The 72,089-nt window shown below is 42.4% G+C and overlaps 2 protein-coding genes and 3 non-coding genes across 8 annotated transcripts in view; 4 read left to right on the top strand and 1 right to left on the bottom strand.

Annotated features, from left to right (window-relative positions):
* The window catches only part of LOC135106245 (uncharacterized), a 43,907-nt gene extending 27,192 nt beyond the window's left edge, over positions 1 to 16,715 (bottom strand). The window contains exons 1-2 of one of the 2 annotated variants that reach the window (XR_010271186.1): positions 14,599 to 16,715; positions 10,895 to 10,953 (exon numbers count right to left, since the gene is read on the bottom strand). Coding sequence is in view for 1 of the 2 variants with exons in the window: in XM_064015046.1 (XP_063871116.1) it covers positions 10,895 to 10,953; positions 11,247 to 11,288 (101 nt within the window). In the remaining variant the exon portion in view is untranslated. Of the gene's footprint in view, positions 1 to 10,894; positions 10,954 to 11,246; positions 12,264 to 14,598 lie in introns of those variants that run through there. The other variant, XM_064015046.1, reaches the window with a different exon arrangement.
* Positions 16,716 to 24,739: 8,024 nt separating this feature from the next.
* Positions 24,740 to 24,812, top strand: Trnat-agu (transfer RNA threonine (anticodon AGU)). Its single transcript has one exon. It is a non-coding gene; the product is annotated as a tRNA-Thr (tRNA).
* A 214-nt stretch (positions 24,813 to 25,026) lies between these two features.
* Positions 25,027 to 25,099, top strand: Trnat-agu (transfer RNA threonine (anticodon AGU)). Its single transcript has one exon. It is a non-coding gene; the product is annotated as a tRNA-Thr (tRNA).
* A 13,019-nt stretch (positions 25,100 to 38,118) lies between these two features.
* On the top strand, positions 38,119 to 69,665 carry LOC135106243 (carbohydrate sulfotransferase 11-like). 3 transcript variants are annotated; one of them, XM_064015041.1, is made up of 10 exons: positions 38,771 to 38,843; positions 53,529 to 53,635; positions 54,170 to 54,339; positions 54,762 to 54,838; positions 56,025 to 56,222; positions 65,312 to 65,418; positions 65,765 to 65,934; positions 67,372 to 67,445; positions 68,469 to 68,666; positions 68,971 to 69,665. In XM_064015041.1, exons 2-10 carry the CDS (start codon positions 53,530 to 53,532, stop codon positions 69,338 to 69,340), a joined length of 1,470 nt encoding a protein of 489 aa, XP_063871111.1. In that variant the 5' UTR covers positions 38,771 to 38,843; position 53,529; the 3' UTR covers positions 69,341 to 69,665. The 3 variants fall into 3 exon arrangements, with proteins under 3 accessions (XP_063871112.1, XP_063871111.1, XP_063871110.1); XM_064015040.1 differs by lacking the exon at positions 38,771 to 38,843 and adding an exon at positions 52,147 to 52,302; XM_064015042.1 differs by lacking the exons at positions 53,529 to 53,635; positions 54,170 to 54,339; positions 54,762 to 54,838; ... (4 more) ...; positions 68,469 to 68,666; positions 68,971 to 69,665 and adding exons at positions 38,119 to 38,429; positions 40,301 to 42,801 and having other exon boundaries at positions 38,756 to 38,843.
* Trnaw-cca (transfer RNA tryptophan (anticodon CCA)) lies at positions 61,063 to 61,134 on the top strand. The gene has a single exon. It is a non-coding gene; the product is annotated as a tRNA-Trp (tRNA).
* Positions 69,666 to 72,089: the final 2,424 nt, after the last annotated feature.

Below are 72,089 nucleotides of genomic sequence, written 5' to 3'. Positions count from 1 at the left end.
ATTGTATCTGGTCTGTCACAGATTGCGCCTGCCAGTGTTCACACGTGCGCATGCACACGCACACACGCACATGCACACGCGCGCACACAGAGACACACACACACACACACACACACACACACACACACACACACACACACACACACACACACACAAAATCTACTTCTAATGGAGTCGGATATGAAAAGTATAATTGAACGGATAGAAACGTCATGTATTGGAAATGGGTGAGGGTAAGAAACGTCTCACATGGAATTACAAAGTACTCGTAATACTTGAAACACTACGAAACTGGTGAAGAAAGAGATTTTAAACTGGTAATGCCGAATACAGTCAGATGAGAGATAGAAGCATACGACTATCAAATGATGACTTTTTTTAATTTACGATAAAAGCATGAAGAGGTAAATAATATCAACAATAATGTGACCTAAGCTGAAGGAACAACTGTGTAGGCAACTCACGAAACAAATAAAACAGAAGATTAGAGAAAATAACAAGGTGTCGTTATGTTTCGAGGGCGGGATGCAGTGGCTCTGCTTGGCAAGGCTCTGTGTGAAACAGCGCCGATGTCAGACGGTTAGCAAGTTGTCACCGCTACAAGAATGTTGGCGATATCATGAGAAAAAAAAAGCTCATCGACAACTCAGATTAACGTCACCGTCATTGACCCATCCACCACCGCTACCCAGGCGAGTATTGAGGAGATACTGAGTGAACCACTCACATAAACACTGACCTGAGTTGTCAGTCAGATTATCTCGCATCGAAATGGGGAGGCGATTTAACCTGATAGCAATTCCATCTCTCATGTGGAGTGTAAGCCGCGGTGCCATCCAGCAGCGAGGCAAGCAGATGCTAGCTAGGCACGCTAGATAGAATGGGTTTCATCTTCCAATGTGTGCGTGTGTACTGATGACTGCATGGCCGTGACCTTGGCACCGCGACAACCAGCGACAGGACGATGCTGAGTGGCTGCCTGCCGAGCGAGGGATTCCTTTGACGGTGGGGAGAGAGAGAGAGCTATTCTCATAAGGAAATGCTGCTAATCTGAATGTAAACGTAACAATTTAATGAAAGTATTTTTGAGTGTCACGAAGTTCAAATGAATAAATTTTTGGATGACAGGCACGAGTAATCAGCACCAGACATCAAGCCTAGCCTGCTTAATTAAAGCTGATGATGTACCCACCTACTATTTCCGGAATGTTACATAATAGTATCTACATGAAAAGCAGACTTAATTTCCACGTTATGTATTGAGAAAAGAGTAGACAGTAACTATTTTTCTTCGATAAACCATAAAGGTAAGCTTGCAAAACTGGAGCCTAGACTAGCAATTCATCAGCGATGATGTGATCTATTAATACTATAGCAACTGTTGGAACACAAATGCAAACTTCGTATTCCCACAACACCAATTTACATACGAGTGAATGTGAAACACGCTGATGTGTAGCACTCGCGTGCCCTGCAAGACGAACACACCACAGCAACATTTCACTCCCGGGGAGGCTCAGAGACCTGTGGGGGTGTCCAAGCCGAAACAATGACGGGAACACAATGGCACATCTCGAGGTGCGTGTGTGAGCAACATTTACTGGTAATTACTGTGTTCCCTAGAATCCTGGTAGGGCGTGGCTCCGGACAGATGCACCGGTGAGCGGCGTGCGTGCGTGCTGGTGCAGGTGTGGCGGTGCTCGCAGGCACAAGATTGGTATGCGGCTGTGTTCTCGTGTTCTCAGCGCCCTAGTGTGGCGGCCGTGTTCCTGTATTCTCAGCGCCTTAGTACGGTGGCCGGGTTCCTGTGTTGCCGTGTTCTCAAGCAACATTCTGGTAAATGTTTTGGGCGAGCTGGTCACGCATTATGGTGATATCAATGTCTAGGAAGGAAAGGTTGTCAGTTGTAAATAAAACCTTCTTTATCCAAAGTCCTCTTCATTTAATTTTTGTTACATTAAAGTACTTTGGCCCTTGCTCTCTTTCCTCTTCCTTGTCCTTTAAAACAGGTAATCCTGTCTTACGAATTTCAAAACACAGGAAGTTTTCTTCAGCGCAAGATCAGTACCCATATGTCACGATATGTAGCCAAGTAGCAAAGAACAGCCAGCTTGTATGCAGTGTGTTGGTCAGCCTCGCTTGCCTCACCAGAGCAGGACAAGTCTGCCTCCTGCATTACACACACGCCAGGACACACCGCAACACTGAAGCTGCCGCCACAAATATAACAAGTTCGACCCCAAAGAGCGCAGGCCCCGGGTACGCAGAGCCAGGAAAGGTAAGGCTTGGCGGGGTGGGGCAGGGCAGGGCAGGGTGGGGCGGGGCGGAGCGGAGCCAGACTGGACAAGACAAAGCAGGATGGGGCAGGGCGCGGCGAGAGTGAATGGGCGCCACCAGTCTCCTCCGCTGTCAGAATATTGCTGGGGAATTCTATTTTCAAAAATAACCCACCTCCCCTTGTGTGCGTGTGGGAGCGTGGGAGCAGTTTAGAAAATGGTGCACCAAGACTGTGTGTGTGTGTGTGTGTGTGTGTGTGTGTGTGCCGTTAAGGTGGCCAGAATTTCGGAGTTTGGATGAAAATTTTAGTTTTAGCAGGAATGTAGATATTTATTTTGTTTTGTAATGTTATATTCCAAACAACAAAACAAAAATTACCATAAAATATGAAAAACGTAAATTTACAGAGTGCTATCTTTACCAGGGTACCGTATTGTATACTAAAATATTATGCAACTGTGTAGTTTGTATGTGTACAGTAGATATACGGTAGCTGTCAAGAATGGCGGCATCCACTTCCTGTCAATCCTTGGTTTCTCCGTTTCACATCACACTATTGATGTATTGCACCACCAGGAGGAACTGAACAAGAGAAGCATCGCTGCAAAGAAACTCACCTCAAGAAAGAAGAGGAAAGTGGAGGGAATTGATAGTGATGATAGTTACAGTGCAGGAGGCCATTCATAACCGGAACAGCGACAAATATAAACCGGGTCAGCGACAGAGATAAATACCCAGATCTGTCCCCCCTTCCGTGCCACACGCAATTCTTCGAAGACCCCAACTCACTACAATGGGCGCTCTACACAATGCCCAGTCCCACGAAGTCAATGAGGAGCTTTACAAGAGTAGACAAATCCATGGATGAGGATGACAGGTGGAGACAGGCAGGCACGTATTATACAGGGACTGCCACGTGTAAACCAGATCGCTTCCTGCAGCTTCCATGTTGTGTAGTAAGCAATTACTTTGATGTAAGGCAAAGGAACCACATCAAAACGCCAGCTGGGAGCGTGACGCGAGGGGAAACATTCTCCACACTAATGGGTCTCGTGTACTAATTACCAAAAAGGTGTTAATGACCTCTCTTCTTAGAAAGCCTCCCCCTCGGGCACCACGGCAACCACCACACAGGCGGACTGTAAGTAGCGCCTCCCGCAGCGACAGTTACGAGGCAGCCACTCCGTTATGCGTGTTTAACTTACGTGTCTTTCTTAACTTTCCTCTTTAAACCTTTTACTGCTATTCGCCACATCTTTCCTTAATCACAAGCCATTATGAGACATTTCGTTTTGTTTCTCAGTCACCTCCCTTTAAGCATTTTAATGGCTAAACTCTGAAACTCCATCTTCTTTATTTATTTTCTTTCTTGTAGGTTGTTAAGATTTAATAGTATTGTTAGTAGTAAGTAACGTTGTTCAGGATATTGGTGTGAAAGGATTAATATTTGCCTGGGAACTTTTTTTTTTTTTTTCATTCAGTGTTCACGCCAATCAACGTTTTCTCTCGTCACTCACAGCGTCAGCAAAAGAGAAAGGAGATATCAGCTTTAATTCTTAGGGTTAGTTGAGTCAACAGGAAGCTTTAAGAGAAGATTGGACAAATGTATGGACACGGATGATAGATGGACACGTGCATACTGGTTTCCTAAAGCTTCCCATGTGTTCTTAAATTGTTTTATATTGCAATAGATATTATTCTCCCACTTCCACTTTTTTTTTTGTCGAATTTAACCATTAGTAAAAATTTTACTGGCTTTGCACTGGTGAACACAGTAGCATCTCTCCCCCAAGGCTCACCTCACGCCGCGCCGCGTCACGCCGCCACACCAAACATTCCCACATGTGCTCAAAGAAACCCTCCTTCTGGGCCTGATTTTCAACATTTCTTTTTCACTGTAAATCATTTTGTAATATCTGCGTGCGCGTACGCGTGTAGCCAAACACCCGCTTGTTTTGAACTCCGGTCCCTTATTGTGGTTGCTATCAAACTTCGTTGTAGATTTGCATCTGGCTGCAGGCGTGTCCCCGCTTCTTTTGAGTTCTCCATTCTGCGTACTTGGATAAACTGTTTCCAGTCTTTGTAAGAAATCAATGAACGTTCACTCGCGTGCTGATTCTAAATGTAAATATCCACGACGACGATGATGATGATGATGAACATCGTAATAATAATAAAATGTTTTCACAACCAGCAGCCTCCTTCTCCAGGCATACCACTGCCAAGCTCTGGGTCCACGTTACTGCCCATGCACTGGGGTTGCCACGCACGTGAGTTACACCAAGCACTGCCTCAGGAACCAATTACAACTCTAAGTAGAAGTCAAATACAAAAGACTTAACTCGTTTCAAGAGCCGCAAGGTTTCATAACTTTCATAAGGACCCAAACAAATGTGGAATTATATCGGGAACTTGATGAAGAAAAGCTAACAAACGGTGCCGCGGCCTCCAGGCACTCACAGCTGAAAATCCAGGAGACTAAGAAGAGTGGTGCGGCGAAACTCAGATAACTGTTTCTTTTACAATAATTTTGGACGCATCACTGTCTTAGTCTTTCGAACAAGGAAAATGACTGGAAGGTCCTCCCAGCTCCAACCGGCCATGGAATGTACTTATCCTTAATTTTCCAAGACTCAAACACAGGGTGGCACAGATAACCAAATATATTAAAGAAAACCAACAAACAACATCTATTTGTTCTAACGAGGTTATTTTTGAGGAGTTACACTATCAATACTAAAACATGAAGAAAGTAAACAAGGAAGTAAACAAAACAAAAAGAAAAGGAGATAAAACAACCTCAAGGTAATTAGTTAGATTCAAGTCAAAGGAAGCTAAACACTTTTTCAATCGAATCGTTAGCGTTTGGAACTCCTGATCTTTTAAATTAGTGTCGTCAACAGTACAAAATTTACATTTCTTAAAAGCAAATTAGTCTATTTATTAAACATTAAAAACAATCACGTGAAGGTCTAGGTAACTCTTGCACACCGCTGGCACAATTCCTTCCTTTCTTTCTTCCTTCCTGAGTCTGAACACTCTCAAGCCCCACACTTTTTGCTCCCTAATTGCACCGTTTCCTTTCTTCATTTTCCGAATAAGAAAGAAATGTTTCTCTCTCTTTTAAAGTTTCCAGTCGTTGGAGTCATTACCAATCATTTTACTTTACGAGTGTAGGAAATATGAACTAAACAAAGACTCAGATTTATTCCTGAACAAACACAGACAGCGTGGCCGCCTTGTGCAGGTCAACTGGTTTATATTTTCCAATGTTCTTATGAATGGAGAATACGATGGAATGTAAAAGTTATTAGAAGGAGTAATACTTCTCTCAACACACATGCACCAGTGCACCCAACGATGGATGGTATTCCAAGCATTAACCTTAAGGATAATTACAACAGACTATGGGATGGAACAACAAACAAAAGAAGCAATAAATGACACACAAACACCAGCATGATCACCAACACATCCGCCTCAACTCTTCTCACACAAACACAAAAAGTACAAGACGGCAACACCAAGGAATAAATAAAACCAGACACGCCCCGGCCAGCAGGACGTGACAGCTCTCCTTGGGGACAAAAGCGGCCACGCCTCGTCCTCTCGCAGACACAACGACTAAGACAACTTGTGTGAGAGACATTTGAGCCATTTGTCCCCCAGTGAGGAAAACCAGGACGTCGTTTCTTTCCCACACTGTTTACGACGAAACTTATTGGAAAAAATACAGTTAAAAGAGAGAGAGAGAGAGAGAGAGAGAGAGAGAGAGAGAGAGAGAGAGAGAAATTTGTTAATGGTTAGACAGCTGGACGGGCAGAGCGTGAAATATTGAAATGACGAAGAAGGAAAGAGAGGGAAAAATATAATGGAGGTCTGAGAAGAAGTAAAAGGAAGAGAAAAGGAATAGGAGAGAAAAAAATGAAGGAGGAGGAGGATGATTAAGAGGAAGGAAAGGAGGGGAAAGATAAGGGGGACAAGGATGAGGTAAAATTAACGAGGTGGAACGGTTAAGAGGAGAATAAGTATGAAGTGATGAAAAGGAGGAGAGAGAGGGAGGGGGAAGGGCGAGGGGCAGGTTGGGGGAGACTGAGCTAGTTTTGGGATGAAAGGTCGATGGCAGCCCTCACTGGCTCCTGCTACTGGGAACGCCTCTGATGACACACACGGAAACTGCAGACACACACACACACACATACACTTTATGGGTCTAATGAACTAATCAAGACTGAAGCAGATTTGATGGCGCGAGACCAAGATGAAAGTCGCGGGAGTAAGAGCAGCAGTGGGAGTCGCGATTAGAGATCCACGTTGGGATTGAAAAGGTTCCACTCCGCGTGCCCTTCCTGACGCAGCCCTGCCACTCAACTGGCTTGGCACCCACGCTGAGCTGTACTGACTCTTCTTAAATTTGATCTCGCACGATGGCTGGCTAGGCTATGTAGAGTCCTCTGGAGATGATCTGTTTGCACTGACTCCTGCCCCCACTGGCTGGAGAATTGGAAGGAGGCAGGCACACGTGAAAAATCTAAACTGTGAGCCCGGTGAGTAGTCAGATGCGCTGCTGCCTGAGCCAACGCAAATTTGCCATAAATAAATACATTTTACGTTTTTTTATGGTGGGGATAGAGGAGGAGGAGGAGGAGAACGACACAACACTCTCTCCTAACTGGCTCTTGTCCTTCGTCCTGTATTCATGATATTTGAATCAGCAAGTCAAATGAACTCATTCAATTCCAATTCCGTTTTGAGAGAGAGAGAGAGAGAGAGAGAGAGAGAGAGAGAACAAAAACATCATAACAGCAGAATCAACAAACCAGAAGAGCCAAGTATCTACGTAATAAACATAATTCTACCAAACATAACAACTTTCGTAGGAAAACAATCGCAATCCTTCACTGGTACTTGTGTTTACACGAGAAAGGCGGCAGGAAAACCCAGACTGAGTCATGAGTGTTGTGTATTCCCTGGCGTTTCCACAATAGGTCTTCCTCAGAATGTAATGGAAACAAAGTAGGATATATACAATGCTACTTCAGCCAGTCTCCTTGCTACCTTCCCTATACATTTTTTTTTTCTATCTTTCCATTATTGTGATGTTGTGATGCTGTTGTAGTAGTGATGGTGGTTCATTTATAAGTAGTTACAACTTAGCACCGCAACAACAGGGTCATGTGTCGCTGTGGTGTGATGGTGGTGGTAATGGTGGTGGTAGTGGTGGTGGTGGGAGGTGACAAAGACGTGCTTGTGACCTCTTTGAGATCACATGAGGACACGAGTTGGATTTTCATGATGCTTCAACAATTTTGTTGCAGAAATCTTGTTAAACTATGAAACATCCTTGAAACCCGCATTAACCTCCAAGAGAGTCTATCAAAAGTAATCTAGATGGAGCACTAATTTTTTTAATAACGCGGCTCAATGCGGAGGACGAATAGTGGTACAGTGGATGAACGTGGTGCAGAGAACGAGTTTGTGTGGACCTTGGAGACTAGGATGCATGGCAGTGACGGGTGGTGCGGGGGACTGACAGGTGGGCGGCAGGAGATCTATGGCGCAGAGTGAGGGCGACTGGACGGATATGTGGCAGGAAGAGGGAACAGTTGCGGGAGGAACGAGAGCTGGAAAGTGAGTTGTGGGGCTGGAAGAAAGGGAGATAGTGGAGAGAGACTTTTTTTTTTTACTTTCCTTCTCTCCAGAAAGCCTGTCTCGTCCTTCTCCATTTCCGTATCCCATTCTCCCCTTCGTCCCTTCCTTCTTTCCACTCATTTCCTTCTCTTCCTTTTCCTCTTTTCATAATCGCAATTCATTTTCTTCCTTCTTTACTCCCATAATGCATTGCCTTTACCTCCGAACGTTCACAAGATTTTTTTAACTATTGCACATTTATTCTTGTGACTCTCTCTCTCTCTCTCTCTCTCTCTCTCTCTCTCTCTCTCTCTCTCTCTCTCTCTCTCTCTCTCTCTCTCTCTCTCTCTCTCTCTTGTACACCTGCAATCTTCACTTATGCCTCCCTCCTCCCTTACTTACTTATTTCCTTCCTTTCATCTCTTTTTTCCATCCTTTCTTATTCGCCTTTTTCAGCTTTACTCCTGTTCTTTAGCCTCCATACTCGCCTCTGATCCTACGCAATTTCTTCTTTCGTTTTTCTTCACTCCCTCCTCTTTCTCTCCTCACTGATCTTGCCTTACTTTTCTCATCTCATTCCATGCAATTCTTTTATTTCCATTCCACCATCTCCTTCCCAAATTTTTTTCTTTAGTCCATGGATTCTCAGTCTCTTCCTCCTTCATTTTTTTTTTCCCCTATCTTCTCTCACTTCTATTTTGCTCTTTCGTGGTTATTAGCTCTCTCTCTCTCTCTCTCTCTCTCTCTCTCTCTCTCTCTCTCTCTCTCTCTCTCTCTCTCTCTCTCTCTCTCTCTCACACAAACTTATTCTTTATAACTTTTTCCTCCCTCTCTCTCCCTCACTCTTGTCTTCCCTTATGTTTCTACTCTGACGACCAAGTCTCTCCATCCTGTATCCCTTCCATTATTGTTCCCATTCCCCTCCTCTCTCCCTTAGAAGCGAAAAGGGAGCGTCAAATATAAGTCATATAAGGAGTCCCGCAGCAGTCACCCTCGCCTGAAGCAGTCCACTGGACCAAGTCTTCGAGTCGCTGGATTATAGGGCGGCGCCACCAGCCCCGATTACAAAAATCGGGCGCGAAGATGAACCCAAGCCTTTCAGCCGCTGGGAGCTGCATCAGACTCCTGCTCCCAGCAACTCTTTCCATGACACGGAACTAATGCCCATGGCAATATCTGTCAGGTGGCGGCGCCTCAACACAACCTTTCCATGACAGAACTGAGGCTCGTGGCAGTATCTAACAGGCGGCGGCGCCCTCAACACATCCTTGCATGGAAGGAAGATGAAAACATGAAATGCTTGTCACGTCGCCGCCAGATGCCAGTGTTTCCATTACACCGCGTGGTATTCGTTGTGGTTTGTTTTATAAAACAAGCAATGATGCTACAGCGCTGCCATCGGAAGGTGCGAGTGTGAAGACTGAGCCTCGGGGTTGGTGGAGTCATCTGCCCAAACATAATCATTGGAAAAGAGTAAAACGAAATTACTCCATGAGTGATTGATCGGGATTACTATTTTCTATCGTTATTTCTTGGTTACTGCTTTTCTGAACTTGCCACCTGCATGGCCATGCCTCTCCCGCTGGTTCGATGCACAAGGCTTACTCTCACCCCCTTTCTGTTCACTTTACTAATGTAATAATTAACCAGTACCTCCACTCTTTCATCCTTTTTATTAGTAAAGTCTGGATTTCTCTTCTTGTTTCTATATTTCCCCTTGCGTACGAATTGAACTGTTTCATGAGAAGAGTATCATGACATCTCACTTGTTTTCTCTACTTAGGATTCTTTCTGGGAAAAGAGTGTTAAGCATGCATTTTATATATATATATATATATATATATATATATATATATATATATATATATATATATATATATATATATATATATATATATATATATATATCTTTCCTTGGCCGGTCTCACTGACACATTACAATAGGAAAAGAAATCATATATTACGAAGTGATAATCCATACACTCTTATACAGAACACGCCAACGTGCAGTGTGAATATGCACTCAATGTAATTACTAGTTATTGGCAATAAACTTTACCTTAATTTACTGCATACACACACACACACACACACACACACACACACACAATATTACCTTCATAACACTGCAACTACCACAATTTTTCATTGCCAACAAGAATTATCTTCCGATAGTAGAATATAATGAAATAAAAAGGAATGGTGCTTCTGCTGGAGAGAAGGTAAAAAGAAAACAATAAAAAGTAAATCACCCGGAGCCGTGAGGAGGAAAAATACAAGCAAAACAACGAAGTATTTCCCGAGGGTGTCTGAAGATTGCTCTCTCTCTCTCTCTCTCTCTCTCTCTCTCTCTCTCTCTCTCTCTCTCTCTTGCAGCCACACTGTCATGCTGGGAGGCACACAGTGAACACATCACACCTCACGGTCGCCACCTCAGCACCCTAATGCGCTCCCACACTACGAGTATTAGGCGAGGCACTGCCCAACTGTTGTGCCGGATGTTATTACCACCACCATTACCGCCACATCTAACGCTTACACTGCCTGTGTGTGTGTGTGTGTGTGTGTGTGTGTGTGTGTGTGAGTGGGTGGATGGTGGGTGAGTGGATATGTGTAGGCGTCTTTTAAGTCGTCTCCTCGCTGTTTATGTGTCGCAGGAGAGAAGCAGCACGCACACACACACACACACACACACACACACACACACACACACACACACACACACACACACACACACACACACACACACACGTACGCGCATACACACTCCACGGTTTCATTATAAGCAAGGGTTACATTATACGATATATAATTGATCTGATAAAATTGTTGTTTTAAGGGAATTCGCAAATATAGAATCTCTATGCAGAAGGTTAACTTACATGACTCACAAAAGTAAAACAGCACAGCAACACATTAATCACGTCTTAATACAATACTGGATGAACAAGAGAAAGCAAGTGCGAGAGAGAGAGACTGTACTCACTCCAAGATAGCAGTGTGCGGGCTCCGACAGGCGAGTGGAAGGCGCGAGGCGGGAGTGACCTGCAGGGAGAGACAGGCGAGGTTGGTCAGGATCTTGTGTGGGGCTGTGTTGAATGTTGTGATGTCGTGCATCTTGTTTTGAGTCTTTTACTTATAGTTTTGTTTACAAAGCACAAGGAAAAAATATAGGAGCACACAGGGAAAAGAAAAGGTATTGATTTTGTATTTTTCATGCTACAGAACTATTGAAGAATCTGTTGTACAAAATGAATAATATAAAAATTGTAAAAGATTGTAATTGGTGAGACTGTCCAGCAGTAAAGTGAGTTGAAATGCATAGAACAAATACCCACGTGAATTTCCTTGAAAGTGTGCAGTGGGCCAGGCTGCCGCATACCCTGCCAACCCTGATGCGTCACGCCACACGCCGCACTTCAGATGTTGATACGCCGGCAGGCTTCACGAGGCAAGGTGATGAGAACACCATGAACAGCCTCAGTTCGATCACAGCTCGCGAGAGAAGCTTCCTCTGGCACTTTTAATGTTACTGTCATTGTGATGATAATGTGATTTCCTTGCTGTCAGGAATTATTCTGTTGTTTAACACCTTTATGAAGAAAACTCACTATGAGACGCATCAATATTCAGCGAGAGGCACTTCAGGTTTCCTTGCCTATTTCTATTACTCTCTCATACCAATTTCTTTCCTCGCTCTCGTATATGTAAATACAAATAAAGCCAGGGTTGGAAGGGTGTGACGGTGTACGATACTTCTTTTTTTTTCTTTTTTTTTTTTTTTTTTGTTTTGTTAACGAACTCCCCTCCTGCTCTGACTCAAAGGTAAACAAGTCGTGCACCTCACTGGTCTGTATAGCAAAGTATACTTTATGACTGACGCTCGTAAACATTAAGACGAACATAATGGGAAATAATTTATGTTAGTGCGCGCTTGGGAGAGAACTAATTGAGGCAATGAGGATGTTGACACCTCCTCAATGTAATATGATGTTGAAAATTTAAAAACTTCTGGGCGATGACCGAGTGGTCAACGCACGGACTAGTTCTCGGTGACCTACGTAAAAATGCTGCCGGAAGCTGGTAATTTTTTAAGCTATCATCAAATGGTCGAAGAATACCCACATGATTACTATCAACCCTCCCACAGACAGCGACTGCATTAAGGTTTGTGGGACGCCAGAAGCCTCTACAATGCGCGTCATTTCGAAAATAAGCATACACCACCAAGGGCAGGAACCGGACATTTAAGCCTCCAACAATCAGGAGAGGCGACAGTATAAACATCCCGAATTGGAAGTTATGATAAAATTGCCTAATGGCGCTATAGGCCAGGAGCACACACACACACACACACACACACACACACACACACACAAATAATAATAATAATAATAATAATAATAATAATAATAATAATAATAATAATAATAATAATAAATAGATCAAATTAATAAGTAAATAAATAAATAAGTAAATAATACTCACCACCACACAACACAAAACTCACCACCACGCACAGGAAATTACAAACATAAGTATAAAAAAAAATAAATAGAGTAAAAGAAAGCGTGTAAAAAAAATACAAATGTGTTAAGCATATTTAAGCAATAAGTTTGTTGAAATAAAAAAAAAAAAAAGCGGCTAAAAATTAGTTAAATTACGAATTTTACCTTAGAAAGAGCTTTCCAGTCGAACATTTCAATTTCAGCTATAAATTTCAATGCACTTGTATTTGAAAACACATTAATATATTAACATCCAAGAGAGCAGCTTGTTCGTTATTGCTTCACTTATCTTCTCATGCAGAAAATATTAACTAGACCAACTTTCATTATGATTATTATTACTATTTATTTATTCATTTAACTGTGACACGTATCTTGAATACACTCGAGCATGCGTTCCTAAGCACCTCCTATGAAACAGATATTTGCTGCAATGCTATAAAACAAGTGAAGGAGAATTTGACGAACTGTTCCACTCATTCCTCAAAGATAAGGGATCAGAAGTGTAATCGTAAAGCAAATCCATAACAAGGCAATATATCAGTGGAGAATCAGCGTTTCTGAAGTGGATGGCGCTTGGTGATCAGTGACTGTCACGACACACTGCACCACGCGGTGCTCAGACTCGCCTCCAACATCCTTAAACTACAGTATATTACTGACCCCACCATCATTTGGCAAGTAACGCCTCAAATCTAAATAAAAAAAAAATGTTATATCTAATAAGATACAACTCTGATAATGTGTTTTGAGCGTTGTCTGGTGAGAAAACATTTACGTACCTCACGTCACTTATTGGACTTTTCCCAACTCTGGTTCTCTTTCTTCCTCTCTCAATCGCTTGCTCATGCACACACACACACACACACACACACACACACACACACTGCACGGATGATTAAGCTGAAAATCAGTTCGCATTTCACACATGAATAATTCCGACTCCCACTTGTATCGATAAAAGAAAGCATTACACTTTTCCAATATTTTTGAATCCATGAAAAATATAAATAGGTAAAAAAAAAAGTGGAGATTGTTGTGCACTTTTCTATTAATAACTTTGTAATATTTTATTATTATTTTTTTTTTTTTTACACTTTCAACACAAATGAAAAAATCGTTGCCAGTTTTATGTATTCTTTTCGATCGGTACTTTTTTTTTCCCCATTTACAATTTGTTTCCCTTTTTACTTTCAGTTACTGCAACATTCTCGCTCGATCCTGTGCACACAAAACACTGTGGCCACGATTACTTTTATGCGTTTGTAGGGTTGCGTTGTGTAGGAGGCTTTGCGTCCAGCAACACCTGAGTAAAGCGTCACTAGTGAGGATTAGTGACGCTGTTACTGCCGCTGTTTGTCCTTGATCACGGTATTGTTATATTTACAGTGGATCCGTAGATGGTGATGGTGATGCTAATGGTGTTCGTGAGTGTGATAGCAGTGGTCATGGTAGTAGTAGTAGTAGTAGTAGTAGTAGTAGTAGTAGTAGTAGTAGTAGTAGTAGTAGTAGTAGTAGGGGAGTTTACATTATTTTGTTATTGAATGCGTCTATTAAGAACGCAGTTACAAAATGGCCGTGAAATAGAAAGTTCACAGATTAATTTATTGTTCTTTCAGTAATCTGATAATATCAGTCAAATGACTTCAACAAAGCATCAGACGGGCAGCAGCGTCACGACGCAGGGCAAGGCGGATATCACAGTGGTACACGACAGGTCTGATTCACACACAAAGTGGCACGCACAGCAAGAAAAGACCGAGGCACACCGAGCCAAGCCTTTTAAACCAAATCGATCCTGCCAACGCCTCGCGGTCAGAGTGGCCATGGTAAAACTTTTGATTGCCTCCTGATTCTACGACTGACGAGTGTCGCGATCCAAGGTTTGGCGACCTCTGCTTCCCGTCCTCCTGCCGCCCTCCTTGCCTCCTTCCCTGCCCAGATGCACGCCACATGGGAGTCGCCTGTATGAACTTCCTTTCCCCTTATTCCTCTTCCCGCTCTCATTCGCCGCTTGCTCAGTTTCTCTCCAGCCGACCAACACCCTCATTACATAAGCTAAATCTGCTATGTTCATATGGCAATCAAATAACCTGCCTTACTTTTCACTCCGCACAGGGTGAGACACGCTCGCCTCGGGTTGGCGTGGTGTGCATCCCCGCTGGCTTCCCTGCGTGCTTACCTTGTTAGAAGATCAAAGCTTCGTGGCCTGAAGGCAAATATTGGCTGAGCTTTTCTTCCTCATGGGAACCTTCTCTTGATGACAGACTCCACTTCACAATCCAGCGAAAAATTTTGGACAAGAGGCCTGACACCCACGCTTCCTTCACTTACCAAGTCCATGTGGGATTCACAACACTGAGTACTGTCCTTCCTGTCCCAGTCATCGTGTACATGTTGGGGAGGATGACACTGAGGCTGCTCTCACCACTGCCCTCACCACACATCCGCAGTATCAAAACACCTTTCGGCGGCACCTCAGTATCATAATTATATTAACACTTCCCGAAGTTTCTGGCACCACCACAGTATGACAGCACTTCCCGGCAGCACCACAGTATGACAGCACTTTCTGGCACCACCACAGTATGACAGCACTTCCCGGCAGCACCACAGTATGATAACACTTCCTGGCAGCACCACAGTATGACAGCACTTCCCGGCAGCACCACAGTATGACAACACTTGCCGGCAGCACCACAGTATGACAACACTTGCCGGCAGCACCACAGTATGAAAACACTTGCCGGCAGCACCACAGTATGACAACACTTGCCGGCAGCACCACAGTATGACAACACTTGCCGGCAGCACCACAGTATGAAAACACTTGCCTGCAGCACCACAGTATGACAACACTTCCCGGCAGCACCACAGCGTCCGCTAGTTAATAGCATTGTCCACAGAATCCACCTGTGCATTAAACTGTGTGGACCACCACTTATCAGTTCACGAACAGCAGATCAAACAAACACCAGCTGTTCTAACGCACACCAACCATTTCCTCCCCCCATCATGGACGCCTCGTGATGAAGCACACACCTCAACACAAGTTTTCCTTCATCTCATCACTCTTGGCGGACTTCGCGCACATCAGTAAGTTCGTGTTTAGCTGGTCAGTCAAAACAAGCATCGCATTTGGCGCCAGAAGCACGATAACAGTATTCCAACAACGCCATCGCCGCCACACAGGACACACTGGACTCCGCTCGCCTCACCACACCGGCATGGAAACCGATGGAAAGCCAGTCTTGATAAACGAAACAAAAGATCATCATTATCCATAGATCCTACAATCTGAACCTTCTCTCCCTCACTGTTGTAGGGATTCCAGTCGTTTATACTCCCAAGAGGGTCTAGGCCAAGGTCATCTCACTGCCTCATTGCGCATGCCCACCACCGATCAGGTCCGGACAGAACGAAGCCCCGCATGAAGCAGCCTCTCTTATTTGATTGAAGGCGTCTTTATATTTTCCTTGCCTTTGAAACACTTCAGATATCGCATGTTTGTACACGCCTTTGTGCACTGTCGGCTTCAAGCAAGGAAGCTAGAGCCTTAAACTTCCTCGGCCACAACAGTTCTGATGCACCGCTTTCTCCCTCCATCCGTCGTTGCTTAGCTCCTCTTTCACTTACTACGTTAGGCGCACTTGTTTCTAAATGGCATCAGTCATCACTTAATGGCCCTGCACGTTCTTCAGATCTGACAGACAACAATCAGCAGGCAAGATCCCCGCCAGGCTCGTCTACTTCTCTCGTCCCCAAGACTCATGGTAATGTTTCTCCGTCTCGGGAACTGCGCCGCCTGAAATAGCGAGTGAACCGCCTGAAATAACAAGTGAACCGATGCATTCCCCTCCGCTAATTACATTTTTCTTTTGGCATGAGATGCGATGACGCCATGACTGATGAACTCTCTCTCTCTCTCTCTCTCTCTCTCTCTCTCTCTCTCTCTCTCTCTCCACACACATAACACACCATCCGCCGCCGCCAATACAGATCAGGACAAAGGTTTCCTCCTGGACCAAGACAACCACTCAGCGGCCGTCCTGAGGCACCAGTGACCTGTAGGAAAGGCGCGCCGCGGCACCTGGGAGACTCTTACAGTATCTTCCCATTCTCACCATTGTTGCTAATTATGGGTGTTTCTGTGCAGCCTCGGCGTCTCGAGGGAATGTGAGGGGTCGCCGTGATGGCCCCGTATTGTGTGCACTCCATGCCACGCTGGGAAGGATACGCGGGGCTCCACAGACTGGAGATCCACTCAGACGTACCTGTTGTTCTGTACACAGATCTCGCTCGGAGGTGCTGAATGGGGTTGCTGGTGTTTAGTCCAGTGAGTGGGCGGCAGCACGCGCGCGCACATGCATTATTTCTATCATCCTCTTTGTCATCATTATTATTATTATTAACATTATCATTATTATTATTATTATCATTATTATTATTTGTAGCAACTACTACTGCTACTACTACTACTACTACTACTACTAGTACTACTACTACTACTATCTATATTGTCAATACTAAAATTGCAATATATTCGTATATATATTTTTTGTTACTGCTGTCATCGTCACCACCGCCATCAAAGACATGTAGTACATTCACAGTCTAGTCTTGCCTTTTCGACAGTAAATGTGGGGTAAAGCTCGTATTTCCTCAGCGCGTGGCGCCTCCAAGGTTTGGCGTCTGCCTTCACGTAAGCGACGCTCCCCGGGCAGGGTTTTTTAAATTTCCAATACAGACGTCACGCTTGATAACATTTTTCCTTTCTCTCCTTTACCATCTTTTCCTCCAACATTTTCAGCCTTATTGTGGCAGCTTTTCTTCATTTCTCCTCTCTCCTTACCTTCTTTCATTCCTCCACCCAACGTTCCTTTTCTCCTTTCTTATTATGATAATCCTTTTCTTTTTTCTTCTTCTTATCATCCTTAATTCTCGTGGCAGTCATTATTTATTAATTCGCTCTTCCTTTCTTTCATATCTTTCTATCCTTTTCTTCCTTCATCCATTCCGCAACACTTCCCCACTTTACTGCAACCAACGTATTTTTTTTCCTGTCTCTCTCTCTCTCTCTCTCTCTCTCTCTCTCTCTCTCTCTCTCTCTCTCTCTCTCTCTCTCTCTCTCTCTCTCTCTGGCGAACGCGGGAATGCGTCCTCTTTTTTTCTTATGGAAACGCTTTCTTTGGTGTCTGGAGACGCTAACGAGTAATGGTGTGGAGCTTGTGTAATGAACATAATGACCACGTTAATTACTGTGGAAAGGACGTGTGTCAATTATTCCATATAAATACGCTCAAATGTGTGATACTGCTGTCCACACCCATGTTTTCCACTTCGAGGAATTCAGCGAGCGTGGTTTCAAAGATTCAGTATATGCAAATAAATATAATGAGCAATGACTTTCTTTCCGCGTTTGCTCGTGGCTGCCTTGAAGAAAAAAGAGAAACAGAAAACAAAACTGGTGATAAATTCTTCTGGTAGGAGCAAAGAAAAAATGAGCTCATTGTGCGCTCTCTCAATACTTAATAGGAATCAACGTCTTTTACGGTTCCCTGAGGGTCGTCTTTCCTTTACTTCACGGGCACTTCTCGCCAGCGTGGAGCGAGCGCTGCTTTATGGAAATAGAGTTCATTCCGGCCGGGCTGAGGCACGGGCTGCTGGCGACGTCCCTGGCACTGCTGGCAGGGAGGAAATGGGCTGTGGTGCATTTTTCTCGTGTTCTCTGCACGGGTCTGGCTGCCTTTCATCCCTGCAGAGCAACATGTTTCCTGCGTCAAGGTAAATGCACCTGTGCTGTATGTTGCAGACAGCTTCCCTCTTCTTCAGTGTGTTAACGGCCACGCTTGAAGTGAAGGAAATTCGAGTGTTGAAAGTATTGAAAGCTTTATGATTTCATTTTACAGTTAGCTTTGAATATTCCTATATTCATTGTACTGTTATATGTATAGTATACAAATAGCAGAGCCCAGACAATTCACACAGCTCTTCAGCGTGTTCCTGCACGACAAGACACAGATGTGTCACTGTTCCCTTCATTATTTAAACACTGGAGCCTCGGAGGTCTTGCCGGGAAAGACAGACACACGTGACTCACAGGAACACCGGCTGCTCCAGAGGTCGTCACCTGGACTTTCCTCCCCGACAACATCTTCTGATGCCTGATCCACTTGTTCCTCCAAACACCAGCGCTTTGATTTCATATGTATGGACATTTATGTGTTTTTAGAAAGATTTAGCAAGACAACAAACAGTTTTGCAGGAAATGTGAATATACGGGCTGTTTGTCATCTGCCTCACGCTTGAGCTATTTTTAAATACTTAGTTTTTATTTGTTCTAAAAGGGCAAGGACGGCTAGACGGTCTTCAGAAATAGACAGTTTCCAGCAAGCCTTCTAAAACACTCCAACTCACACATAATACCTGACTCATCATCTTGAGAAATTAAACCCACAAGGAAAAATTCGCTGTTTCATGAACAAGTTATGTTAGGTGGGAAGAGCCACGTTTGGTGCAGGCCTTTATCTTAATGAGCCTCGCTGGTCCCGCGTGAATGTGAGACAATATGAATCTTGTTGCAAAGTTGCATCAAGTTGCGTTTCCCAGTCTCCTGAGGCCCAGACTCTGTGAAAGCTCGGGAGTCTGACCCTCGAGACCTCGGGAGTCTGACCCTCGAGTGTGTGTGTGCGTGTGTGTGTGTGTGTGTGTGTGTGTGTGTGTGTGTGAACCACTCGTTGGACAGCAGGTATGGAGTGGCGGTGATGGTGGTGCCGCGACACGTGTAGGCGAACAAACCTTCCCGCTGTGTGATGAGTCAGCTGTCTATCCTTCACTGGGCGTGCTGAGGACCTCGGCTTAGCGGTTAGGCTACGCATGAATTGCTGCTGTTCATTACTGCAGGAAGCGTCACGTCCCTTCAGGAAGGAGACATTATTTATAGATAGTTAAGTTTAAGCATTCCATAATCATGTACTTTGTGCCTCTCTCCCTTCTCTTCCTCCCTGCTCACATCCCAGGATTCAGACTTAACACTCCCCCGCCACCATCATCTCCTGCACAAGTTCCCGCAACGCCACACCGGTCCATTACAACTTGCCCCGCGGCCACCTGACCCCTGCAGTAATGGGACACGACAGCCCCCACTCACAGGACGCGAGGCGATCTTCACTGCAGCGGGTGTATGCATGACGAGCGTCCCGCTGCAGCGAACAGCGGGGGACTTGCTGCTTTGTCATGTGTTGTGTCCCCTGTGTGTTTGTGTATGTTAATTTGTGTGCGCTTATGTGTTCAACAGGTGTTACTAGTAGTGGGCAATATATGCAGCAGCTGTAAAGGAAGAGCATCAGCAGCAGCTAAAACAGCAATAGCACTAGTAGCTTCAGAAGAAGAAGTAGTAGTAGTAGTAGTAGTAGTAGTAGTAGTAGTAGTAGTAGTAGCAGTAGTAGTAGTCTACTCCTCTCATTATCACAGAGGAGGATTCACGACCCTCTCCTGGAAGGCACCAATGTTCCCCCGCACAGTGTTCCTGGAAGACACGCATCAAACATTGCATTTGTTCTCTTTCTTGTCTGATACTTATTAATTTATTTTCTTCCAAAGGAAACTGCTACTTCAAGCTCCCTTACGCTCTCTCTCTCTCTCTCTCTCTCTCTCTCTCTCTCTCTCTCTCTCTCTCTCTCTCTCTCTCTCTCTCTCTCTCTCTCTCTCTCTCACGAGCAGATGGATTAATCACATCACGATCGCCGTACACTCAAACACTCCAGTGAATATCACCAATTCTTTCCCTGCTTTTATTGTCCGTGATTTCCTCCAAAAGTGCTTGCAATATCAATTAAGAATAATTCAAGTTAATATTTAATTAGTCAAATGTTGCATATCACGATTCATGGATACCGCGACACTAGTGTGGGATATGAAATCATGGGATCCTGAGAACTGAAGGCGAGAGAAGTTTTCTATAGGTATGCACTTCGTAAAGCCTTAGAGGAATCCTTCGCTACAAGTGATATACGAGTATACAGACTCTCACAGGTACTCTGCTGAGGCAAGACTGACACACGTGCCTCAGAGCTCGGCAGGATCCAGAGCGTTCGGAGAGGATCTTTCGAGACGAGGCGACGGGATGTGGAGGAGGAAGGATTCGATTTGCGCTTCTGGCTTCCCTCATCCATTCCAGATGAAGCCTTTCTCCCCCGATGCCCCTCCTTATGATGCACTTCCTCCAAGCAGTTCCCACACGCCGTTACTACATACATGCTTTTGCTACATATAGTTGTGCCGTTCAGGGTGGATTAGACCAGACCTCTTTCCCTTAGCGGCAGCTAAGGGAGTGGTCTTCCAGGCAAGCCTCTCCTTTCTATCTTTTCCCGAAACCACCAATGTGTTGTTCTGTGTCGCCAAACATTACTAAGCGTCCCGCATGAGGCTTTATTGGCATCAAAACTGATTTCACCCACCCCCATGAAGTGCCGGTTCCTGTTGTTCTGGGATGGCCAGCTTGCCTTAGACGAAGGAGTCCAGATCATCCCTCGCGGCGCCCCACTCCAGCACAACGTCGCGACTTTTACCGCCACTGCCTACAGCACAGCCGTGGCTCCACGCCTTGGGATCTGCTATCATGGACCATCAAAGAATACCATGGACCTTAAACCAAGATGCAGCGCAGCATATTACAAGGCAAAATACAGCACACATACGACCGTGTTTTGCGCATGCGCGAGTGCCAGCGCCGCGTCCTAGTGGGTCTGCTGTTTACGGCACCGTAAAGTTAATCAGCGGTTATGTGTTGCCTGAGGGCGGCGAGGGAGCGCCTCGGGGAAGTGACTTACATGTTATGGCTGGATGTAAAGCGGCCACCAGACTGCAGGCCGCCGGACGCCGGCCCTCCTCGCCTCCATTACTAAACCAGTAAGAAACTGTACATAGTGTATGTACATCTGAGGATTAACCTGACCACCAACACTGCCCCTGTAGCTGCCACACACTTGCCGCCCTCCTGCCCGCCCCGCAAAGCGGTGAAGTAGCAGCAATGTTAATAGCAGTAATAGTGGTAGTGGTATTAATGGTGGTAGTGGTGGTAGTGGTGGTGGTGCTGGTGGTGGTGGTGGTGGTGGTATGAGGACAATGAGTGAAAATTTGAATTCACTAAGATTTTTCCACTCGATGTCAGCATCCGTTACCGCATGACTATAAAGACACAAGACTGAAAAAAAAAAATGGAAATAAAGCACCGCTCCCTCTTCTAAAACTCATACGAAAAAATAATAGAATATAACACTGGCTTTAACTTTTTCTCAAAGGAAGGTACAGCAAACAGCAGCACAAAAGCCACCACCACCACCAGCCAGCCTCAACGCCACCCTCGCTCGCCGCCCGCCAGCCTCACATTGCCGTAACTCTGCTCCTCCTCACCCTCCGGTCCGCCTTCCATTCCCACCACTATCGTCCCTCGCCTTCGCCTCACCGCCTCCCTCCTGCCTGCAATAAAACTCCATGCACACAACCCGCTATCAGCCTACCGGTGCTGCGCCTCTCTCATGCCTACACTCTTGTCAGCATCAGGGTTTTCCTCTATTGCCTTTTTGGTGTGTTCTGAAATATGGAATTGGATAATGTTATAATACTGTATGGAGGGACAGACAGGCGCGGGTTCCGAGGCTCGCTAAGGGTCACTGTGTCGCTTTATGGCATTACTTGATGGTCACTGATGCCAGCGTCATCTGTTGCACTGCCAGGAAATTGCCACAATAACCATGCACTCTCTCTCTCTCTCTCTCTCTCTCTCTCTCTCTCTCTCTCTCTCTCTCTCTCTCTCTCTCTCTCTCTCCGTCTATGAAACATTTCTGCAGGCACTCAGACTACTTTTAAAAGGCTCTATTTGAAGCGGTATGGATTTTTAAGGGTGTTTTCATCGTTCTTGTGACAGACTAACAAGATTTCTACATTATTAAAAGGAGAAAAGGTCTTGAGAACCCAATTAATCCTCTCTGTGGCCTTTGAAACTAGTCATGGTGTGTGATGAGAGAGCAAAACGTTTCTGAATACTGGCCTATAACCCAATTTTTGTTCCTGCTTTCACCTCCGTGGTCCTCCGCCCTGCAGCGAACACTTTTAAGCCACGCTCAAGTAAGAACACCACGCAAATGACATCACTAGTTCTCATGGATCGACAGCATTACATAAAAGGAAACCTGAGAGATGCAACTGACTGAAGCGTTGTAGCTTTCAGTTCTGAAGGAAAAGAGGCAGTGGGAGGAGATGAAGCCGAGTAGGTAATAATATAGAACGAGGAGTTTACGATGAAGGGCTTAAGGAGACAGTGAGGGAGAGTGAAGTACGGGTACACAAGAGAACCTTCGGTGTTTAGTTATACGTAGTGACTGACTGCTCCATGTTCTGAAACATTTCTGCACCGCATCTCCACTACTTTCAAAAGCTCTAGTTGAAGTTACACGGAGTACTTCTGTAATACTGGTGACAGACTAACAAGGTTTCTACATTATTAACAAGAGAAACACTTGTGAGAACCCGGCCAATCATCTCTGTGGCCTTAGAAAATGGTAGTGGTGAGAGAGCAAAGCGTTTCTGAATACAGACCACGGCTTGGGAGGGTGAGGGTCGATGTGGCGTGAGAGGCAGACATGCGGAGAGGCACGAGGCAAGCCACTGTAATAAAAGACGTATGAGAAAAGTTTTTGAATAGCGCGTGAGAGAGGAGAGGAATGCAACACACAAATTCAAAGCTCACGAGTCTCGCCTCAGTAAATACTTTTTGGAAACGTGTCGGTAACAGACATGGTGCGTTCAGCAACACGAGGCTACGTTCGTAACTGCGGGTTCTGGTTTAGACAAGACGCCTCAAGCGCGATCCTCAGGCAGAGAGAGACAGTGTACAGCCTCCGTACTAAATATGATACTGGAAATAAATTAAGGATCATAGTGTAGTAACAGACGCCTCACGTACTAGAGTCTTGAACATCACTCGTCTTGCGGTCATGTTTTGCAAACTCAGCGTGACAAAGACTGGACTGGTGGAAAGTTGCATTTCATATAATAAAGAAATTACTCATTTTACAGTTACTAGACTCAGACTATTACTGTTACTAGACTGTTACTAGACTAACAACTCAGAGAGAGAGAGAGAAAGAGAGAGAGAGAGAGAGAGAGAGAGAGAGAGAGAGAGAGAGAGAGATTGGTTAATAAAGGCGAATGGGGAATAACAGATTGCAATGAATGAACACTGTTTTGTTCACGCACTCTTCTTACAAGCACTTGTGCGCCGTCGGACTCTGAGCAACCAGACATCCAGCACATCAAGGCAAGACAGGCGAAGGTTCGCGAAGCAGTGAGGCCTCGCCGCCTGGCAAAATGATTTATCTTTCCTCCCTGGCGCTGAATGGCCACGCCGGTGAGGCGCAAAGAAATCCATCCGTCAGAATTATCTTTTCCTCGAGCTACTGACCGAAGCCAGCAGCTGGATACCGGTTCTCGAGCCTTGTTTTTCGCCTTCATCCCTGCCTCGCTGCCTTGGCTGGTGACGGATCGACGCGTATCAAGACCCAAAAGAACGAACGAGGTAGTGTTGTTGGCATTTAGAAGAATACTTGTTGTGGGGTGTCGGACCTCCTGTGTTGAGGCGAAGCGACGCCCTCCGTTTTTTGATGTAAGGGTTTTATAAGATCCTTTATTCCCACGTTCCATCTTCTGTGCAGTACACTGGCTGCATCGAGATTCTGCGGTGTCTGTTCTACCTTTGGGGAACTTCACAGAGCAACCCTCATCCTCAGAAGCACCGCTACTTCTTGGTGTACAAAACTGGTTCCTTCACGCTGATACAAAGCTGTGATCGAATGTGGTTCATCGTAGAGGGGGTTGGACTTTTTTATGTCATATAACATTAAAAACACTACAAACAATGACACACATACTAAATTCTGTGAATAGTTCATAATGCAGTAACTGTGCAACACCGGCAGTGGTTTGGTGGATGAAGGGCGAGGATGCTGATGAAAATCTGCTCGGTTATTCTTGTTCGCGTGTTTTAAGACAACAGCAGAATTGTTTACAAACCATGAAGTCGATCATGATGATATTGGTTGCTAACTGTGTATGGGCTGACAACTAGCAATGCCAGGTAACCGTTTGCAGGCCGCTGCATTTATGGAAAAAAAAAGGTAAAAATCTAAAAGTGAATGTTCTTTTAACTTGTGTGAGGGCGTCTGCTCTCCGGCGCCTCTCCGAACCTCAATAAACTTCACACTGCTCCTCCTGCAAACTGCACACCCCGCTTCTCACGCACAAACTTATCATGAATGAAACGTGCCTTCATAGCTCAGTGGTTAGAGCGCTGGTCTAGTAAACCAGAGGCCGGGAGTTCGATTCTCCCTGAGGGCAGAAGGACAGTAAAGCGTTAGGCGCCAAGGTTTTATTAGTTATGATCTCTGTCACAGAAAACAACTCATATAGACCATAAGTAAAGCAAACTGTGTGAGAGCGTTTGCTCTCCGGCGCTTCCTCGAACCTCACACACTTCACACTACTTTTCTTACACACCACGCCCTGCTCCTCATACAAAAATATTCATATCTTGATTGGGCCACAATATTGTGCCTTCATAGCTCAGTGGCTAGAGCGCTGGTCTAGTAAACCAGAGGTCGGGAGTTCGATTCTCTCTGAAGGCAGAAGTATTCTCAAGCTGTAAAATGGTAAGATTTTAATATTTATGATCTCCGTCGAGAAAACAATACATAGAGACCAGAAATAAAGCAAATGTGCATGAGCATTAACCTCTGAGAGTGTTAAAAGTTAAAATCCTAAAGTATCATTAAAGTTATATCTGGCATTGTTCAGACCTCATCTAGATTGTGTTGTGCAGTTTTGATCCACATTCTACAAGGGATCTGATACAGATATTTAAGTAGCGAGGGTGACATAAACAAAATAGTCAAAGGTAATAATCAGGATAGTACAGGAGATAACAGATTCAAGCTTGATAAAAGTTAGATTTAGAAAAGAGACAGGAAAAAATTAATCAAGTCTTTTAATGCCGAATCAATAAGAAGCTTTAAGAGATTTGACAAATTAATGGATGGGGATAACAGGAAGATATAGGCAGGCAGATTTCATACAGAGACTGCCACGTACAGGCCCGATGGCTTCTTGCAACTTTCCTTATTTTCTTGTTTATATATATATATATATATATATATATATATATATATATATATATATATATATATATATATATATATATATATATATATATATATATATATATATATATATATATATATATATATATATATATATATATTATGAGATTGCTTTCTGTCAACTCTAATCTATTCTTATAATAAAATTGGTTTCATCGCTGCCTGTAGAAAGTTGTATCTGAAAAGTGTGCATAATGATCTTATTATTACGCAGGGGAGGAGTGCGCAGGGAGACTGTGCTGGCGTCTTTCTGCTACGTGGCTCTGATAATTTTTAATGTTGTTATTGTTATTATTATTATTATTATTATTATTATTATTATTATTATTATTATTATTATTATTATTATTTATATGTGTAGAGGAACTGTATATACGTGTGTGTACTACAGTGAGAAAAGAATGTGACGTCACTGATAAGAGCGCAGATTGATACACCAAACTATGCTTCCCTTTTCTCTCTCTCTCTCTCTCTCTCTCTCTCTCTCTCTCTCTCTCTCTCTCTCTCTCTCATGATTTAAGGATATATCAAGGCAATGCCGAATGACGAACAGAAGCGAAAAACATCATTATAAATAACGGGAGAAAAAATATACGAGACGAACAAACAAACAATGAGGAGACAAGGTCACGGCACTGCGCGTGAGTGGTCCATCGAGAGTGCGTCTCCTGTCCACACACACACACACACACACACACACACACAAGGAAGCTTAAAGTCTTAAGTTTCTTTGGTCACACACCAGATCGAGTCCAGTAGTCAGCTTGTGTTTGTCTGGTGCTGTTCCAATTGCGTTCGCGGCCTGGTGGCTGGCGTGGTGTTCCCTACACTGCGGTGTGAGGAGTGGACAAAATGGTGGTGTAGGGATCTTGACACCCTCAAAACTACTGCCCTGACCAGCCAGGCCGTTCGTCTCGGGGCTCACGAGGCCAATTCATGGGGAGTGGCCTTCACTGTGGCTCCTCCCGGAAATCTGCCACTCCTTCCACGCCGAGGATGAGGGAAGCACCACGTGGGACAGGCTGGGCGGTAATGTGATAGTCTGTTGTGTTGGTATTTGTAGGAATCGTTTATGTATTAGCATCTGTAAGGAAGGAATTCATTGATTTACACTTTTCTTTGGGTAAATTACAGTTTCACCCAAACAACGAGGTATGTTATTTTCGGAATGTGTATTAATGTTAGTGAGAATCATTTACGCACGTATTAGTTGCTTAGGAATGCATTGATTCAGACTTTCGCTTCTGGTAAACTGTTTCTGCCAACCAACGAACAGGTACTGAGAAACTTTAAGTATTACTCAGTTATATTTGTGTACAGTTATATTTTGTCATGAGACTATTTCACAAGGTGTGCTTTTACATCGGAAACGTAAATGATCATGGCACAAAATTGGGTGACATTTTGTTCCATATTAATGAGATAATTATTAAGCGCTCGTTACGCATAATATCTTAATGTTACGTGATTTAGGTAATTCATTCACTTTCATGATCACTGACTTACAGACTGTCAGCTTGAATAACCCCCCTTTCTCTCTCTCTCTCTCTCTCTCTCTCTCTCTCTCTCTCTCTCTCTCTCTCTCTCTCTCTCTCTCTCCCTGACAAAAATAAACACCCCAGCCTTCCCGGTGAGGCAGCCTTTCACCAGCCCACACTGCACACTCGTCCTTCACAGGTGAACTCAATGCAAACTCCAAATTTCGTTTCACTCTGGCGCTTAAACGCTCTTTCCATTCTCACTTAAAGCTGAAACTGTGTGGACGAGTCTCTCTCTCTCTCTCTCTCTCTCTCTCTCTCTCTCTCTCTCTCTCTCTCTCTCTCTCTCTCTCTCTCTCTCTCTCTCTCTATCTATCTATCTATCTATCTATCTATCTATCTATCTATCTCTCTTAGTGACTTCTCCTGCAGTTTTGGTACATGATCAGAGCCTATCAAACCCATCACGAGAAATTAGTTTTCGTGGAGGATACAGAGTTGTCTTGTGCGAGAAAATGTCGTGTCATTATTAGTTTGGGGAGAGTTGGTGGTCTTTCCTCCCCTCACGCGTGACCAAACAGTGAGTCAGGAACAGTTGAGTGAAGCTTAAACTTTACTCCATTTGTGTCTGAACATTGCCTGGAAGCAAATCAATACTCGATTACCAAATTTTTAGAGAAGATATTTTGTTGAGAACTAGAACATCTTTTTTTTTTCTTATGTACGTGATTTATAATGAATGTTATACACAATATTTCAGTCTGAACATGGCCAGGAAACAAATCAGTACTCGGTAATCAAACTTTTAGGTACAAATTATTTTTCTTGTATGTGATTTAAAATGAAAGTGGCACAATGTTGCTTCAGTCAGAATATGGTAGGAATCAATACTTGGTTGCCAAGACTTTATGTTTGAGATTTATGCTGAAAGTGTCACTATATTGCTTTAGTCCAATGAAGTCAGAAGTTCGTATAGTTTATGAAAAAAAAAAAATCAATATCAAAATTTTAGCGGTAAATAATTTTCGTTGCAAACTAGAACATCCTTTATTTATATATATGAAATACATAATGTAAGTGATACACAATGTTTTTAGCCAAAGGAAGTTAGTAGTATGTTTTATACAAAAAAAAATAATAAAATTATCATAACTGCATTAATAATAATAAACAAAAACATTTCATTAAACTCTTTTATCGTGAGTTGGCACAGTAGTTTGAAACATGGCTTGACTTTACTTTTTTATATATCTAAGCTCAACTCATGGTCAGAATTTAGAATGAGATAAGAGTTCACTCAAAAAACGCTGCCTTTCTCAGTACATATGTGACCGGAACCCTGCAGGAATCGTGTGTAAGCGATGTGCAGTGTCTCTGTAGGAAATGTCAGCTCCGGAAATCGCCAAGTTGAATACAGGATGTAGGAAATGCGGCGCACCACCAGTGTACCTTATCACTAGCCACTTCGAAATGACTAACAGATCCGCTCCCGTTTGTTCTTCCCTTATGTTCCTTTGTGTTATGCCGCGTCCCACCGAGTGTTGTATTTTTTCCCCGAATTTCGTGACCTGAAAACTGCACGTCGCCGCGTCATATAATGAGATTTTTTTTTTTTTTTTTTTGAGTCAGAAGAAAAGGATTTTGTTGTGTTTCTTACGACAAACACCACCATTTCACCTACATTCTCTTACCTACTGTGTTTCCCTCCCTGCAGCACGCTTAGCTATGTAATTTTCATTCTATCCATTGAGGCCATTCCACCATCGCCACCACCACTACCACCAACAACACCAACATTACCATATCACCAGCATTCCCTTACCGACTGTGTTATCCTCCCTATTACTCGCCATGCTCTTCCTAATGTTAAGAGTTGTTATTTTATATTTTAGGTGCAATTTTGTCATGTATTTTGATATCTTACTGGAGGTTTTGTTTGTTGTGTAATTTTGTTATTTTTTGTTGCTTGTCTTGTTACTTTTATTACATAACGTAATATTTTATTTAAATGTTCGATGTATAAACTAGAATTTGCGACTCGAGACACCGAGGGCGTGTCACTAAGCTTTCTTTTCCTCAGGTTCTCTACAATGAATCAAAGAAATGCAAATAGATCTTTTTTTTTTTTTTTTTGTCATTCTTGTTCAGCCCAATTTATACGTTAAAAAATTACGATATATATCGCCTTTCTCCTCGGCTTGAGAGAGAGAGAGAGAGAGAGAGAGAGAGAGAGAGAGAGAGAGAGAGAGAGAGAGAGAGAGAGAGAGAGAGAGAGAGAGAGAGAGAATCCCACGCAGATCAACATGTTTTCTCTGTTTTTTTCGTTGCTCTGCAGAAAAGAAAAGAAAATCGCTTATTTTCAAAAGCCCAATTCTGGACGACTCCGAGTTTTCATTTGGCATCAGAATCAATTATGGGAGTAATTAATATCTGCTATGAAAACATTCTGCTCCTGACGGCTGCAGCAGTTAGTGACCCAGCTTCTTACTTATTCCCTTTAATGATTTTTTTTTTTTTTATCATCCATTGCTAAGCTTAATGAACAGTCATATGCGAAAGTTAATGTAAGTTAAATAAGGTAAACGATAATCATGATAATAATAATGATAATAATAATAATAATAATAATAAAAATAATAATAATAATAATAATAATATTAATAAAAATAATAATAATAATAATAATAATACGAACAATCATGCAAAAGTTAATACCATTGTAAAACGTTAATATGTTTACCTGGCTCTACTTGCAGTACACTCTTCACTCTGAGACACAAACGGGCACAAACATTTACTACACTATAATATTCTCTGGTGGCGGTGTCTCGGCGTAGGGAAATAAAAGTGAACAAAAGAAAAAGCTGCATAAACTCTCACCGCGCGACAGTTTGTTGTGTTTACGAGTGTTGCATGAATGTACAAACAGAAGGTAAAGATGCGCTTAGATAAATGTACGCCGCCACCCACCCACTCCGCTGCTGCTATTACTATTACTATTACTACTACTAATGCTACTAATACTACTACTACTACTACTACTACTACTACTACTACTACTACTACTACTACTACTACTGTTGCTGCTGCTTCGTACTACCTCACTATTCCGGTGTGTGGCTTGGGAGTGGTCTCAGTCCTGCCCAAAGATCGGTACTCTTTCCGTAGAGGCACGGCTGGCTTTGTCGCGTGGCCAGCAGACGACCGTGGGTGAATAAGTAACACACTGGTGGGCTGCTGCCGTGTGTTCACTACGCAGTAATTTTGTTATTAATGGTTGGCTTTGCTTTCATAATTGTAGCGTTTTGTTAGAGTTAAAAAGTAAATAAAAGCAACCACTTAGAATAAAATCCAAGTGAATCATGAAAATTAATAATTCTGATGTATGAATCGGTCAACAAATGCACTACAAGCGTTATTTATTTATTTGTTTGCGTATTTATTAATTTATTTATTAATGAATATGTTATAAACGCAGTTCTCAACAACTTTTACTTGATATGTATCATTAATAGTTATAGAATTCCAGTTAATTAATGGACTTCATGTAACGATGAACTACATGCTAGAATATAACACACGATAGCTCAGCATTTTATTTACTTATCTATTTAATTTGTTTATTTATCTTTTTTTTTCATTTTATTTTATTGTTTTTTTTTTGTTTTTTTTTCCCTACGTACTCCCAGTACTCGGCTCACCCCACCACAACTGAGCCAGGTCTTCACGTCAACACAACAATTAGGCAAGTCCCTTTGAGGGGACACTCGCGCGGCGGGCGGGCCATTGCCTCTGTGCACCGTTGCCTGTGTGGGGGTCATGACCCGCGCGTTGCTTCTGCTTGTAAGTTTTTAGTGAACGTGAAAGGGCCGTTGCATGTGGAGGCGCTGCAGCAAAGGGTTCCAAGCGGTCTATTCCCTCTGCTATTTTATTACAGCTATTACAGTTAGGGTGTGGGGAGGAGAGGCAGCGCAGGGGAGATGGCGTGGACGTGATGCTGGGAATAAGGCAGGGAAGAGAGGATCACGAGAGCAAGAACTTAAGAACATAAGGAAAGCTGCATGAAGCCACCAGGGTTCCATTTCCTTAAAAACTTTGTTGTATACAGATAACTGTCATTTGTAAAGCTTTCGACTTGTGCATTATAAGAAACTTTTAATCTAGAAAGCAGACTAGTGAAGGAATTACGTAACAATTCGGCAAAAGTTGGAATGCCCAGACGGATGCGTAGCAAAGACCGACCCGTTGAATGGCTCGTGTCAAGAAGCAACTGGTTTGTGGTGTTTTCAGCGGAGAGAAGAGCCATTGAGAATCCATGAGTATCTGCATTTTTTTTTTTTTTATATATATATGTATACATTCACTTATTTCATTCGTTTCTCTCTTTTCTTTCTTTATGGAGTTTCCTTCTCTCTCTCTCTCTCTCTCTCTCTCTCTCTCTCTCTCTCTCTCTCTCTCTCTCTCTCTCTCTCTCTCTCTCTCTCTCTCTCTCTGTTGCGTCAGAAAATCAAGATAAGGGAAATATCATAATGAATTTGGCACAGGCTTGAAAGTGTTGCTGATTAATAGTGGCTCATGCATTGCGCCCTTACCAGCCGCCGCCATCCGCTGCCCGCCGCCTACGAGGAGCACACGGCGAGGTGCTGGTGGTGAAAGGATGTGCGTTCTAGGTGAGCTGTCTCTTTCTGAACACTCTTCTCAAACGCTTCACTCTCTCATCCCGTCAATTTCCAGTTTGTCCTTTCCCTATTTCCCTAGAGTGAGGGGATGGCGCCATGTACGAGTCTCCTCCAGTTGTTTCTGTCCCTTGCATCTTCTTCTGTGACTCCCATCCTTTGCAGTTCTACCGCAGTTTCATCCCTCATCTCACTCTCTGTTTTTTCCATCGATCTTCTTCCCTCAGTTAGTTTCCTCCAGGCTCCTGTTCTCTTCTTACTATCGCAACAACTTACAACATGGTGTAGTAAAAGTTGTTAGGGTGTTCAAGGGTGTCTCTGTGATTCAAGTGATGGTTTAACAGACTCTCTATTATTGAAGTTAGTAAGGTTTCCTCATTTTTCCAGTGACAGTTGTAGTTATGGTGATAATGGTGGTGGTGATGATGGTAATAGCATTAGTAATGGTAGTTGGGATGGTGGCGGTGGTGGTGATGATAGTAATGACAGTAGTAATGGCAATGGTGATGATGGTGGTGGCAGTGATGAAGATGGTAATGGCTGTGGTACATTCCTCACCCTCTGTTTCCTCCACCACTAAAAATAGACGTTTTTTACTTATTAATTTCACCTTCTTTTCTCTAGTCTCTCTCATCTTCCCCTCTTTTAACTCTTTTGTTCCTCTCCCTCTTTCCTCCCTCCCATCTTTCGTCTTTTCCTTCTCTTCCATTCACTTCTCCCTCTGTTGTTATCTCTCTTCTTTACATCTTCTTTATCTATTATTCTATTGTTCAACACAGTGTTCCTTTGTATTATAAATTTCATCTTGTTTAATTACTTATATTCTCTCACTCTCTCTCTCTCTCTCTCTCTCTCTCTCTCTCTCTCTCTCTCTCTCTCTCTCTCTCTCTCTCTCTCTCTCTCTCTCTCTCTCTCTCTCTCTCTCTCTCTCTCTCTCTCTTTCTCATGTCATACCAAACCACGATCAATATTCACAACAAGACGCGCTAGGAAATATCCTCTCTTCGCTCTCTTATCTCATTATGGGTCACAGCTGTCTCGTTTACGCTCAAAAATAAGGTCATTGCTTAAGCCATCAGAGGTAGAGTGAGAAAGAAAGACGGGGGGGGAGGGCGCGCTTTAGGTAAAAATGAAAATAAAAAGAATATAAAAAAACGCTAGGGAAGACAAACTTGGGGTGAAGATAAAGAGGGAGATAAGAAGATAAAGATGCACAAGTAAAATGACAGTTCAGGGGAATTAGGCAGCATGAAATTAATGGCTTGGACAAGAGGAGGGAGCTTTGGAAAGGTGGGGAGATGGAAAGAAGAAAAATAACACAGGAATAAAAATAACACAGGAATAAAAGGAAAGAAGAAAATAACAACGTGGATAAGTTTAGGTCTTCATGATAGGGAAGCAGAAAGGAAGAAAGGAAGGTAGAGAATGGAGGGAAGGTACATAAGGAAGGAAGGAAGAAAGGAAGATAAAAAGGGATGAAGAGAAAGTAGACAAGGAAGGATGGAGGAAAGGAAGGTTCTTAGGACGGAATCAAATTTAGTCCCTAGCTAAGGATGCGTTGTGGGGAGTGAGACGGCATCTTAACATGACCCTGTTAACTTGAGTCTGAACGAGTCTTATCCTGTGGAAAGTCTCATTCTTAACCTGTAAGATCCTTGAGCTTCAGCTTGTAACTTCGAGTCAATCTGTGAAGTCATCGATGAAGCACGTGAGTCATGAATTGAAGGAGGTTTGCAAGGACTGTGTCGTGAGATGATGCGCCACAAGCGGTTCAGCCACTCACTAGTAATGTCGCGATTCTGCCTTTACCTCACATGACTCAATTGTAAAGAAAATGTACCTAGCCATGTTACAACGTTGTGGTAAATGTCTGCCGGAGAACGAACGGGCAACGCTGATTAAGCATAATGGCGGCCAGGTCCTCTTGATGTGTCATGAAGGGCCTCGCAGGGAATCAGTGAGTAGTAAAGTCAGCACACCAGAGTAAAGGACAAGAGGACTGAGGTGCTCTGCCAGAGATTACCTCAGAACCAAAGGGAACTCAGAGTGGCAAGAAAATTTTATCTCCTGTCGTGTTAGTGATGTGCGTGTGTGTGTGTGTGTGTGTGTCGAAAGGTGACGTGCACAGGCTCCTTTCAACATCACTTAGTACATTATGAACAGGTCATTCTGGTTATTGTATTTTTTTTTATTTGCAAGCGTAAATAATACAAAGAAATGTATTAACAGTTTACATAAAAGAGAATGGCGGTGGAAAAGTGGATTTATGTGTATATTTTCTTCGAGAAACCTCACATAGAGATGTATCTGCTTTAATACTCGTTTTCTCTAGCCGTGAAAAAGGAAGCAATGAGAGGAAGAATGGAACACTAAATCATTCAGATGTGAACGCTTATTTCCCAGTGGTTCGGAATATTACGATGTTATGGTGTCTGTGTGATTAAAATTTTGAGTATAATGTTCTTGTAGTGTCATTTCGTGCGTGGCTCTCTCTCTCTCTCTCTCTCTCTCTCTCTCTCTCTCTCTCTCTCTCTCTCTCTCTCTCTCTCTCTCTCTCTCTCTCTCTCTCTCTCTCTCTCTCTCTCTCTCTCTCTCTCTCTCTCTCTCTCTCTCTCTCTCTCTCTCTCCTAGTCCATAGCCGTGTTTTACTAGTCATGTTCTGTTATTGCCTTGTGATGCGTCCAGTCTTGTCTTTATAGTGTTATTCAGTATGTGTCGTTCATTTTTTACCTAGCAAGAAATCACCAGCGTCTTCGTCTCTTATTGATTTTTATTTTTATATGTTTATTGTGCAGTTTCTTTTCATTACTTTTAATGTCCCTTGTAATCTTTCATTTTACATTCTATGCTGTCTGGTCACAACAACACATCCATTGCAGCATTCTCAGTTTTCCTATTTCCCATCGCCTCCTTTACCCTTTCTTCACAATCCATGCTTCGGAACCATAAATAATTACCAGTCTGACAACTCTTCTGTATACTTTGCATCTCAGTTCTGCACTAATTCCTCTGTCATATAGCATCCCTGGTGTGCTTCTCCACTTGCGCAAGGCTGATTGGATGATGTAGTTATGTTCCACCTCTGTATCACCTTGATCTGTTACCTGGGATCCCGAGATACTGAATGCTCTCTTCACTTCTTTCATGTCTTTCTCGGCTCCTGCAGTCTTAATGCTTCCTACTCGATTCCCTCCATTTATCTACACGTATTCGTTTTTTGTCCTGCTTACTTTCAGACGTTTATTTTCTACGCAAGTGCTTCCCAAACTATCTTAAGTGACGTCCCCATTTTTTTTTTTTTTTAACCTCTAACAAATCCGTACGGCCTCCTCCCAACCGCCACTTCATTGTTTTATATGAAATTGTATATCATTACAGTTTATATCACAAAGACCTTTGGTTGGATCAAAACAAATTAAACAAATAATAGAGGCACGAGACATTTTAATAAACATTTGTCTCTTGGAGTAATTCTATTATATACTTTAAACAGTTATTTTTGGGTAACTGACTTTATGCCTCCCCTGTATCCTCCTCAGGCCCCCACGGGGGAACGCGCCGCGGTTTGGGAATCAATTTTTTCTTGTATCTATCAATAAGATATCGTCAACAAGGAAGTGATTCATTACGTCTGCTATAATGACATCGTTACAAGGTCAAAGATGTTGTCAAACAGAGTAGTATATCAGGTTATCAAGTTGTTAGTGTCAAGTCACGAAGGAACTTAAAAAGATTAGGTAGGTTTATAGGTGAGGATGATAGGTGGTGATAAGCAGGTACGTTTCATGTAGGGATTGCGAAGTGTAGCTCTGACGGCATTGCAGCTTCTCTTATTTTATAATGTTCTTATGTCGTATGTTGTTATTGTCGAGTAAATAGGACCCTTGGAAAGATTAGGAAAATTTCTGGATGAGAATGATAGGCGAAAATCTGTAGGTATCTTTCATGCAGGCCTGGCGGCTTCGTGCAGCCTCATATGTAAGGAGTTAAGGCGCAGTTCAACCTTGACCTTGCATTCCTCTCTGGTTCCTACACTACTTGTGTTGTCACGTCTTGATGTATACCTTTCAATACACCTTACATGGTGGTGGAGATCTTATGAGAAGGTATAATTGTTCTGACACATTTTATCTCATGCTTCCCCAATATTATGTCTTCCCACGCGATCTTACGTTAACAAATGGAGCAATTCGTTGTGCTTTTCAACATAATTATTCTGTACCTGTCTTCACATACAGCTGACATCTATTGTTCCTCTCCTGGGCATGAGTGCCAATTACACCTCACTTACAGGTGTTTCGCTTACTATTATCTCTATTATTTTCTCATGCATTCTTATTTCATCGTATTCTTACAGTATCTGTCTCAACATAAAGCTTGCATCTGTTGTTCTTTTCCCGGGCATGAATCCTAATTGTTCGTTGCTTTTTACTCTTGTCTCCTTTATTCTCTCATATATATATATATATATATATATATATATATATATATATATATATATATATATATATATATATATATATATATATATATATATATATATATATATATATATATATGAGGGACACCGGGCAAGGGCAACACAAATCAAATAAAAAAAAAAAAAGCCCACTGAGATGCCGGTCCATGAATAATGTCCGAAGCGGTAGTCAAAAATTGAAGGATAAGTGTCTTGAAACCTCCCTCTTGGAGATGGAAATACAGAAGCAGGCAAGGAGTTCCTGAGTTTACCAGAGAAAGGGATGAATGACTGAAAATACTGGTTAACTCTTGCATTAGAGAGGTGGACAGAATAAGGGTGAGAGAAAGAAGAAAGTCTTGTGCAGCGAGGCCGCGGAAGGAGGGGAGACATGCAGTCAGCAACATCAGAAGAGCAGTTTACATGAAAGTAGCGGTAAAAGATAGCAAGAGATGCAACATTGCGGCGATGAAAAAGAAGCTGAAGACAGTCAGTTAAAGGAGAGGAGTTGGTGAAAAGAAAAGCTTTCGATTCCACTCTGGCTAGAAGAGCGGTATGAGTGGAAACTCCCTTAGACATGTGAAGCATACTCCATACATGGACGGATAAGGCCCCTGTACAGAGTTAACTTTTGGGGAGGGGGAGTGAGAAAAACTGGCGGAGACGTCTCAGAACGACTAACTTCATAGAAATTGTTTTAGCTAGAAATGAAATGTGAAGTTTCCAGTTTAAACTGTAAATAAAGGACAGACCGAGGATGTTCATTGTAGAAGAGGGGGACAGTTGAGTGTCACTGAAGAAGAGAGGATAGTTGTCTGGAAGGTTGTGTCGAGTTGATAGATGGAGGAATTGAGTTTTTGATACATTGAACAATACCTCTATACATTGAATACAATACTTAGGGTCGATACCAGAAGAGTAGTCCAACCTGGGGACATTTGTGGCCCCCTCTCCAGATGGCGACTCCGAGGCTGGTGTAGGAGTCGCCATGATAATTTTGAATTTTAAGTGAAGGATGTGTGTGTAATTAGGTGCTTCTAGTTTCGTGTGAAGGAAGAGAGTTGTCTTTAGAAGGCAGGCTGTGAGACACAAAGGGAGACACAAAGGGAAACGTTCAGTGGAGTCACAGCTGGGTTTAATGATAAGTTCATAGCACCCTCTGATTCAGTGCTTTAGACCTCACTGAGAGTAATTATCGTTTTGGCAGGTGCCTACCATATATATATATATATATATATATATATATATATATATATATATATATATATATATATATATATATATATATATATATATATATATATATATATATATATATATATATATATATATATATATATATATATATATATATATATATATATATATATATATATATATATACCATGGTAACAAGATGCAATAATGGTATTCCTAATTCCTTTAGGCATTTTCCGTATCACATCTAATAGGGCATAAACCTTCATTCTCTGCCCTGCTGTTCTCAGTAAAGCTAAAACAGTAAAGAATGGTGAACGGCCGAGTCAGCGCCTTCTAGTAGAAAGCGATGACTTAGTTAATCTCAAAACCAATGCCCTGCTTTGCAAAGGACAGCCATCCCCGATTCCAGCCCTTTCCCCAAGCATCTGAAGTAGAAGTGTAAAGCGAGTCTGAGTGTGGGGAGAGGCAGAGTTTGGAAAATAAATGGCTGTAGTGGAGACACGGTGACACGGCTGTAGTGGAGACATGGTGGAGGAGAAGATAGTGGCGAGTTGGTATGCAAGGCCAAGATCATAAAACTACGGCAAATTTTTAATAGTACAGAATACATGACTTTGTCCACGAAGATCCTTGCTGCTGATGACAAAGATGCCACTCACTATGATCAGTCATGCAGCAGAGTGAGCTGCCAGAGTCTGCCACACCTTAGTCAGGCACCAGACACCAGCGTTCAGTTTGAAAGCATCAGCAATAGCGGCAAGTCCTGTGTGTGGTGTGTTCGTGGCAAGCACAGTCCTCTAGTAGCAGCAACGTGCCATGGCAGAAGACTCGTCCTTCATCTGGCTCCGGCCAGCCACTGAAATCGAGGAACTAATGGACTGCGCTAACAAGAAAGGATTTGTCGTCACCGTGTATGGGCTGACGCTGCGCACCAGTGCTCCTCTCACTGACAGTCAGATCGAAAAAACGCTTCATCACCTTTTCAGGTTAGTAATATTGTATACCTGCTCACCGACAGACACCGCTGCACCACAGCAGCAGCAGCAGCGTGCACGTAGGCGCTGTGAGGAAAGAGCGCAGACTTAACTCGCGTTAATGAGGGTTTTCTGGAGTGGTGTGAGGGAGTTCTTCACAATACGTCGTCACTTTCAGTAAATAAATCACAAAGACATAAATAGCAGTCGCATCATGATAATCAATTTTGCAAATTTGGCTCAAAACTCCCGCACTACACGAGACGCCTTAAGGATTGTACTTATTCTTTTTACTTAATAAAGTGTGTCAAGGACCAAGACATTCACTCCTCCCGTAGGAAAGTGCCCTGCCTGAGGACGTGCTTCAGGAAGCGCGGGGACACCCTGTGGGCGTGTGACATGAACCGCGAGCAGCTCGATTTCCAGGTACAGTGCAATGATTTTCCATACTTTGTTATTATTTTTTTTACAAAGAAGAGACGCGGTCTTCACACTTCTTCAGATATGGAAGGGTGAGTTGTGCAGCGTTTTCTCTTTTTTCCTTTTATGATGCGTTTTTTCTTTCTCCTTTTATGCAAAAGTAGTACTGGCCAAGGGCAATAAAAAATATATGAGGTTCCAATTCCTAAAGGAAAATAGCCGAAAATATTATACAAAATTGGAGAAGTGTCTTGGAACCTCCCTCTTGAAAGAATTCAAGTCATAGGAAGGAGCAAATACATGACCAGGCAGGGAGAGAAAGTGGTTGTAGAGAACAGTAAAAGATCCAACTTTACGGCAAAGAGGGAGAGGCTGAAGACAGTCGATTAGAAGAGTTAAAAAGACGAAATGCTTTTGGTTGCACCCTGTTCAATAGAGCAGTATGAGTGGAAGCTCCCATATTTGTGAAGCGTACTCCATATATGGATGAATAAGGTCCCTGTACAGAGTTAGCAGCTGGGGAGGTGAGAAAAAACATGAGACGACTCAGAACGCCTAACTTCATAGAGAACGCCTGACTTCATGGAAGCTGTTTTACTTAGAGATGAGATGTGAAGTTTTTAGTTTAGATTATTAGCAAAGAATAGACCGCAGAAGAAGAGGGACAGTTGAGTGTCGCTGAAGATAGCTATTTGGAAGGTTACGTTGATCTGATAGACCTGGGGACTGGTTCCTTTACTAGACGGGAACTCTAAGGCTGGTGCTAAAGTCGCCATTTTTAATAATTTTGAACTTTGAGAGAAAGGTGCACGTGTATTAGATGCATCTGCTGTCGTTCAAAGGAAGAGAGTTGTTTTTAGAGGCAGGCAAGACTGCCCTCTGTGTTGTGAGACAAAGGGACGTCAGACCTGGGGCAAAGGCAAGTTCACAGCACCCACTTGGTCCAGTGCTTGTGAGACCTCTCTGAGATTAATTACCGTTTCGGCAGATGTCTACCGCCTCCTTTGAGGCAGTGAAAAAACTTAACAGCTGGAGGACTCGTAAGAAATGTTCAGGTAACAAGCTGCCAGCAGGTGACAAACTGCTGCCAACAGGTAACAAGCTGCTGCCAACAGGTAACAAGCTCCTGCCAACAGGTAACAAGTTGCTGACGACAGGTAACAACCTGCTGCCGACAAGTAACAACCTGCTGCCGACAAGTAACAACCTGCTGCCAACAGGTGAGCCAGGCTGATCGGCGAGGCAGAGCGGCCAGACCGTGAAGTCTACCGGCCTCCAGATCGGCGGAGGCGGCTGTTATGGATAGTAATAATGATCACAGTTCTTTAAAATCAGCATCCAAACACCTGGCACTTCGCATCGCCGCGGTCTGCCGTGCAGTGGCTGCAGTTCACGGGGACCTTCTGCTGGATCTCCCAAACCGAATTCCGACTTCACCTTTTTTTTTTTCTTTCTTTCCTCAGGTTATGGACACGCAGGAGTTAGTGCCGGCTGTGGAAGCGTTGTTTCATTACCACTTTCCCACCACCGAGGGTCCATTGTGGTGCGCGCGCCTCCTTCCTGCTGGAACCCCTGGCTGCTGTTCTCGACCGGATCTGGTGGCTGCCTTCCCCTACAGCCGCACACTACTGCTGGCCAACCATCACGGCATCGCTGACGGCACAACAAACATGTTTGTGACTGACGCATTCCTCCGTGTGTTGGACGACGTGCTCGCCAGCAAGCCCGTGGACGACACAACGCAACTTGGTAGGTTGACAACCGGGGAGGAGACCAAAGCTTTACTGACGGCAAAAATGCAGGAACTGACGAAGGATCAAGATCGCCTCAAGAAGTTGCAAAGGGACTTAGAAAAGGCACATCAGTCAGAGAAACTTATTCCACGTGTTTATCCGATGTTCAAACATCCTAAAGCCAAGTTCCAGGCAGTTCTGCGGGATCTAGATAAGGAGAGTACCCAGAGCTTCATCAGAAAGTGCAGGGAAGAGGGAGTCACGGTGAACAGTGGGCTGGCGGCGGTGTTCAGCGTAAGCCTCGTCGACTTCGTGCGGGAAGGAGGTCTGGAGCAGGACTTTTACTGCATCAGAGATCGGATTCCAGTTAACATGAGACGTTATTGGCAAGGTGACACCTCCGGGACCTTAGGTGTTCACTGCATGGTATTGCAGAACACCGTCTCGACGCCAGCCAGTTGGCGGGACAACTTCTGGGGCTATGCCAGAGGCATACATAAAAACATTATTCAAGCTATTAAAAAAAACGACGCATTGTTGCAAACCATGGCAGTTAAGTCAGATTGCAATTTGGAGAATGTCTTTGAAGAGCAGCCGACACCAGTGTGTGACTATGGGATGAGCAACATGGGAAACTCAGACGGCCTCATACAGACGGAGGGTCAGCACGTACGGCTGGTGCATCTGGTCACGGCCACCTCGTGCTGGAACAGTCCCACGTACCACATGTTGCACACACTACGTGGCTGTCTCATGTACAGCTTTCTCTACAACAGCGACATCCTCACGCGGGGAAATGCCCAGAAACTGGTGGATAAGACCTTTGAAAACCTGATGGCCGTGACGAAGATGTGAACATTAACACTTCAGTGACGCTCAGCTGTTCCCCTCTTATACACTGAATATCCTCGATCTGTCCTTTATTAAATCAAAACAGAAAACTTCACATACCGTCTCTCGCTAAAACATCAACTATAAACTTTTAAGTTCTGAGTTGTCTCCGATTGTTTTTTTTTTTCAAATCCGCTCACGTCCTCCACCCCAAATTGCAGACTGTACAGGGACTCATGCATGAAGTACAAGTACACTTCACAAATAGCGGGTGGTGTTCCACTTACGATTCTCTCTTAAACAAGGTAAAATAAGTATTTTTCATCAGTTCATCTCCTCTAACTGACTATCTTCATCCTCTCTCTCTTCATCGTCCTCTGCCACCGGTCCTTTTACATAAAAAAAACATTGTGTCCAGTAAACCTCATTGTTGTCCTATCCAAAAGATAAACTAAGAGGGGCAATGTTCTTTACGCCACAAGATCACCATCGCTATGTCCTTTCTGTCAACTTACTTTCTCCGCTCTTTCTCTCCCAGCGACCATTTTTATCATGGTGCACTTAGTTTCTGCTCTGGTCAGCACTTGAAAAATTAAAAAAGTGACTCGCTAACGAGATGGAGGTTCATAAATATAAATATTTTTCATCTTGGTCTTCTATTCCTGCAGTTTTATTGTCTTCTATGTAAATTATATTTAGAAACCTTCCATAGAAAATATAAGAATCTTCTAGTTAATATAGCAACTGGTGCACATCTTAAATTCTCACTAACGCACATAATGTCTTCACACGTGTATTGCAGTGCACACAGTTAATTATGCCATGCGATGTGTGTATAGGTAAACAGTACATCGTCGTCCGTTTGCCAGTGTGGTGTGCCGGTCCGCATTGATTTATTCTCCCCTGCTTTGTTATCAGTGACGGTGGATTCACAGTCCGTGTAAGCAGCGAAAAGACATGCACCATAACAAATGATGTGGTGAAGAGGAGACTGACAAGTACATAAAGCAGACACATTTCATCCGAGGGGAGGGAGGGGGAGTCATATGCGCAAAATATTATGATTACTTACGAGTAATCTCCCTGCACACACACACACACACACACACACACACACACACACACACACACACACACACACACACACACACAGACACACACACATAGACACGGTCATGCCCCAAAGTACGTAGGGACCGAACAAGACTAGAACCAGAAGGTCGATCTGCTTCCGTTTCCAACAAAACGCTAGTCTCTACACTTAAAGAATAACTATAACGATCTTTCTTCCTTTGGGTCGTAACAAAAGTGGCATATCCAGTTTAAATTTAGATGTGGTTGCATGGTGTTGTTCATGATCCAGTATTTCTCACTATGCAATAAAGTTAACATGTACTAAAGCTACATTATTTTCATTCTTTCATTCAGTTTCCTTATTGCACTAAAGCAGTTTTTTAAACATTTTTCCTATATATTTTTTTCTTATTGTTTTTCAAGATATTGCTTGTCTCCTAGAGCAATACAGAGGTGGGCGGAGAAGCATCAAGGGCGTAGGTGCCTTACTGTGGGGCGTTGCGCGGCGGTGGGCGGGAGGGGAGGGCGAGCGCCAGGGAAGCATTCAAAGAGGTAAAGCATTTATTGGTGAAAAAAACACTACTACTACTACTACTACTACTACTACTACTTGCAAAAATGACATAACGAGCAGCATGTTATGAATGCAACACAGTAAAAGCTACAACATACATGATGCAGTGACAACAAATTGTTAAATTCAGCTGTAGATTAATAACAATAAGTATGTTGATTGGCTGGCTGATGTCTCCTGGTTAAGGATACGACTGCCTGATCGCCTACCTATTTCACGGACCTCATAAGTATAGAACTCACCCACTCGTGTATCATGCTCAAAACCAAGATTAGATTTATGAGTAGCTGTAAAACTCAAAAAAATGTGTCTGTTTGATGAGTTCATACGTATGGGACAGGGACAATGTAACCCAGGTGTTAGCTTTCCATGTGTCACCACGATGAAGGAAAAACACTAGGATATAGACCTATTTGAATCAGTACAAAGGATAATGACCAAAAAGATACAAGGGATGAAGAGTATTCCTTATGAGAAGAGAATGAAGCTTTTAAATTTACATCCATTACAAAGACGTAGGTTAAGGGGGAACTGATATAGGTCTTTAAATGGCAATAGGCACTACAGGGGATATAATATGAGTGACATAAGCAAGATTTTCAGGATCATTTATGAAGATAGGACAAGAAATAATGGATTCAGGCTTCAAAAGTTGATTTACAAAGGATTCGAAGGAACTGGTTTTCTAACAAATGGTAGATGAATGGCATCGACTCAGTAATCAGCTTGTTAGTGTTGAATCATGAAGGAACTTTACAAGAAGATTAGAGATATTTATGGATGAAGATGACAGGTGGAAATAGGTAGGTATACTTCATACAGGGACTGCCACGTGTAGGGATGATGAGATCTTGCAGCTTTCCTTATTTTCTTATGTTATTATGACTTCAGATAGTTTTTTGTACAACAACAACAACAACAACAACAACAACAACAACAAGCAGAATAAATAAACATATCTATAGGTCCTTCGTTGCTCCACCTAATGCAAAATGGGGTGCAGGTGTTGAGTCCACCACCGCCACCACCACCACCACAACAACGACAACAACAACAGCAACAATCAGAATAAATTAACATTTTTATAGGTCCTTCGTTGCTCCACCTAGTGCAAAATGGGGTGCAGGTGTTGCCTCCACCACCAGAGTGTAACAAGATGGTAGTAGTAATAATACTACTAATAGTAATGACAATGATAATAAAATAGTCGATTTATTTGTTAAAGGTAGTGTGTGTGTGTGTGTGTGTGTGTAGTGGGGAGGGGTTGAGGGAGACAGATTAAAGGCTAGAATAGAAAAAAAGATGGATGAAAATGCTCTCACAACACCTCTCTCCCTAAAAGTCAGAGTGATGAAATAAACAAAAAACAAAACAAAAAAAACGGTCTATTTAGTTTCTGGAGAGTCTTGATACTCCTCTCGTGAGACACTTCAAGTAGTAAGTAGGAGAAAATACAAAAACAGGAAGAGTCTCAGACTTTATTAAAAAAGGGAATGAAAGACTGAAGATACTGGTTAACTCGTGCATTAGTAAGGTGAAGAGAATATGGGTGAAAGAAAGTAAATAAAAAAAAGAAAAGAAAAAGAAAAAAAAAAAAAGAAAATTGTGCAGTGAGCCCACGGGAGGGTAGAAATGCATGCAGTTAGCAGGATCGGAAGAGTAGTTAACATGAAAGCAGCGACAGAATATATTAAGAGATGTAACCTTGCGGCGAAGAGGGGCTAAAGATAGCCAGTCAGAGGAGAGGCATTGATTAGGCGAAATAGTTTTGTTTCCACCCTTTTTAACAAAGTAGTATGAGAGGAAACCCATTGTTTATGTGAAGTGTACTCCATACTCGGACGATACGGCCCCTGTATAGAGTTAGCAGCTGGAAAGAGAATAAAAGTAATGGTGAAGGTGACACAGGACATCTTACTTCATGGAAGCTGTTTTAGCGGAGGAGAATAGATGTGAGATCTCCACCTCAGATATTTTAATGAAGGACAGTCCAAGTATGTTCAGCGTAGAAGATGGGGACAGTTGAGTGTCGTGCAAGAAGGGATAGTTATCTAGAAGGTTGTGTTGGGGGATAATCATATGAAGCAGTTGATTTTTTAAGGTACTGAACAACACAGTGTTTCCCACACCCCTTTCAGAAATAAGAGCAAGAACAATATGTTCAAGAAAGTTGGTAAGAATAAATTTGTGACTGATATGGTAAGAATAACAGTCACACTCAAGGGACATGAAACAGCTGCACATGAGCGACCTGGTAGTGGAACACTGCAGCGGTTCCGTCACGCGCACTGAGGGATGCTTCCCTGGTGGCGTCCCTTGGTAAACGCACACACGAGCCAACTTGTCAGGTTTCTAAATTTGATTGTTTCATTCGAAAGAACAATGATATTCCTTTCTGCTGTAAGACTCCGTTTGTTTGAAGCTGCCCCCTTGGTGCTTACGTGAACACAATAATACCTGAGCATAAACTTTATCTACACATACGGTCAGGACACGTGACATATGAGCGCGCACACATGAGTGGCCACTTCCATATTTTATATGCGATACAGCTACTGCATGTATAAGGATACCATATGTGTGTGTGTGTGTGTGTGTGTGTGTGTGTGTGTGTGTGTGTGTGTGTGTGTGTGTGTGTGTGTGTGTGTGTGTGTGTGTGTATGCTACACAATCCTGCATACGCATAATGTTCACATAGCTGTCAGCATCTTGAAGCCTGCGGCCTTGCCTACACGAGACAACAGCAAGACTTGACCCTTGCTACGCTCAATTTTAACATCATTATGAATGCTATTTTCTGAGAAGTCATACTTGTTGCTTGAGTTGTCCACACCTCACAGCTCCTATGTACAAAACAATGACATCTGTTTTACATTTCTTAGACACCAACTGGGCAGAACAACCGTTCCGGACTCTGACCTATACGTGATTGATATGGTAATACGCTGAAAACTCATACGTTTACACTTTGCGTAGTGTTACCATTGATATGGTAATACGCTGAAAACTAATACGCGTACACTTTGTGTAGTGTTATCAACAGCAACTAAATGAAATTGTAAAACAATCACTGGCTTCTGCTGTCGATAAGTATTCTGCAGGCAGTCCTCAGAAAGCAGGAAACGTAACGTCCTTTTTTTCCGGTTGTGCAGGACAGAACACGGATCGTTCAAAAGTAAGACGTCTGACTACCCTCGTACTTGCACGTACACACGCACACACACACACACACACACACACACACACACACACACACACACACACACACACACACACACAGAGAGAGAGAGAGAGAGAGAGAGAGAGAGAGAGAGAGAGAGAGAGAGAGAGAGAGAGAGAGAGAGAGAGAGAGAGAGAGAGAGAGAGAGAGAGAGAGAGAGAGAGAGAGAGAGAGAGAAATGTGCAGTAGGTGTTATTTGTAAGTGATCTGTTGCGCTGGCAGATTCAAAACAGACATGTAGATCAAAACAGGTGTTTGGGTGTAACCTCTCCTCTCCACGATTTTCTGCTATTCCTGCAAGTACCCAACCGTTCCCCTACGGTCTCTGAATAAAAATGACACCTCACATGCCACACACCGGGACAACGAGGCCACAACCCAGTGGCTTATATCCCATACATACTTGATGCTGGCGAATAAAAAGTTGCACATAAAGAGCCTCATTTATATGCCTCGCGACTCCAATAAGACCATAAGACAATAATATACGAGAAGCTGCAAGAAGCCGTCAGGTGTGCACGTGGCAGTCCTTGTATGACAGCTATAATCCTCATCCATAAATTTGTCTTATCTTTTAAAGCTCCCTAATGACTCCGCAGGAGCAATCTGATTATTGAGTCCATTACTAAGTATCCCAGGCCTTCTCAGTTGTGAGCCAAGCATGTGGTGAGTGTGTGTGTGTGTGTGTGTGTGTGTGTGTGTGTGTGTGTGTGTGTGTGTGTGTGTGTGTGTGTGTGTGCCTCACGATTTTATGGAGCTGTTGGTGGACACAAGTGTACAGGACAAAGGACGCACCATCTGGCGACCCCCATCCATTTTCCTACTACTGTCATCGTACATGGAACACTATTGTATTTTGGTCTACTGATGATTACTGGCAGCTGAGGTGATGAACGTCCGCGGTATTCTACACCTGAGGACCAACGTGGCATGTGTGTGTGTGTGTGTGTGTGTGTGTGTGTGTGTGTGTGTGTGTGTGTGTGTGTGTGTGTGTGTGTGTGTGTGTGTGTGCGCGCGCGCGCTCCTTTAGCCAGGGAGAGGATGTATATGCTCTCTCAGACAGAAAAGGTCTCAAAGCAATAGCGAGTTAGAATCCAAAAGAATTCGCTTTAAATCGGTTTTGCACTAAATCGAAATACTGTTTTAATGGAAAGATTCTTGTGGTGGGAAAAACAATGCGCGCCAATGTCAGTTCCCTTAAAATCGAAATTGCTTTAAAGTGATTTTTGGTCTTTCTTTTAGGTGCCGTTTTAAATTGATGATCCTGAATCGACTCGCGTTAAATTGACGTTCTGCTGTATTATCAACTATGAAATAAACATAAATACTTTCATTACTAGTTCTCAAATAAACATAACTTTTTTTTTCCTACTGGCAGAATTGCATCTAGCTCATAGGCACTTATTGATAATTTTCAAATAAATATAAACACTTTCATTATTAGTTCTCAAATAAACATAATTCCCTTTATCCCACCAGCAGAACCGTAGCTAGTTTACAGTAAGTGTCTGCGGACAGGAACACAAATAAAGTCATACATGGACAAAAGTTATGTTCCTCCGTGAAAAAGCAACAGCCAATAAATATGTGGTTACATTCTTTTACAAATCGTTTTTCTTTTTAACGGTGGACGGAATAGGTAGATGAAATGGGAAGAGTAAGCGGGTGTGGAGGGAAGAATGGAAAGTAAAACTAAGAAGGAAGTACAGTAGCAGATAAAGAATGACGAGCAAACTTTCCTCCTTCCAAACTTTCTAAAGCCGCTGCACGCTAAACTGATCAAGAAGCCCTGCCCTCTTCCTCTTCCTGCTGCTGATGCTGCTGCTCCTCCTCCTCCTCCTCCTTCTCCTCTCTCTCGACGCAACAGGTGACTGATGCTCTCGTGCCTCTTCATCAATCACGTTATCAATTACCCTCTTCCAAACATGACTTTCGGAAATACCAATACGAAGAAATAACAATGCGAGAAGAACAGTAATGTCAGTAATGCCAATGTATTATTAACCATTCAGATGAATTGCGAAAAAAAAATTATTATGTTGGTGCACCCATGAAGGTCTTGCCACTTCTCAGCTGCTTCTTTTTGTTGTTGTTGTTGTTGTTGTTGTTGTTCCTGTTGTTTTTGCTGTTGTTGTTGTTGTTGTTGTTGTTGTTGTTGTTGTTTTGTATAAAGGATATTTTCATTCACCTTATGAGTAATTACTTCAAGCTCATTTTTAAATATATCAGTAAGAAAACAACAACAACAACAACAACAACAACAACAACAACAACAACGATAATAATAATAATAATAATAATAATAATAATAATAACAAAAATTATTATTATTATTATTATTATTATTATTATTATTATTATTATTATTACTATTATTATTATACCTTGGACGATTTTGGGCTTGTTCCTCCCTTCCCTCCACCCTCTGACTACTTCATGCTATTAAAATTCTTCGTAATGATGTTTTCCATGCCCTCGCTGGCCTAAACCCTCGGAAGGCTTATGGACCTGATGGGGTCCCTCCTATAGTTCTCCGAAACTGTGCCTCCGTGCTTGCACCTTGCCTAGTCAAACTCTTTCAGCTCTGTCTGTCAACATCTACCTTTCCTTCTTGCTGGAAGTTTGCCTACATTCAGCCTGTTCTTAAAAAGGGTGACCGTTCTTATCCCTCAAACTACCGTCCTGTTGCTTTAATTTCCTGCCTCAATAGGAAGATTTTTAAACATCTGTCACTTCACAACCTTCTATCTGATCGCCAGTATGGGTTCCGTCAAGGCCGCTCTACTGGTGATCTTCTGGCTTTCCTTACTGAGTCTTGGTCATTAGAGATTTCGGTATTAGATTATATTATTATTGTTATTAGATTGGAGATTGCTATTAGAGATTTTGGTGAAACTTTTGCTTTTGCTTTGGACATATCAAAAGCTTTTGATAGAGTCTGGCACAAAGCTTTGATTTCCAAACTACCTTCCTACGGCTTCTATCCTTCTCTCTGTAACTTCATCTCAAGTTTCCTTTCTGTGGTAGACGGTCACTGTTCTTCTCCTAAATCTATTAACAGTGATGTTCCTCAGTGATGTCCTGTCACTCACTCTCTTCTTATTAGTCATCAATGACCTAAACTAAACTTCTTGTCCTATCCACTCCTACGCTGATGATACCACCCTGCACTTTACCACGTCTTTTCATAGACGTCCAACCCTTCAGGAAGTAAACATTTCACGCAGGGAAGCCACAGAATGCCTGATTTCTGATCTTTCTAAAATTTCTGATTGGGGCAGAGCAAATTTGGTATTGTTCAATGCCTAAAAAACTCAATTCCTCTATCTATCAACTCGACACAACCTTCCAGACAACTGTCCCCTCTTCTTCAGTGACACTTAACTGTCCCCCTCTTCTACACTGAACATCCTCGGACTGTCCTTTACTTATAATCTGAACTGGAAACTTCATATCTCATCTCTAGCTGGAACAGCTTCTATGAAGTTAGGTGTTTTGAGACGTCTCCGCCAGTTTTTCTCAACCGCCCCCCCAGCTGCTAACTCTGTACAAGGGCCTTATCCGTCAATGTAAGGAGTAGGTATATTTCACTTGTCTGGGGGGTTCCACTCATGCCGCTCTTCTAGACAGGGTGGAATCAAAAGCTTTTTGTCTCATCAACTCTTCTTCTCTAACTAACTGTCTTCAGACTCTCTGTCATCGCGCAATGTTGCATCTCTAGCTGTCTTCTACCGCTATTTTCATGCTAACTGCTCTTCTGATCTTGCTAACTACATGCCTCCCCTCCTCCCGCGGCCTCACTGCACAAGACTTTCTTTTTTCTCTCACCCCTATTCTGTCCACCTCTCTAATGCAAGAGTTAACCAGTATTCTTAATCATTCATTCCTTTCTCTGGTAAACTATGGAACTCTCTGCCTGCTTCTGTATTTCCATCTTCCTATGACTTGAATTATTTCAAGAGGGAGGTTTCAAGACACTTATCCTTCAATTTTTGACCACCGCATTGGACCCTTTTCTGGGATTGGCATCTCAGTGGGCTTTTTTTACTGGATTTTTCTTGCCTTTGGCCAGTGTCCCTTCTGCATAAAAAAAATAAATAAAAAAATTGTGATACCTGTTTCCTTCTCTGAATGAAACTCACGCCTTTTCTTTTCTGCGCGAATCATCCAAAGAGAAGGTATGATAAGGATGATAAGAGAATGGCAGTCTGTGTGAAGCGACTGTGATGTTAGTTCGGCGCTTGTATAAAGTACAAGCGCACTAGTAATGTTACCGCCGCTTGATTGCTATCAACAACAGCAGGTGCGGATACAAAAACCGGAAATACTATAGCAGCCAACATGCAGGTGACAGACACACACACACACACACACACACACACACACACACACACACACACACATAACTGCCACGTATCGTAAGCAGGGCTGTAGCATGAGAAATATTCGTTACTTTATTGACACACTCCTCTTCAATGGTTAGCATCATCGAGGCGGCTCAGCCTAGTGTTATCGAAGGAAGGCGTCTGTCAAGGCAAGTCCAGAACGTATATTTGCACCTTACCAGCATTGGAAAGGCGAGGGATTACTGAGACAAATTAATAATTGACACAAGTTGTAACACACACTTCACCTTTTACAGCTTTGGTCATCCTTTGTTAACATTTAGAGTAGTGTAGAATAGCGTTTGCATGAACGTGGTAAAAACAAGAAGGGATAGGATTTTTTTTTTTTTTTTTTTAGGATACAGAACTAGTGGGAGACGGTAGCAACAAAAAATTTCTACGAAAGCGTTGATGTTACATAACAATTATTTATACGCGCTAGCCATTGATCAGGGCAGCAAGTGTGCATTGTAGACACAAGTGTAGGTAACACCGTCGCATATGTGCTGTACGACCAAACCGATTTGATCCAGCGGCGGCGGTGGAGTAGTTCCCAGGGGCGGCGCTAGAATGTTTGAGCTCCCCATGTTAGTTACCATCACATAATCTTTCGTTCACCGTTCCCGGAGACTAAGGACCGGGGGTAAAGACAGAATACGGCGAGAAATATGGCAGTGCTGAGTTGCATGGCGCCGTTCAGTATTAAGATGGGGTACGTATTCACGGGTTTGAATAGAGAACAATCAATCATTATGGACCGAAGAGAATAATTTCTGATATTTTTCGTAGTTACCTTTTTCTGTGTAAGGTATAACAGTACTGTACACTAAGTTACAAGTCACTCTTCTGCCACACATTTTTATTGGTATTATTTATTTTTTTTTATCTGGTTCAGATATTCTCTCTCTCTCTCTCTCTCTCTCTCTCTCTCTCTCTCTCTCTCTCTCTCTCTCTCTCTCTCTCTCTCTCTCTCTCTCTCTCTCTCCTGTTCCTCCTCCCCCTCCTCCTCCTCTTCCTCCTCCTCCTCTTCCTCCTCCTCCTCCTCCTCCTCTTCCTCCTCCTGTCTCGATTATCTCATTACTCTCTTTCTATTCTGTTTCTAGTGGAAAGAGGAGGAAGGCAACCTGTAGCACTTTATTGGAGAGAAAGAGAGAGAGAGAGAGAGAGAGAGAGAGAGAGAGAGAGAGAGAGAGAGAGAGAGAGATTTACAGTAGGCAGGTATTTGCATTGCATATGACACACGTCAAGTAATACATGATCGGATCTAGCCTAGTAATATAATGAAAAAAAAATTGAATGTTGAATGTAACCTGTAAGTATGAATTAAGTATTATGTAGCAGGTTAAAAAAGATACATTACATGAATAATGTGTTTTCCCTTTATGTTATACCTCTGTCAGTCTGTCAGTCAGATTCCGCGGGAACACAGTCTACGACCTGGCAACTCTGCAAGTTGTGCCGGCTCCGGCAGTCTCTTGCAGGGTATAATGTACCACACAGAGGCCATCCGTTGTCCCGTACGCGCCACACCCTTCTCCAGAACTCTGTACATATACCTAAATATATACATATTTTTATACGTTCACCTTTGAGATTCACCTGAAAACCACAGAAACTTACCACGAGTGACTTTACCTACTACATAAAGGTAAGAAACTAATGAACAGTGTCCAGCGGTAACTGATAATTAAAACCACTCTGGAACATTCTGCCTAACCAGTATATGGAGTATGGAGAGGCTATGAATTCAAGCAACTCATGCAACAAGTATGACTTCTGAGAAACATATCCTTGTGTTGAGTAGGAAGTTATTACGTGATGTTAGATTTACTAAAAAAGAAAAAATCTCACTATAATGCAGGGGACTGCCACGTCTGACAGTAAACATTGCTTGAATGATAAGTACATGATAAGATACGGCGCTCTGATAAGACCACACGGAGAATGAAATCTCCATCAGAGAAAAATGCATAGAGACCAGAAATAAAACTAACCGTATATAAGGATCCATCAATAGGAGCGTTAAAAGTAAAGTCTAAAAGTGATACTAAAGTCATATTTGGAGTTGGTCAAACCTATTTTGTACTATGCTGCGTAGTTTTGGTTCCCATGTCACAGGAAGGACGTATGTCTGTGTCAGTACAGATGAGAATGACTAAAAAATAACAAGGATGTGAAATATTCTTTACGAGAAGACATTAAGGATTTTTAACATACTTACATTAAAGAGGCGTATATTATGTGAGATGGGATCTGATAGAGATTATTTAAGTGGCGTAACAGTTAAAACGAGATGGTATAAACGAAATCTTTATAGTCAGTAATTAGAATAGGACTTGAAGTAACGGATTCATGTTTGATGAAGTTAGATTTAAGAGGAAAAACTAGGAAGAAACTGGTTTTCAGATTAACAGAGTGGTAGATAAGTGGAAGAGTCAAGTTGTTAGGTTTGAGTCAATAGGGAGCTTAAGAAAAGACTTGAGAAATTGAATTTGTGAATAGGGATGATAGGTGGATAGGTAGACATATTTTAGACGGGGACTATCACGTATAGGCATTCTGGTTTCTCAGAACTTTGTTTGCCATCTTATATTCTTATGAAAATAAATGAATGAATAAATAAAAAATAAATAAATAAATAAAACTAAAAGAAAATACGAAACAAAATAAGTTACAGTAGGTTACTCGACATAAGACAAATTTGATTTGCTACCGACGCGTTGCCCGACCATTAACACACAGATAATTACCGAAGTAATAAGAAAGAAACCAGGGCTGATAGGAGGTGGGAAAGGCAGAGAACTAGATGATGATGATGATGATGATGATGACGATAACAATGAAAATGTTTTACCACTGGCTTTTTCCTTCCAGGATGTCAAAATCTTTTGTTCGCAGTTGGGGCACGGTAAAGCAGCTGTTGATAGCGACTCTGCTGCTTCTATCTGGTGCCCTCTTTCTTTCTTGGAATAGAGAATATGGTGAGTAAAGGTTGTGTGGGCTGTCCATGCCACAGACACCACTGCGAGCCCTCCTGTCACGGGAATATAGATCAATGACCAGACTTTCTGTAAGCTTTCCATTGGTTAGCAGGAAGTGTTGGACAGGAAGGCACATTACCACCAATCTGTGCAGTGTGCATAATGTACACACAGCTTCCCTGTTTTGATAATAACACTGTTGTTCGATAGGTGTTAGCTTCACTTAGAGTACAGTAACGTATTGTACTGAATTTTCCATAGTTCAGTTATATAAGGAGAAAGATCTTATAGGGCGATAATTGATACTCCCTCTACTTCATCTGACGTAATCTTCTAAAACTGCTTTTACTATTTATGCCTTATGATTCGTTTAAAGGAGAAAAAATGGAGTAAACAAATTATAACATGTTAACGCTACGCCACGAGACACAATGACCTCGGCGAGTAAACCTAAAAATTAAAGAATAAATAAGTAAATAAATAAGAATAAAAAAGTTATTGAGTCAACGAAGTAAGTTCGTCTTTTGTCCTCAGTGAATTTCCAGTGGAATGTGGAGAACTCCAAGACGCGAAGCGATGCCTTGCTGCGGCACGTGAGGAACACCTGCACCACCATGCGATTCCCAAACAAGATGACCAACAGGGCGATTAACCACATGGTTTATGACGACGAGAGGAAGGTGATCTACTGCTTCATTCCCAAGGTAAACCATAGACTACTAGAACCTGGAAATCTCTGTTAAGAACAAGTCAGTAGCATGAAATACAAAATAAGAGGAAGGAGGACAAGAGGTCAGTGTTTGCATCTCCTCGGGTTATGAAAATATGCTGCTAGAAAATGTAGTACAAAAAGAAACGTCGAAAAGATTAAACATAAGTGATTATAAGGAACATGGTTCAGTAGTGAAACAGTTAACTAAAGAATGGTGATGGTGGTGGTGGTGATGTCGGGGGCATCGCTCTCTCTCAACCATTCAGTACAGTGCTATGTATTGCGCCACACCAGACAGTAAAATGCATATATATAAGGTAACGCTAATATGATTGCTTTCTTTTAAATAACTGCATTGAATTTATTATTAATAATCGTTCAGTTAGTCATTTTCATCGTGTTTATCCCTTCCAGGTGGCGAGCACGAGCTGGAAGAGAGTGTTCGTGCTACTGACGCGACATCCCAAACAAAACGTATCCACAATGACCAGGTGAGTCTCGCTGCGTTGTCCCTGAGCTGCTTTTCTTGGTTAGGTTTCCCTTAGACACCGAGGAGAGTGGCAAGATATTTTGTCTTCAAGGCGATTCAATCTTACACCAAAGTGGATCTTTGTTCAAACGAAACCTACATATCTAACCAGCTACCCTTTTATTTATGTAAGAGGGCCACTGGCTAAGAACAATAACAATTCGAATAAGAAAAAAGGCGCAATTAAATATCAGTTCCCAGAGCAATGCCCAATAGAATGATCAAATAGTCTTGAAAGCTCCCTTTTCAAAGAGCTCATGTCATGGGATGGAGGAAATACAGAAGCAGGCAGGGAGTTCCAGAGTTTACCAGAGAAAGGGATGAATGATTGAGAATACTGGTTAACTCTTGCATTAGAGAGGTGAACAGAATAGGATTGAGAGAAAAAAGAAAGTCTTATGCAGCCAGCGAGGCCACAGGAGGAGGTGAGGCATGTAGTTAGCAAGATCAGAAGAGCAGTTAGCATGAAAATAGCGGCGAAAGATAGCAAGAGATGGAACACTGCGGTGATGAGATAGAAGCTGAAGAGGAGAGGAGTTGATTAGACGAAAAGTTTTTGATTCTCTCCTGCCTAAAAAGAGCAGTATGAGTAGAACCCCCCATACATGTGAAGCATACTCCATACATGGACGCAGAAGGCCCCTATACAGACTTAACAGTTCGGTGGGTAGGGGGGTGAGAAAAACTGGCGGTGACGAGTCAAAACACCTAACTTCATAGAAGCCGTTTTAGCTAGAGATGAGATGTGAAGTTTTCAGTTTAGATTACTAGGACAAACCAACGATGTTCATTGTAGAAGAGGGGGACAGTAGCGTAAGTAACTAACCTGACTAGCCAGCTAACCACCTAACCAACTGTTGATAATGATAGTAACTCTCTCTCTCTCTCTCTCTCTCTCTCTCTCTCTCTCTCTCTCTCTCTCTCTCTCTCTCTCTCTCTCTCTCTCTCTCTCTCTCTCTCTCTCTCTCATTCCTTTACTAATAAGACTGGAGCCGAGATATCCTGAACACCCACCGCAGTGGTTCTAAATCATCTCGCTTGCTAACTGATCTTAACTGACTTGGTCTCACTAATAAGAACAGAGCCTGAAACCAAATACCTTCAATAACTTCATTCCCACATGCGTCTAACATAACTGAGTTTTCCAGGCATGCCGTACATGGTACCCTTCCATTTCTGTCCAGCGACAAGAATAAGGAGGAGAAACTAAGAACGTACAAGAAGTTTATGGTGGTGCGTCACCCCTTCGAGCGGGTTCTCTCGGCCTACAGGGACAAGCTGGAAGACTGGGAGCCTGCTGACAGCGCCTTCCCCAGAATGGTCAAGGGGCGAATAGGGAAGTACAGGTAAGGCATCCATATTTCATATACGAATGCAAAGGTCTTTCTTTGTTAGCTCTTCTGTTCTAAACAATTTCCAGATCAGCTTTACCATATTCAATAGGAAAACATTTGTTACATTTATTGCGGCCAATATTCAGAAATTTCCAACCATTATATGTGATTTCATTGAGACCAGAAACATACAAGTAGACACATAATTAAATATACACAGCCCTTCGATTCATAAAGGTTTTGAATTACAGAGTTCAGTTTAGGAGATGTCTAGCAAGCCGCTGGCAGTTGCTCGGTGTGTTTTGCACTGGCTGTGTAGCGGCGCTCGTTCATCGCCTATCACAAGCACTCTGCTTGTTCTGTAACATATTTTCGGATTACCAGTACGGAAAGAGATGGGGAATATTCAAAATAAGTGTTAGATTTTTTATATTATCATCAAAAAAAAAAAAAATTCCCCCTACTTGATTCTGATGCTGTCACTTCACTTTCCATCAAAAAGAGCAGCTGGTCTTCTTTACCATTGTCGTGAAGTATTTATCAAATACACTCGTGTGCTTGCCTTACGACCATACTCGCCGTCTGAAGCGAAAAACTATCTGATGCCAAAACTTTAATCTCGAAAAACTCAAAGAATAAAAGAAAATTCATCATTTCAGAGTGCAATAAAACGCATGTAAACAAAGTTTCTTTACCCTACAATGCATGGCATAATGTTTACCATTAGCAAATGTATGACGAGTTTGTCATAAGCAATATGTATATAAATGGTCGATTGCCCGTTGGTCGTAAGTCAAATACAGTCGTAAGTGCCAAGTACCCAAAAGTGGGATTAACTGTGAAAGCAATGACAAAATGTATCAGTAACAAGAATAACCTCGTTATGAACATGGTTGCATAGTACATTTATTTGATAGGAGGTGCAGAGGAACTAAGATTTTCATGTCCTTTCCTGGATCCTCTCAGGAGATCCCTTCTGAGTGGCTGACTGATCATGGCCAAAATGAGAATGCGTGTGTCAACATGTACACGCACTTAAAGAATTATAGCACATTCTGCTCGATACACTTAGACACCAAGGATGAAATCATTGATAGCAGGTTACTCATGGTGGTATCCCATCGTGTGTTCAGTGCAGCTGTACCTGCATGAATCAAGCGAGCTGTACTCGTAAATGAAGCAATACTCGTATATCGTTAGCCAGCTAGATGAACAGATAGATATTAGCTATTATCAATATTTCTTCATGCATGTTTCTGCCGAGCTCTGTTTGGCATCCCGCACACTGACTCGCTTACCAATCCTGCCGAGATTACCGGGTTATTCATCGTGAAAACTTGTCGGACACCACTATCAAGATACTTTTTTAAGCGTGTACAGGATGGATTATGTATAATACTTCAGCTCAGGTGCGTGCGTGTGTGTGTGTGTGTGTGTGTGTGTATGTGTGTGTGTGTGTGTGTCCACTGTGTTTGCCACACTCATACCTATCATTCCTTAGAGACAATCCAAACAAGAAGAAGGAAGACAACATCACCTTCACGGAGTACATTCGCTTCATCTCCGAGCTGGGACGCAGTAGTTCAGAGCAGCAAAACGAACACTGGTTGCCGATGCATGAATTATGCGAGCCCTGCTCGATCCAGTATGACTTTATCAGCAAGTATGAAAACCTGCAAGAGGACTCAGAGTACCTGCTCAATTGGATGGGCGCGACAGACCCGAAGTACAAGTTTCCTCCAGCGGCCAGACCCTTCCACTCCAGCCGCTACGATCCCAAGTACTTCGGGCAGCTCGGCCACAAGGAAATCAAAGCATTTTACGCTAGATATGTGCCAGACTTTCTTTTATTCGACTACGATTTTTTGTGATTTTGGAAGGCATTACCAATATGTCATGTAGGTAGCTGTGAGGCGACGGTGGAGCTGCAGGTCGCTAGTGATGCGTGTGCTGTACTCAAGTATGAACATACAAAGGAATACAAAAGGAAAACAGACTATACCAGGCTGCTTGATGACGGAAATTTAAATTTAAGCATGATTAGTCACCACGACAGGAAGGTTATTTAAGTAGAGTTCGATTCCCGTTTACTTTAAAAAGTAAAAGCTGCTCCTACTTTTGATATGTATCCTGTACACAAATACCACGCCTATGGAGAGTCATGGGCATTGATAGGCATTATGATTGCTGTAAATGTAAAAGATAAAATTTGTTGAAGAAAATAGGTACTCCCAAATAAGGGTATATTTTGTTGTGTGACAAAGGGAGAAAGAAGTCAGTAGCAGGCAGAGACCTGAGATTTCAGAGGAACCTAAGCAGAAGGTAGCAGTGGGCGAGATGGAAGGAACCACTACAACAGAAGTGAAGCTCAAAAGCTGTGTAATGCAGTCTAGAAATCGATCACTTCATACTAAAGAAAAAGAAAGAGTAATCGTAGGAAACTTAGTGTTATAATGATATATGTTGTTTATGTTATGAATTGTATGGGGTTTGTCTTGTGTACGGAGATCAAATTGATTACTAAGGATTGATTACGTGAATCGATATGACGCTTACAGCATGTGTTTTCTTAATGAATATTGACTCCAGTGATTCATATTATCTGTGTTTATGAAATTGATATCTTAAATGTTTCATGCACAAATATTAATTTAATTACTGAATACTGAGTGTTTGAAGAGATACAAAGTGACATCAAAAAACTGTTGAAGAAACGTAAGCTGTTATACGAACGAAGTTTTCCATGGTTGAGTATTTGTAAGAGATGTAAATAGTATTAGTTAAGTAGATTTTAAGAACTGAGTAAGTATCGTTAATTCAGTAGGATAACAACAGATGTCTTCAAATCCGTGCAACATCTCGGTGGTGACACACATGCAATCACATCACAGTACTGTGCATCACAGGACGGGGAAAACTACGCTTTGGAGGGAAAATTTCAACTATATGGCACCTGAATATTGAGGAGCGTAATCACTAGCACTGAGACGTGACGGGAAATTATGTATTAACTGAAGCCAGTGCTTTTCTGTTTGTACACTGCTGTACTTGGCATATGACCGTAATCTGTTCCTGAATTGCCGTTGAAAGCATAAGAGCTGTCGGCTGGCAAGATGATATTCTCAATAAACCCAAAGAATCTCCCACCACCATTTTTTAAATATATAATATAAGAAATTTGTTACTTTGAAGAGCACTAAAAATCGTATAAATAATGTATTTTACCATACAATACATAGCAGTGTTTACTACTGGGTAGCAAATGTACCGGTAAAGTCACAAAAACAATTTGTGCTCACACAAGTACCGAATTGGTTGCATGCCAAGTTAGCCATCGTAAAAAACGAAAAAAAAAAAAAAATCGGATAGTGCGTTGGTATTAAGTCAGATACCTTGAATGTAGAGTATCCCACTGTATAGCCTCAGACTAGGACACGACCACAACACACTCAGTTCACTGAAACACTGAGCAAATGAACTATAGCATCAAATCAATCGAAACTTCGGGAGATCGAACCCGAGATCCGAGCATGAAGGGTCGCGTGTTTTACTGATCGAGCAATGAAGTGCAACCCCTGCAGCCTTTTGCCTGGCGGGGATGCAACGATTCCAGGTATGGATCATTACAATTCAGGATTTTAATTTTGGATTCATCGTCATCTTCAGCATTTGCGATTCCAAGAAATACTTAAGAAGAGCAAGCAGCAGTGTACCTGTTGATCCAAACAAGACTGTTAGACTGTACCATCTAATCGAGAGAGAGAGAGAGAGATCTTAGCTGGTTTGACTATTTATTTATTTACTTATTTACTTATCTATTTACTTAGTGTGTGTGTGTGTGTGTGTGTGTGTGTGTGTGTTATAAAATATTTTGCTAACGTTATTTTTTGCTGTCTCTGTCTACTAACATTTCTCATATCATTTTCTTGAAACAAAAAGAAAAGAAAGAAGAAGAAAAGAAAAAAATAAATCGCGACAGTATCGCCAAGTGAGACGTAGGAACATTCAAGAATAAGGAGTCTTAAAGGCATGGCTCTCTCCTATCAACATTGGTTGCATATGAAAATATTTCCATACATGATAGCGGAGAAAGAGGCAAGGCTGGACGGAGGGCCTTTAGACTAGAAAAATAAATAAATAAATAAATAAAAAGCTCACTGAAGGTGACAGTTTCCAAAGAACATAGTCTGTAAAGGATTACCCAAAATTTGGGAAGTGTCTTGAAACCTCCTTGAAACAATTCATGCCGAAGGTAGGAGAAAATGCAAAGCACGCTGGTAGCTTCCTAAAGCTGGTAGCTTCCTAAAGCATACAGATTTCTTTAATTCCGGCAGCTCCGTCCTCTGTAAAGACTTCCACTGCGAACACTCCCAAGTCCAGTCCTATTTAGCTAACTGTAGTTTCCTCCCACTTCCAAGGTATAAAGATTTCCTTAACTTGGGTAGCTCAGACCTGTAAAAACTTACACATTAAACACATTTAGGAATTGAACATAAATTCCAACTTATTGCAACCACCCACAGAGCTGAAGGCCTACATATCGCCATGTTGTGTGATAAGTTTACTCATCATGAAAATAAGAAACAAGAAAGAAATCTATAATTTTCACTTTTACAATGAACCACTGTTACTTGCACGACTAGCGAAATATTACCATGTGACAAACAGTCGCTACCAACCAATCGCTGCCTCAGCCCGCCCAAATCCTCAACAACGACGAGAACAGTTTGCTTGGTTTCATCCTCCTGCCCCTTACCGTCCCTCCACTTTTTATACCTCCATGCCCCAGACACATGAGAAACAGGCCTGGAGCTCCAGGCTGAAAATGATAAATTTAAATTTAATTTACACCGGCTCCGTGGCGCAATGGTAGCGCGTCTGACTCCAGATCAGAAGGCTGGGTGTTCGAGTCACTCCGGGGTCACATTATTTTTAAATGTGGCGACACTTCATCTCGACCAGCGACCATGAATCTCCATCTCTCTCCTTCATCTGCTACATCCACCACTGTTCATTCACTCTGAGCTCTTCATATATGACATCCCAAAAATAAATAATCAAATTCCCTATCTCTTTCTCTCTTTTTCTCACTCTCTTTCTCTCTCAACTTTCTTGGGATTTGATATACATATACGGAAAAGGAAATACTGTAAAAGTGTAGCAGTCAAGAGTTTTTGGGTCAGCGGTGAGCCAAGGCGGGTCAGGCACCAGCGTGTTTTAATAATTTTACAAGTCTTGGTTCTCCACGTGGAGGGTAAAGTGTTGCATGACTGACACGGCATTGTGACATTGTGTGAATTGTAAGATTGAGTAAAAAGTCTGTTTTGTAATGTATGATATGGAAGAGTGTGAAAAATACTGCTTTATTAGTGGTATAGAAGACTGAAGAGACACTGTTTTATAAATACGATATGGAAGACAAAGAAAGCCACGCCACATGCTTCACATTCACTGTTCCTTTGCGTATAGATGTAATTACCAGAAGGCATGAGTCTTCAGAGAACTCGTGCAAGACCAAGACAGGAAGAGGAGATGCACGGTGGTTAACCATTTTCCCCCACTACACCGCGTACACATTGGCGAAGATTCGTGTGGAAATGCCAAAACCAGTGTCACGAATGATACAGTACAGGCTAGGCTGGGAAGTAGAAAGAAAAAAAAAGCGGTATCTGGGACTCCGTTCTTTGCCTCGAGCACTTGTCGTCCCTTCTGGAAGATGAAAGACGGCACGCAAGGTATGTAAGGCGTCGCGTCCCCTACACTCCATAAAACAGATTTTCCTGGTATGCGCGCGCAGCCAAAGGGGTCTCCGTACAGTGGGCGCACAACACCCTAATTCCTAATAGTCAGTGCTCGAGTGTCTGAGTGAAAGGGATCGTTCTCACTGTATAGTAACTCGTCGCCGCCATCACCGGTATGAAGGACAGCATAGCGTGTGTGTGTGTGTGTGTGTGTGTGTGTCACAGGTCTGCGCGGTTGCCTTACTTTACTGGCACCCGCAGTCTACCCTCATCTTACAGACACATTAAACATCGAGTAGACTGTTCAGTGGTGTTAACAAGAGTTAATATTGAAAATAACTATAAGTGTATAAGGGTCTGTGACTGGCCGCGCCGGTTGGGGTTTGAATCATTTCAAACTAACTAACGATTTGAGTTAGTAATAATTTTGTAATCATTAATTTATAAAATGAGCTGGTGCATGGCCAGGGAGGAAGTATAAAGTTCATGACGGGATTCACTCAGGCGTCAGTAACTCTTCACTCGTGGAGGGGATCAGTGAGTACAATGCCCATACTATTATTATATTAATAACACTATTATCATATAGACATTGACTACAAGCCTCCACACAGTGAGCAGAGAATAGCAGCTCATCGCGGTGCTCAAGGCGACTCCTGCAGTAATCATTGATCTCCTGCCACAATGGCGAGGCCTCGCGTGGCCGCGGGAGTAAAATCAGAAACCATACACGATGGCGTGGAAAACGAAAAAAGCAACATTTAGAACTCTCTTTCCTTTGCCTCGGGCAAGCAAGTACTTGCAGCCTTTACTGATGCTGCTTCTCACTCTCTCCACCCATTACGTGTACGTCCCGCAGCGTGCTGGTGAAACTGTCCGACGGCTGCCCTTTCATCATCTGACATCCCCCCCTCGTCCCCTACACCCTTCACCCGGCTCCGCGCGCGCCGTCCAGGATAGGACCCCGCCTTTAATTACGCACAACCTATTACTCCGAACACCAGCCACTACCAACACTCCAAGAGCACACCCAAGGGCACTGCACTCATTAGAAAGCGAGGCCACATGTTCTCTACATTTCAGGTTAAGCCCGAAATTGGTCCGCCGCTCCCGCCCTTTCTTCCATGTCATGAGAACATAAGAATATAAGGGAAACTGCAAGAAGCCATCAGGACTACTGCACGTGGCAGTTCTTGTATGAGACCTACCTATTACCACCTGCCATCCCCATACATAAAACCTGCCATCTCTTCACGGGAGGGACCTGTGGTGGCTGAGCGTCTGTCGGGGGACTGACTATATGCGCACATCAGAAATCACACACAAACACACACACACTCTCTCTCTCTCTCTCTCTCTCTCTCTCTCTCTCTCTCTTATATATATATATATATATATATATATATATATATATATATATATATATATATATATATATATATATATATATATATATATATATATATATATATATATATATATATATGAAATCTATGAATCCAAAATGCACACGACTGCTAAAATATGCACCCAGAAAAGAAGCGTCAGCGTCAGTAGGACTGGTAAGGGAAAGCAAACATGGCGAGTGGGTAACTGTAAAGCAGCGAGTCTCATGCAGCCTCCCTTGACAGCTTCCTGTAGATCTTCAAGCAACACTTCACGATCACCTTCACCTTCACCCGCCAGTGTTCTAACAATTTGCGTGCCAAGGTCACAATGCCACGGGCGGCCTATCCGAACTCTCCCATTCTCGCCCGGGAGGGAGTCTGCCTGCAACCGCGGCGCTGTGCTATGTGGCACGAGGGCCAATGTAGGAACATGCCAGTCATGACACCAGAGCCAAGAGATCTATTGGCCTTACACAATACTACATGATATGAAAAAAAAAAATCTGCTTCTATAGATGAAATAAGTAAAAACTACGTTGACAATACACAAGTTGCAATGTTGTGTCTCTTGAACTATTCAGGAATAGTTAAATGAACGATAACCCCTGGGCGAGTATTACAGCTCATTCGCCTTAAGTAATGTGTCCTTGTAAATGACTCACAGCGTGATTTCATCCTTCCCAAAATAAAATCATTGTTTTCTTACTCGTTTTTTCCTTCTTGCAGTACGAGAACAACTAACAAAAAAGACCTCTCAAAATAGACAAGAGGCGCCAGACTTTCCTGCATGGCCAGAGGAGGTTTAATAAAGACTTTCTTGGCAGGATATCAGAGAAACGCGTCTGCTTTTCCTTCTTGTTAGGAGTGGAGGAATGGATGTCACTCACACAGCACGATGTGTGAAACTCTGCTCCCTCCGGTTGCAGGTAATAGTGAACTGGACGTTGTAATACTACTGCTTGACTACAGTCAGCGACTCAGGTGCAGGCTAAGACTCTGAAATCTATTCTGGGATGTTCGAGGAGCCTGGGACTTTCGCGATTCCATCAGGCAACAAGTGTTCGTCTTGGTGTTGTCTTACAAGCCACACCAAAACCTGGCAGGCAAGGGAGGGAACCTGCAGTGTCACATCATCTACATCGAAACAATGTTGTATTCTGCACAATGATAAAGAATCCAACAACCTCTTCACTTCCAGTTGCATAAAATCAAGTTAGGCAAGTAACAAAAGCACACACACACACACACACACACACACACACACACACACACACACACACACACACACACACACACACACGTCTCAGCTCTCCGACACATACTCATACTAAGATAAGATAAGATAATAAGATAAGATAAGATAATTTATTCGTCAAGTTGTAATACAAAATGTAATATAAATGAAATTCATTTTGGCTTAAGAGCTCCCTAGTAGTTGCTTATACATGACATTAAAAAGTAAACAAAATCAGTAAAACAATAAAACATGAAATCAGTAAAACAATAAAACAATAAAACATTAAGAAAAGAGTCATTACATGGGCTATCGTATACATGCAATATCGGGCTATTTCTGCCCTCATCATCAACCATCACATACAGTAACCATGAATACTTAAATCTAAAAATTATAGTGATGATAGATGATTGAAAAGGAGAATGCTTTTAGGTACAAATACTACATCCCTAAGCGTGCCCGTGGCCAGATGAGAACTTCTCTCCCGTATATATTTTTTTTTTTAGCTTGCAACGTTTAATAGTGTGAATTTCTGATATTTAATTTTTTTTCAGTTTAGATAATCATTCGGCCATTCCGCACTGAATGATTTTGTTTTCTATCCCTCAACTCGATCTCGTAGTTGAGAATTTGAGAGACAAACAGACATACAACATTTAATTATAAATGTTTTCTCCTGTATTTCTTACATTAAGTTTAATGAGGGAATGTTTAAACAGTGAATTTTTCTTCCAGGATGTCAGCCTTTTTTGGCCGCAACTGGTCCACGGTGAAGCAGCTGTTGGGAGCGATTCTGCTGCTTCTTTCTGCTGCCCTCTTGGTTTCTTGGAGTATGGAATGTGGTGAGTAAAGGTTGTGTGGACTGTCCATGCCACAGACACCACTGGCTTGTCATTCACGGAGAGAATTTGTCGTACTGTATGTAATAGCCTGATGGTGGGTGTCGTCTTACTGCTTCACTTGTCGCATCCACTTGAACATTGCCTTCCCTTCTTATCTTTTCTTATTCTTTCGTTGTTAATCTTAAGAAGTCCTTTATTAAAATAGGTAAAGTCATAAAATAGGTAAAGTCAAAATATGAGTCACCAATGTTACGACAAGAGCCAAGAGACACAATGGCTCATGTACAGAAAAAAGGTGAGTGATCATTACGAGTGCGAATACTTAAATTTGTTTCTCTTTGCTTAGAAACTTCGGTGGTGGAAGCTGAGGACGCGAAGACACGAAGCGATGCCCTGGAGCAACACGTGAAGGAAGTGTGCAAGACAATGCGATTTCCAGACACAGGGGCGAGCCAGGCACTTGATCACATGCATTACGATGACGTGAGGAAAGTGATCTACTGCTTCATTCCCAAGGTAAGCAACGACGGATAACACAAGGCGGGAAACACCTGTCAAGAGAATTCGGTGGCATAAGGTAAACGGGAAGGAGGATGACAAAGGTGGAAGTTACGGAAGGGAGAAGTTATATATATATACTGTTTACGACATGTGTCATTCAGCCGCAGGCATCTCAGAAAACAAGAATAGAAATGAAATTGAGAAGATGAGAAAATCTTTCTCATGTTCCTTGTGGTACATCATTCACATGGCGCTAACCATTGCATGGCGGCCACATCAAAGACTTCATTTAAGGCACGATGAATCATTTTTTTAAGGTCATTTTACATATTAAGTGTATAAACAAGTACAAGGCACTGATAGCGTTTATGTTTGTTTATTATTGTAAGGCATCCATCATACGCACCCAGCATGCAATCAGCGATAGGTGGAAATAGGTAGATATATCTTACAGGGACTGCCACGTGTAAGCCTGGTGGCTTCTTGCAGCTTCCCTTATTTCTTATGTTCTTATGTTCTTATCTTTCCAATGTTGTAAATAAATATACGGATCAAGAATGCCAGAAAACCATTTTCATCGCGACTACCAACCATTAAGAATAAGACTGTCTGATCCAAAGTTCGTAAACATAACGTGGATTGTGACAAAGAGAAGGAAGAGAAGGCTCAAAAAAAGAAGCCGTATTAATCCAGCTTCAAACTCATGCAGTGACAAATACTGAAATAGTCCCGGGATTCCTGTCGTTATAATTCTAGATTTCTGGTGATTTCGAAACCTATTTCCAATTTCCACAATTTCAAATCTTCCTGTAAGTAGAGTTGCATATGAGAATTTTATCCGTTTACATTGCAATGCTTGAATTATCATTAATATGTAATAAGTGTATTTTTTTCCAGCTATTTCCCAATCGTTCTTTTTAAATATGTTCTACTCGTAAACGATGAGTGAGACAGTCAATTTTGAAGACTGTCATCATGATAGGGGTTGGAAGTACTATTGCTTTTATATCTAGAACATGTATTTGCGCCACCATGAATTACGTAGCCACTGTGGAAAACAGTTATATGTTATGTATTTTGCCACAGTGGACGTCGAAATATATATGGCCGATATAATTAGTAGTAGAAGTAGTAGAAGTAGCAGTAGTAGTAGTAGTAGTAGTAGTAGTAGTAGTAGTAGTAGTAATAGTAATAGTAGTAGTAGTAGTAGTAGTAGTAGTAGTAGTAGTAGTAGTAGTAGCAGCAGCAGCAGCAGCAGCAGCAGCAGCAGCAGCAGAGGCCACGCTCATTTCTATCCAACAAATTTAGCCGCAGTAGGACGCCGTTCAGTAGATATAAACCAGCATGTTCAGTGGAATCTGTTCTTCCTGGGTATTCGTGGGCATCACTACTAAAGTCATTATTGTTCGTCCAAGTGTTTTAGTTGTTTTCTAGCGTGTTTGCTCTTTCCAGGTGGCCAGCACCAGCTGGAAGAAGATGTGGCTAAAGATGACACAGCCCAGGAGAAACGTGTCTGCCATGCGTAGGTGAGGCTCGCAGTATTGTCCGTGGTTATCATTATTATTGCTCTTATTGTTATTGCAGTTTAAATAGATGATACATATAATAGTAATAAGTAAATCTGAAAAACAGAGACAGCAGAAGACCATGTTGCTGCGGCGCCATGACTCTACTGTCTAATTCTCTTCCAAGACTTTGATCAGACAGAAGCCCATTTACTGAAAGATTTTGGTCTCTCATAAGAAATATTTTAATAGATTGCAAAGATGAACAGTCGGATACTCATGGGTGCTTACCCTTGTCAAATTATTATTAGAATATTAATAGAAACATCTTTGAAAACTCGAATATCTTCCATCACAATCTCTTAAGGGTAGTGTAAAATAGAGACAGGAAGTAGGACTAACCTGTGGCCGAAAAGCTCACAGTCCCATCCACCGTGGTTCTCAAACAGCCTACTTAACTCCATGCCCATTGCAAATGAGAATGAAATTATCAAATGATCCCAGTACCTATCATCTAAATATAATAGTTGAGATCTATTTAAGTAGCATAGGAGATATAATAAAAGTATCAAACAATATTCTCAGGGTCGGGAATCAGTCAGCAATCAGTAATATGGGTTCACATTTGATAAAGTTCGGTGATTAAAAAATATAAAAGATAGAACTGGTTCTCAAATAATGCGGTAGATAAATGGAATAGACTCTATAATGAGGTTGTTAGTGCCGAGTCATTGGGGAGCTTTAAAAAGACAAACTAACGGTTAGGGAAGATAGGTCGAGTGGGTGATAAATTTCATGTAGGGCTTGCCACCTGTAAATCAGATTTTTTTTTTTTTTTTTTTGCAGCTCCCCTTATTTATTATTATTATTATTGTTATTATTATTATTATTATTATTATTATTATTATTATTATTATTATTATTATTATTATTATTACTACCATCATCATCATCATCATCATTAACATGTTCTTGTATCATATGACTTGTACCTGTACTTTCTTGGTACCTTGCACATCAGTCTAACTCTAGTGTGTTTCCCAGGGGGGCCATACACATCAGCCTTCCATTGCTCATCCTCGACAAGGACAAAGAGAAAAAACTAAAAACTTACAAGAAGTTTATGGTGGTGCGGCATCCCTTCGAACGGGTTCTCTCGGCTTACAGGGACAAGCTAGAGTATTGGGCACGTCATAATCACCTCTTCCACTTAATGGTCGGGAAGGAACTAAATAAGTACAGGTGAGAGTTGCATCTACTGGATATTACTAAGAGCGCTCGCTCTGCCTGTTTCACCTTTTCAAAGCAAAGCGAGATTTTAAAAATTAAGTTCCTTTGAAAAGTTTTCAACCGAAAAAATAAAATAAAAGGGCAGAGTAGTAATGCCACATAGATTTTTTCATACCTTGTCTCGACTTAATAACCTCTCTCTCTCTCTCTCTCTCTCTCTCTCTCTCTCTCTCTCTCTCTCTCTCTCTCTCTCTCTCTCTCTCTCTCTCTCTCTCTCTCTCTCTCTCTCTCTCTCTCTCTCTCTCTCTCTCTCCAGAAATAACCCAAACAAGAAGGAGGGAGACAACATCACCTTCACGAAATACATTCGCTTCATCTCGCAGCCGGGACGAGGAACTCCTGAACAACGAAACGAACACTGGTTGCCGATGCACGAAATATGCCACCCTTGCGCCATACAGTACGACTTTATCGGCAAGTATGAAAACCTGAAGGAGGACTCGGAGTATCTGATGAAGTGGCTGGGGGTGACAGACCTGATGGACACGTTTCCTGCAGCAACCAGACCCTTCCACGCCAGCCGCTACGACCCCAAGTACTTCGGACAGCTCAGCCACGAAGAAATTATGGCCTTCCACGCCAAATACTTGCCAGACTTCCTATTATTCGACTATGGGTTTATGTGACTTTGGAAAGCAATAATAATCTGGTATGTAGCTGTGTGGCGACACTGGTGCTGCAGGTCACTGGCAGGCTTGTATTGATGCAGTAAGTGCCTTCGCTTTGGAGGGAATTTTTGGATTTTGTAAATTCCACAAAGTTATTGTGATCAAGTTCGTCAGAACACGCCCAGATATTTCAGGATATGAAGACTTGTGACGGACAGACCCGTAGCAGTTCATCCGAGAACAACATTCAACAAATACTCGCAGCAGCAGAGGGTTGTTTACAGGAGCGAGTTTTAAGGTTGGGCTTCTGCACATCGAGTTTAAACAATGCGATTCAAAGAAACAATTGTATTATTCCCATCCCCCAGGGGTATTGTAGGAAAAAAGAACAAACCAAAACAAACTTTCCTTTGTTGAACAGAATGATGACATTCCATTTATTTTAAATCGAAGGGTATTCCATGCATCGCACATGTCTTCCTACACGAGATCATTCTGCAACAGGAACATCACTTAGCCAGTATTTTTCTTCCTTCACTTAGGAATAGGAGTTTACGTGTGAATTAAAAGGAATTACAGTAATCATGAACTACAGATACACACGAAAGGTTTTCTCATTACAAAATTACCTATTCTTGTCATTGATGGGAAGGCTTTTTCTATATCTACACTATATCCTGTGGTATACTATTCCTATAAATATTTATATTAATTAAAGCATTTTTATAGTCAAGTAACGTGAGGGTATATTGCATTATTTTCTTAAACATAAGTATAGCACACTAACGTGTCCTTTTGAACACGTTAGTGTCCAAAACTTTTGGTGCAGTTTTGTGTTTCGTTGTTAGCCTAGTCATTTGTTTTTCACATATAAATATTGAGACTGTCATGACTTCTTTCCTTATCTTTATGTATCATTTCAGGCAGTGAATAATAGCTTTGTACGTCCCATCACAATATAGCTGCACCGCTAGTCGATTGGTCGACTGCGGGGACACCGACACTGCACTACCAAATTTCAGATCTTCAAATGTGTTCCGGTGGCCAGATAGCCTAGTGTTACTGATAGCCACATACTTGCAAGATACATTTCTGCATCACAGTCTTCTTTTTTTAAATTAGTGGAGCCATTATCTTCAGTAAATCGCTAAATGCTGCACTGTCCACTCGCACATAATTTCTGAAATCCTCTGGTTCAAAGACCATTTAGTTCAACAAATTTTCATTGATATATTCATATCTTATTTTGTACCACTCCTTCATGCATCTGGGTCTTTTACTTTCTCTTATGTGGCAGGTTATTGCAATTCCAACAGAAACAACATCAGTGACAGTCACGATGTCTCTCTGAGATCGTTCACCAGACTGAGGATATTGAGAGCGAGCGAGCCCGCTCTCAATATCCTCAGGAAGCCTTTTAGGGAACCTTTTAGGGAAGGGGACACATACTGTACAATAATATTGAGTCATAATAATATGATATATTGTGCCAATGATATTGATCGTGTAAGGGGCGAACTACAACGTGGCGTGAACCAGGGGAGGTGCGGGTGCGTGTCTTTCCCAAGCACGAGTACGCTCGTGGGTGACGGGAGTCAGGAACTGGCGCTGTGTGGAGTCAGTGCCGGAAGAGTGCCTCTGTCTCGCTGTTCGTCGTCGGTCGCCCACAAGGAAATTAAAGACAAGTTTTTAGCTTCCTTGGTCGCCCACACAGCCTCCTTCCTCGAAAGAGAGCGTTCAGGTTCACAGTCCTCTAAACTCTGGGTGAGCGTTGCTTCGGTGCCTCATACGTTCTCGATAGCAGTATGACACCATCCTCCCCCATCAGGAAAGCGTTGCTTGCCTGGCTCATTCCTTCAAGGTAGCTGTTTCTCATAATATGTTTCTAATAATATGTGACCGAGACTCCCGCCGTGTATCTGTCTGGTGGACAAGAAATTTCAACTCCTCGTAATGGTGAAGGGGCGCCGAAGCTTCACTAAGTCGAAGAGGTACCGGCTGCAGCTTCGCAACCATGTTTCGAAGCGCTTCTAAAAACTGATGCTGACTGACGTTATCTGTAAGTGTAGCGTAAAGTTCCCCTGGCAGGCGTAGGGCTTGGCCGTAGGTGAATTCAGCGGAACTACATTGAGGGTCTTCCTTTATAGCGCTGTGAATATCCAGCAATACAAGAGGTAAAGAGTTAGCCCAACTGTAAGGGTGCGGCTGAGCTCGAATACTTCTTCCAAGAGCCTGTGTAAAAGCTCCACCATCATATTTGACTGTAGGTGGTATGCTGTCTTGTGACGATGTGTCGCTCCCCAAGAACTTCAGCTGTTTTGACCACAAATCTCATTCGAATTAACCTCCGCGGTCAGTGATAACGATATTGCATTGAAGCGGAATACCGACCCTGACAAAAAGGGTGATGCACAGGATCCTGCTGTCGAGTCTTAGATCGGAAAGATTTCGGGCCAGTGCGTGTACCGGTCAACACACGTCCGCAGATACCTATATCCTCTTGAAGCTGGCCTCGGCCAGAAATATTTTGTGGAAGGTATGAAATAACGAAATATACCAAAGTATAAACATAATATTCACAAAAAAAAAAAGGATGTCCTGCCTATACCCTTTCTCTACTATGGGGAATAAACTGGGCAGCCTAATGTTTCTCTTAAACTATAAATTTCAAGTTGCGGGCAAAGATATCCTCGTTCTGGAGAAAATTTCTGCAAAACCTTAGATTGCATTAATAGAATTGCTTGTGATCGCGCAAAGACCATCACTG

Source organism: Scylla paramamosain, chromosome 13 (assembly GCF_035594125.1).
Source record: "Scylla paramamosain isolate STU-SP2022 chromosome 13, ASM3559412v1, whole genome shotgun sequence".
NCBI classification, from domain to species: domain Eukaryota; kingdom Metazoa; phylum Arthropoda; class Malacostraca; order Decapoda; family Portunidae; genus Scylla; species Scylla paramamosain.
The sequence above is the reverse complement of the archived record's forward strand: the minus strand, read 5'-3'. Positions and strand labels throughout refer to the sequence as shown.

Coding starts and splice junctions, on each gene's coding strand:
- LOC135106243 (XM_064015041.1), top strand. CDS start 53,530: ATGTCAAAATCTTTTGTTCGCAGTTGGGGCACGGTAAAGCAGCTGTTG. Junction 53,636..54,169: donor TTCTTGGAATAGAGAATATG/GTGAGTAAAGGT, acceptor TTTTGTCCTCAG/TGAATTTCCAGTGGAATGTG. Junction 65,419..65,764: donor TTCTTGGAGTATGGAATGTG/GTGAGTAAAGGT, acceptor CTCTTTGCTTAG/AAACTTCGGTGGTGGAAGCT.